The sequence below is a fragment of the Pelodiscus sinensis genome, chromosome 1 (assembly GCF_052426305.1).
Source record: "Pelodiscus sinensis isolate ZL-2025 chromosome 1, ASM5242630v1, whole genome shotgun sequence".
Taxonomy (NCBI): Eukaryota; Metazoa; Chordata; order Testudines; family Trionychidae; genus Pelodiscus; species Pelodiscus sinensis.
In genome coordinates this window covers 357640683-357712073 of record NC_143052.1, presented here as the reverse complement: position 1 = coordinate 357712073, position 71391 = coordinate 357640683, and the positions used below count along the sequence as shown (strand labels likewise).

The 71391-nt window shown below is 48.2% G+C and overlaps 4 protein-coding genes across 4 annotated transcripts; all 4 read left to right on the top strand.

Moving 5' to 3' along the window:
• Window positions 1–17457: 17457 nt before the first annotated feature.
• LOC149526117 (olfactory receptor 52M1-like) lies at window positions 17458–18405 on the top strand. Its single transcript, XM_089777375.1, has one exon. It carries the CDS (start codon window positions 17458–17460, stop codon window positions 18403–18405), a length of 948 nt encoding a protein of 315 aa, XP_089633501.1.
• An 11981-nt stretch (window positions 18406–30386) lies between these two features.
• Window positions 30387–31334, top strand: LOC102459908 (olfactory receptor 52M1-like). Its single transcript, XM_006112433.3, has one exon. It carries the CDS (start codon window positions 30387–30389, stop codon window positions 31332–31334), a length of 948 nt encoding a protein of 315 aa, XP_006112495.3.
• A 16015-nt stretch (window positions 31335–47349) lies between these two features.
• LOC142827726 (olfactory receptor 52M1-like) lies at window positions 47350–48297 on the top strand. Its single transcript, XM_075923265.2, has one exon. It carries the CDS (start codon window positions 47350–47352, stop codon window positions 48295–48297), a length of 948 nt encoding a protein of 315 aa, XP_075779380.1.
• An 11033-nt stretch (window positions 48298–59330) lies between these two features.
• On the top strand, window positions 59331–60288 carry LOC102452283 (olfactory receptor 52D1-like). Its single transcript, XM_075923254.2, has one exon. It carries the CDS (start codon window positions 59347–59349, stop codon window positions 60286–60288), a length of 942 nt encoding a protein of 313 aa, XP_075779369.2. The 5' UTR covers window positions 59331–59346.
• Window positions 60289–71391: the final 11103 nt, after the last annotated feature.

The window sequence follows — 71391 nt, the reverse complement described above, 5'->3', positions numbered from 1 at the left end:
AAATAAAGAATAGAACGCATCACATTCCCATGGGCAGACAGAGATGTGTTCCCAACATGCTAAGAGTTACTAACATCTAAAGAGACCTAAATATAGTCCTGTATTTTGTTTCAGCTACACCAGACTAACGCAGCTACATTTCTATCACTACAGAGACCTAGTGCTTCAAAGAGACAAATTCCCCAACCCTGAGGGAAATCATCAATGACTCATGGGTGGAAAAAAACACAAACAAAATGGGAATGACAATTGCATGTGGTTTGAGAAGGGATCACGAGAGAGCTAAAAAGCCAAGTTTCCATCGTCAAGTAAGTAGAGAACTTTGGGAAAAAAACTTGGGTCAGGGGCCCCATGAATGCAGAAGTTGGGCAGAGGACCAAAATATAACTGGGGCTATGTCTAGACTTCAATGATTTATCTGAAAAGGGTATGTAAATTGTGCTCCGCAATTTTCATACCTTTTTCCAACAGTTTTTTTGGAAGAGACTTTTCCGAAACTTGGCCAAATTTTGGGAAAAAACCCTCCTCTTTCAGAAGATCCCTTCTTCCTTGTGAAATGAGGAAGACAGGACTTCCAAAAGAGCGTGTCTGCTCTTCTGTGTTCCTTGGATACAGCCGAGTTTTTCTGGGATACCAATGGTATCCCGGAAAAACCCGATAGTATGCACATGCCCAAATAGGGAAAAGGAAAAATCGAAAGTGATACAAATTGGGAGTTATGAAAATTGAGAAGGGACACTAAACAGGGAAATACCCATGCATGGCAGTCCTAAGGATACTAAACAGATAGTTATGAAGTATATTAAGAAGCAAAGAAATAGTAGAAAGTGTTTAGGACAATTCCTGGAGGGAGACAAGAAACTAGTTTAGCAAAAGGGAGATTGTTTCCAGGAATAGTTTGGCTCTGCCCTTGGCAAGAAGCAGCATCAAGTTCTCCTATTCCCTGAGGTGATAACAAATGAACCAAAAATACACAATCAGGAAGCAGGAACGCCATCTTTTGTAAAAAAGGCAAATACAGGACAATTATGTGTTAAAAATAAACTATTAAAAATAAAGGGGAAGATTTGACAAGGTTAGGAAAAGAAGGACAAGGTGTTATGGGACTGGTGAAAAAGCAAGTTTAGGACTATCCAGTCAATCCTACGGTTTATGGGAAACAGGCTTTCTCAATCAAACGTTACACCCAGCAAGGTGGATGGAAGAATTCTTCCATTGATCATATGCTTTCCTCACAAGGTTTAGTTTGGCATACAAATGTTTCTCAGGGGTGTGGATGATTTTTGCTGCTTCAAAAAATAAACATTGATGTTTGGTGCACTCTAAAATCATTGACACTAGCAGGAACTGATGTGTTTTGAGTCCTCCCATTCCCCTTTCTTAAGTCAGCCAAAAAAACCATTGCGCAAATGGAAGTCAGCCGCTGGAAAAAAAAATTCCCCGCTTTAAGTTGTTTTACAGTAAGTACCAAGTATTTTGGAACATATCTTGGACTTATAGGCTACATCTACACAACAGGGTTTTGTCAACAGAGGCTTTGTCAACAGATACTATCAACAAAGTTTCTGTCGACAAAGAGCGTCTTGACTACACCCAGTTCTGTCGACAAAGCAAGCCGCTTTTTTGACAGAGAGTGTAGACGCTTTTTTGAAAAAGCACAGTGTGGATGCAATAGCACCTTTTGTCAGCAGAACTCTGTTCACAAAAGGCGTTACTCCTTGTAGAGTGAGGTTTACCACCGTCGACATAACTGTCAACAGATTGTGGCGGTAGTGTATATGCAGGTATAGTTTTGTCAACAAAAGTCCACTTTTGTCAACAAAACCTTGTAGTCTAGACACACCCATGGTGAGGATGGCCTAGTCGGGGTAGGTTGGGCCTTCGTTGGGGTAGAGTGCATATTTTGGTTCAGCGCTCTACAGGAAGCATGTAGCGAACTGGAGGGGACCCAGAAGTAAGCATCAAGGTTGATCAAAAGGAGGAAAAACAAGCTGAACGAACAAGCTCAGGGAACCAGGTACATTTACTTTCTGAAAGAGTAGATTGGGAGAGGACCCCGAGTCAACCACATGAAAGTAAGTCAAAGCTATGTGAGCCAGGGAAGGCCATTTGAGTGCTGAAGGGTTTGCCAAACGGAGACAGATGGCCAGCAGTCTGCGATGACAGATACAAGAACTCCTGCATTTTGCATGATGTGCACATTAGATGACCCTTCCAGTCCCTTTCTGTGATTCTACAATGATAAATCCTAGTGCAGGTCAGAGAGTAACCAGACATAAGTTACGAAGTTTAATGCAGGGGAAAGGAAGTGCAATGAAATATCCTGTGTTGTACAGGAATACAGACTGTGCAATCTAGTGATCCACTTTGACCATAACTGCAATGAATCGATTGACAAAGAAAGTAGACTGGGCTCTCTATTTACTGCTTTTTCATAACACACAAACAAAAGACCTTGCACTAACACTGATTATCTGAACATGCAATAGTGAGAAAAGATTTTTTTTTGTATATAATCCATATTTAACCTGTGGAACTCCTTGCCACTGGTATTATTGGAGCAAAGAGCTGGGCTGACTGGGATTCACAACTGGATTGGCCTCTGTGGGTGGTGCTATTGGTACCACATTTCATTAAGGCTGTTTGACACCTTTGATTAGAAGATCTCGTATACAGTTGTATATAAGTTTGTCAAACATTAACAGGGTGAACCAAAATTTCCTGCAGTGGGTGTCTGCTTCAAGCTGAATTGTTTTGTTGTCTTTTTTTTTTAAAAATCAAGCATAAGGCTACAGCCTACTTCTTCATTGAATTTAGGAAATAAGACATTTTGCCTATATTGAAAAGTTCTGACACAGGTTCAAGAGAGGAGCACTCACACCTCCATACTTTCCAGCAGATAAAAGTCAGAGGCTGTGGGATTTGGTCATATTTAGTCTGCAGAAGAGAGGAGTGAGGGGGGATTTGAGAGCAGCCTTCAACTCCCTGAAGGGGGGTTCCAAAGAGGCTGGAGAGAGGCTGTTCTCAGTAGTGGAAGATGGCAGAACAAGAAGCAATGGGCTCAAGTTACGGTGGGGGAGGTCTAGGTTGGATATTAGGAAAAACTATTTCCCTAGCAGGGAGGTGAAGCACTGGGATGGGTTCCCTAGGGAGGCTGACTCCTGAGGTCCCTGCCAGCCCTGAGAGTCTAGCATTCTAACTGACTCACCCAGTTCCTGCCCACAGAGAGCTTTTGCATCAGTGGTACCTGAGCAAACCACAGCCCCCACCTCAGACTTGGGTTTGTAGCATAAATCTACTAATTCCTGCCATTCCTGAGCCATGGAAATGTGCCTTCTTGGGGCTGGAGGCCATCGGCTGAGGGCACACAGCCAAGCGGGACAGTTTGACCGGTGACACTGGCACACACAGGCCCTGTGGCAAAGGCCCTGGGTAACTGGTGGCTGTGCAGAGTGGAAAGCACTTTCCTTCCTAGCGCGCCCACATCGCACTGGGTCTGTGGAGCAGGGGAGCCCCCAAGCAAGGGATGGTACCTGTGAGTGCTGAGGGAGTCTCATCTTCCCTGGGAATCCCCCTCAGGCAGCCGCGTCCCGCACCTCTCTCAGCCCAGCATCCACAGCAGCATCCGCGCTGAAAGCCAACACCAGGGAGAGCACTTTTATAACCCAGCCCTGGGGCGTCCCAGTGGGGTTCACTCGGCCTCCAGCGGAGAAGAGATCTGGATGTTCATAGGCGGGAGACCTGCCTGCCGGCACCTCCCTGCTGTTTGTCCAGCTTCAGGGGTAAACAACAATTAAGGGACCATCCCACTGGGAGAGGAGAACTCCTGGGCTCTACGCTGAGTCAAAGAGGAATTGGCTGCTCTGGGCCTTTACGTGTGCTGAAAAACTGGTGTTGATTAGTAAGAGAACTCGGGTTAACATTAGCTGCCCCAGGGTCTGATACTGTGTAAGTGGAGGATGGCTCGTTAGACTGTAGACAGCAGATCTGGAGAAAGATGACCAAGGGCAGACAGGAGAACCCCATACAGTATGGAAGGATCTCCAGAAACCCTAAGAAAGTAAAAGCAGCCAGAAGTCCTGTGGCACCTTATAGACTAACTGAAGTGCTGGAGCATAAGCTTCCGTGGGCAAAGACCCACTTCGTCAAAAGCATCTCACAAAGTGGGTCTTTGCCCACGAAAGCTTATGCTCCAACACTTCAGTTAGTCTATAAGGTGCCACAGGACTTCTCGCCGCTTTTGCAGATTCAGACTAACACGGCTACCCCTCCGATACTTAAGAAAGGAACGTGACTAGGAGCATGTCCCCATTATACAGAGAGGTAAACTGAGGCATAGAGTGACCTGACATGGCCATGATCACACAGTGATTGGCTCACAGAACCCCGTAGTCCTGCGTTCCCTGCCGTAACCACTCTCTCTCCTTCAGTCACTGCATGCGACAAGAGAGGAAAGGACTCAAAGTCTAGCAGGGCCTCTCCACTGGGCAGAGATGACGGACTTCCCCGGGGACAAGATGGAGGTGCTGAGACCTCACCCACCGTCACACTGTGAGGCTGTCACATCATGATCCTCCCTAGGCCGTGCCCACACAGCCACACACAGGCAGGGACACACACTGCTGCATTTACACAAACGCTTCCACTAGCCACTCATGGGCCCAGCAGTGGATGGTCTCCAGGCAGTTCCTCACTCCCCTCTTTCTCCCCCCAGTTCTCCAGCCGAGGTACCCGAGTGGTGCCATTTTGCCCTGGTGAGAACCTGACCGCGGTGAGTTTATGACCCAGTCTGCCGCTCCCTCAGTGTGAGGAGAACAATACGAAGAGAAGAAAAGAGAAACGGCCCGACCGGGTCAGACCAAATGTCCAGCCAGCCCAGTGTCCCGTCTTCGTCCTTTGGCCCACGGCAGGTGCCCCAGAGGGAGAGAACAGAACAGGGAATCAACAAGTGAATCCTAGAATCTTAGGGCTGGAAGAGAACTCAGGAGTCATCAAGTCCAACCCCCTCCCCAAAGCAGGACCAACCCCAACTAAATCAACCCAGCCAGGGCTTTGTCAAGCTGGGACTTAAACACCTCTAGGGATGGAGATTCCACCCCCTTCCTAGGGAACCCAGCCCAGTGCTTCTGGTGAAATAGTTTTTCCTAATATTCAACCTAGACATCCCCCATTGCAAATTAGGACATTTGCTCCTTGTTCTGTCACCACTGAGAACGGCTTCTCTCCAGCCTCTTTGGAACAATCCCACCCTTCCCCCTTCCCCTCCGCAGGAAGTTGAAGGCTGCTAGCAAATTCCCCCTCACTCTTCTCTTCTGCAGACTAATCAAGCCCAAATCCCTCAGCCTCTCCTCGTAGGTCACGTGTTCCAGCCCCCTCATCATTTTTGTTGCCCTCCGCTGAACCGTCTCCAATTCATCCACATCATATGCAAACTTCTTTTACGCTTCTGTACCAGTGACAATGGACTCAGTCAATAATAGAATTTCCACTCCATGCATCTGACGAAGTGGGTCTTTGCCCACGAAAGCTTATGCTCCAATAAATCTGTAAGGGTATGTCTACACTAGCCCCCTAGTTCGAAGTAGGGAGGCTAATGTAGGCATTCGAAGTTGCAAATCAAGCCTGGGATTTAAATATCCCGCGCTTGATGTGAATCTTCCCAACTGGTCGTTATTTTTTGAAATTTACAAGTCCGGACAAACTGCCCGCGTCTACACGCGGCAGGGACCCGGTAGTTCGAATTAAAGCCCTAAATCGAACTACCTGTTATTCCTCCTGAAACTGTTTTATCATGTGCTGGCTTGGGGTGTCCTTGTCCCATCCTGGTGGAAGGTATTTACATGTTCCGTGGGAGTTAGCCATGCTAGCCATACTGCATCGAGTTCATGTCCCAGACACTCACTTGCCGAGAAAAAACATCTGCTTTTGAGAAGGTCTCTCTGTTACTCATAGCAACACTCTTGCTCACTTTGGTTCAGGTCTCAGACCTTTCACTAGGCCCTGCCTCTGCTCTACCCCTTCTCTGAGGCCGCCCCCTTCTCACTGCATCACCCTGCCTCCCCCATCCTCACTCACCTTCACCAGGCTGGAGTAGGGAGTTGGGGTGCAAGCTCCGGTCTTGGCCAAAGTGTTCAGAGTATGGGAGGGCTCAGGGTGGGTGATGTTGGTCCAGGAGGGGTCCTACTTTGAAGTAGGAATAAGATCCTCCGGAAAAGGGCGCTTTTTCTGGAGGATCGGGGCCAGTGTAGACGCTCTTTTCCGGCTTTTCTAAAACCGGAAAAAAGCGGCAGACATTTTTATTTAAATGCCGCGGGGGATATTTAAATCCCCCGCGTATTTCCCTATTGCGATTTCAAAAATTACCATGCCCCTTCCGGAAAAGGGGCCAATGTAGACGAGCCCCTAAAGTATATATTGGGTTGGGAGATGAGTGAAGGACAGTGTGGCTGTGTCTAGATTACATGCCTCTGTCGGCAGAGGCATGTAGATTAGACACATAGGCAAAGTCAAATGAAGCCACGATTTAAATGATCGCAGCTTCATTTAAATTTACATGGCTGCCGCGCTGAGCCGACAAACAGCTGATCAGCTGTTTGTCGGCTCAGCGCGATAGTCTGGATGCTCCCCTGCCGACATCAAAGCCCTTTGTCGCCAGCTCCGTTATTCCTCGTGGAATGAGGTTTACCGGAGCGGCCGACAAAGGGCTTTGATGTCGGCAGGGGAGCGTTCAGACTAGTGCGCTGAGCGGACAAACAGCTGATCAGCTGTTTGTCGGCTCAGCGCAGCAGCCATGTAAATTTAAATGAAGCCGCGATCATTAAATCGTGGCTTCATTTGACTTTACCAAACAAACAAATCTACATGGCTCCGTCGACGGAGCCATGTAGTGTAGACGTACCCTGTGTGTTTGTGAGAATGACAGACACACATTCAGTGTGTAAGAGTGACTGAGATTTGTATTGTTGAGCTCCCTCCATACCCTTCTCTCTGTGTGGAGATGGGGTACAGAAGAGGGGGGAGGAGGGACACCCCGACATCAGTGCCCCTTCCTTCTCTCTCTCACTCCCTGCACACAAGCAGGAGGTAAGTGCATTATAAGTTCTACCTCATACCCAAATACCCTCGCCTCATGTCCTTCCCGCTCCTTCTCTGAGGCCCCGCCCATGCTCCCCCCTTCTCTGAGGCCTTACACTGCTCGCTCTGTCCCCCTTCACCTCCCTTCCTCACTCACTTTCACCAGGCTGGAGTTGGGGTGCAGGCTCTGGTCTTAGGCTAAAGGGTTCAGAGAGTGGGAGGGGCTCCGGGCTTAGCCCAGGGTAGGAGCTTGGGATCCAGGATGAGTTTCAGGGGGCAAGTGCTGGGAAGGAGTTTGGGAGCAGAGAGACTCATATCTGGGGCAGGAGAGGGTTCAGGGCTGGTAAAGGGGTTCAGGAAGCAGTCTCTGGCTGGGCACCTTTGAACTGAGACTCCTTCCAGGTGATGGAGCAGTGGGGTTAAGGCAGGCTTACCGCTGCCCTGGCCCTGCACCACTCCTGAAAGGAGCTGGCATGTACAGCAACGGCTCCATGGCCCCATGTGCTGCCCTTCAGGTACAGGCACGGAGCCCACAGCTTCTCCTGGCCACGGTTCCCCGTTACTCATCAATGGCAGCTGCAGGAGCGGTGTCTGCAGGCCAGGACAGCATGTGGAGACCCCAGCTCTGCCTCTCTTAGGGCTGCAGGGACAGGCCAGCCAGGACCAGGAGCAGCAGTTACCATGGGGATAATGACTGCAGCCATGGCAGGTTCGGCATTTCACAACTCACTCCTCATGTAAGCATCAGAGACCAGTCAAAACCCAAAACTAACCCACTTTGCGATCAGTACAAGAAGTAACAACCACCCCCCACAAGTGGTTGAGAGCAGCCTTCAACTTCCTGAATAGGGTTCCAAAGAGGATGGAGAGAGGCTGTTCTCATGGGTGGCAGAAGCAGAACAAGGAGCAATGGTCTCAAGTTGAGGTGGGAGAGGTCTAGTTTGAATATTAGAAGAAAAGATTTCCCTAGGGGCGGGATGAAGCATGGGGATGGTTTCCCTAGGGAGGAGGTGGAATCTCCATCTCCAGAAGTTTCAAAGTCCTGGTTTGACCAAGCCCTGCCTGGGATGACTGAGTTGGGTTGATCCTGCTTTGGGCAGGGGCTGGACTCGATTACTCCTGAGGTCTATGCCCATTCTGGGATTCTAGGATTCTGTGATTCACGTGATGGTTCCCTGTTCTGTTCATTCCCTATGGAGCACCTGCCATTGGCCAATGAAGGAAGACGGGACACAGGGCTAGATGGACCTGTGGCCTCACCCCGTAGGGACGTTCTTCTGTTCGTATCGTTCTCCTCACACTGAGGGAGCGGCAGACTGGGTCATAAACTCACCCCATCAGGGTTCTGACCAGGGCAAAATGGCACCGCTCGGGTACCTCGGCTGGAGAACTGGGGGAGAAAGAGAGGAGGGAGGAACTGCCTGGAGACCATCCACTGCTGGGCCCAAGAGTGGCTACTGGAAGCGTTTGTGTAAATGCATCAGGGTGTGTCCCTGCCTGTGTGTGGCTACGTGGGCACGGCCTAGAGAGGATCATGACGTGGCAGCTCCACAGTGTGATGGTGGGTGAGGTCTCAGCACCTCCATCTTGTCCCCCGGGGAAGTCCGTCATCTCTACCCAGTGGAGAGGCCCTGCTAGACTTTGAGTCCTTTCCTCTCTGGTTGCATGCAGTGACTGATGGAGAGAGAGTGGTCACAGCAGGGAATCCAGGACTACGGGGTTCTGTGAGCCAATCACTATGATCATGGCCGTGTCAGGTCACCCTATGCCTCTGTTTACCTCCCTGTATAATGGGGACATACTCCTAGTCACTTTCCTCCTTAGGGGTTTTGGGGATCCTTCCGTGCTGCAGAAGGTTCTCCTGTCTGCCCTTGGTCATCTTTCTCCAGATCTCTCTGTCTACAGTCTACCGAGCCGTCCTGGCATTTACATGGTATCAGACCCTGAGGGCAGCTAACCTCAACCCAAATTCTCTTACTAATCAACAGCATTTTTTCCATACACACAAAGGCACAGAGCAGCCAATTCTGCTCTGACTTGGCAGAGAGCCCAGGAGTTCTCCTCCCCCCTTGAGACGATGCCTTAATTACTGTTAACGCCAGAGCTGGATGAACACCAGGGAGGTGCCGGCAGCCTGGTCTCCCACCTATTAACATGCAGATCTCTTCTCCGCTGGAGGCCGAGTGAACCCCCCTGGGACTGCCGAGAGCTGGGTTATAACCAGTGCCCACCTCGGTGTCGGTTCTCGGCGTGCGACACTGCTGCAGATGCGGGGCTGAGAGACATGCGGGACGCGGCTGCCTGAGGCAGAGTCTGAGGGAAGACACGTCCCTCTCAGCACTCACAGGTACTAGCTCCAGCTGAGGGGCTCCCCTCCTCCGCAGACCCAGTGCAATGTTCGTTCACTAAAAGGGAAAGTGCCACCAATTGCCCAGGGCCTTTGCCACAGGGCGTGTGTGCACCAGTGTCACTGGCCAAACAGCCCCGCTTGGCTGTGCGCCCTCAGCCGATGGCCTCCAGCCCCGAGGAGGCGCATTTCCACGGCCCAGGGATGGCAGGAATTAGCATGTTTATACTGCAAAGCAAAGTCTGATGCCTTGGCCTGTGGTTTGCTCAGACTCCACTGAGGCAAAAGCTCTCTTTGTGCAGGAACTGGGTGAAGTCCTCAGGAGCCAGCTGTGTGTCAATGCCCAGAGACTGTCGCCTCCTCCCCTTGCTTTGCAGGGCTCTGCTGGTTAATGGGGAAGAGAATCAGTTAGAATCATAAAATCGCACAGCTAGAACAGGCCTCAGGAGTCATCGAGTCCAGCCCCCTGCCCAAAGCAGGACCAACCCAACTCAATCATCCCAGCCAGGGTTTTGTCAAGCTGGGACTTAAAAACCTCTAGGGATGAAGATTCCCTCCCCCCCCCTTCCTCGAGAACCCATCCCAGCATTTCCCCTCCCTCCCATTCACCTTGGTCTCTCAGGACAGGACAAGAAGCAAAGGGCTGAAATTGCAGCAAGGGAGGTTTACATTGGACATTTGGAAAAACTTCCTACCTGTCAGGGTGGTGAAACACTGGAATAAGTTGCCGGGGGGGGGGGGGGGGGTGGAATCTGCATCACTGGAGACATTTAGGATCTCGTTGGATTGACATCTCTCAGGGATGATCTAGACGGTGTTTGGTTCTGCATGAGGGCGGGGGCTGGACTTGATGACCTCTCAAGGTCCCTTCTAGATCTAGTGTTCTATGATTTTAGCTCCCACCTCAGCGGGATGTGGGTGATCTATGCCGATAGGAGACCCTCTGTCCTTGTTGAACGTACTGTCTACTCTGAAGCACCAGGGCAGCCCTGCTGTAGCGTTTCAATGTAGACAAGCCCCCAAGTCGATCTTACAGAAAAGCATCGAATCCACATCTGCAAGTGTGTGCGGCTGGAGAATCCACCCCTTCCCCTGCAGTTTGTCCCAGTGGCTAATCCCCCAGTTTAGGCAGCTAATGGCGATTTGGCCGCATCATCGCACTGGGAGCTCCCAATGAACTGCAGGGCCAGAGAATGATGAACTGTGGCTTAAGGATGCTCATAGGGAAGAGAGTCCTTGCAGTGCTTTCAGCAAGCAGTTTGCTACGACAGAGAGGGGACAGGTCCCGGCTTGGAGAAGGCATTCAAGGGAAAGCTCTGTCTGTAAAAAGCAGCAGCTTGATGTGTGGACCACGTGTTTCAGTGCCTGATGGACAGACATTGTCTGTTAGCACTGACTGCAATGACTGGATTTAGAAAGATCCAATGTGGATGGGTGAGGAGAGGTCTCAGAGGGATGAGGATTATTTCAGATGAGGCAGAAAAAGCCAGAGAATTGGAGCAGTCAGAGAATCAAGTGACTGTATGCAACCTGCCTGCTGGGAAGTCAATATGTTTGGGGCAGGAGTGTTCCCAGGTTGATGATGGATTTAAAAGTAGCTAAGTAGTTTCAGGAACCAACTAGAGAGAGAGAGAGAATAGCAAATAAAAGGAAATAACTTTTCCTTATTCATTTTTCCCATACCAGTCATGATTTAATAGTCCTCTATCATACACCCGCTTAGTCTTCTCTTTTCTAAACTGAAATTTCCAAATCTTTTTAATCGCTCCTCATATGGGACCTTTTCCAAACTTTTAATAATTTTTGTTGCCCTTTTCTGAACCTTTTCCAGTTCCAAGATATCTTTTTTTGAGATGACGCGACCGCATCTGTACACAGTATTCAAGATGCGGGAGTACCGTGGTTTTATAGAGAGGAAATACAATATATTTTGTCATACTCTCCATGGGTATGTCTACACTACCCTCCTAGTTCGAACTAGGAGGGTAATGTAAGCATACCGCACTTGCAAATGAAGCCCGGGATTTGAATTTCCCGGGCTTCATTTGCATAAGCGGGGAGCCGCCATTTTTAAATCCCCGCTGCTTCGAACCCCGTGCAGCGCGGCTACACGGGGCTCAAACTAGGTAGTTCGGACTAGGTTCCTATTCTGAACTACCATTACTCCTCGTGAAATGCAAATGAAAAATGGCGGCTCCCCGCTTATGCAAATGAAGCCCGGGAAATTCAAATCCCGGGCTTCATTTGCAAGTGCGGTATGCCTACATTACCCCGCTAGTTCGAACTAGCGGTGTAGTGTAGACATACCCTATCTCATTTTAAATGATTCCTAACCCTCTAGTAGCTGTTTTGACTGCCGCTGCACAGTGAGTGGATGTTTTCAGAGAACTATCCACAATGACTCCAAGATCTCTCTCTAGAGTAGTTGCAGTTAAATTAGTCTTCATTATAGTATATATATCGTTGGGATTATTTTTTCCAATGTGCATTACTTTACATTTATCAACATTGAATTTAATTTGACATTTGGTTGTTTAATCAACAGATTTAGTCACTTAGTTTGGTGAGGGCTTTTTGAAGCTCTTCACAGTCTGCTTAGTCTTCGCTATGTTCAGCAGTTTGGTATCATCCGCAAATTTTGCCACTTCACTGTTTACCTCTTTCTCTAGATCATTAAGAAATAAATTGAATAGGATTGGTCTTAGAACAGACAGTTGGGGGACCCCACTAGTTACCTCTCTTCACCCAAACAACTTACAATTTATTCCTACCCTTTGGGTACGTCTAGACTACCGGGTTTTGTAAGCTGCTTTGTCGACAGAACCCTGTAGTCTAGACACAACCCTACAGGCAATAACACCTTCTGTCGACAGAACTCTGTCGACAGAAGGTGTTATGCCTCGTAAAATGAGGTATACCAGCGTCGACAGAACTGCTGAGTTCTGTCGACGTTATGTCGACAGAACTCAGCGGTAGTGTAGATGCTTGTATAGTTTTGTCGATAAAAGTCCACTTTTGTCGACAAAACTCAGTAGTCTAGACACACCCTTTGTTTCCTGTCTTTTAACCAGTTCTCAATGCATGAAAGCAACTTTCCTCTTCTCCCATGATAACTTACTTTACTTAACAGCCTTTACTTAACAGACCTTGTCAAAGCCTTTCTGGAAATATAAGTACTCTATATCTACTGGATTCCCCTTGTCCACATGTTTGCTGATCCCCTCAAACGCATGATTTCCCTTTACATGATTTTCCAAATTTCAAAATGAAGCACTATTCTGACAAGTCCCTCAACCCCTGTGGAACAATGGATTCACAGGTGCCGAAATAGTGTGCCCATTATTTCAAAATATATTTTGAAACAACGGGGGCATTTAAAGATGCAGAATTGCGATTTTAGGATACCTCTGCTATACCGATATAGCCCCACTGTCCAGATGTAGACTAATTATGGTTTTTTTTCTCCCCCCCTCCTTTCTTTTTCTGCTTTAAATTTGGGGTTTCTATCCCTGTTGCTTCACTCATCTGAAGTGGGTTGTGCCCACAAAATCATAGAATCATAGAACCATAGGACAGGAAGGGACCTCAAGAGGTCATCGAGTCCAGCCCCCCGCCCTCAAGACAGGACCAAGCTCCATCTACACCATCCCTGACAGATGTCTATCTAACCTGTTCTTAAATATCTCCAGAGAGGGAGATTCTACCACCTCCCTTGGCAATTTATTCCAATATTTGACCACCCAGACAGTTAGGAATTTTTTCCTAATGTCCAATCTAAACCTCCCCTGCTGCACTTTAAGCCCATTACTCCTTGTCCTGTCCTCAGAAACCAAGAGGAACAAATTTTTTCCTTCCTCCTTGTGACACCCTTTTAGATATTTGAAAACCGCTATCATGTCCCCCCTTAATCTTCTTTTTTCCAAACTAAACAAGCCCAGTTCATGAAGCCTGGCTTCATAGGTCATGTTCTCTAGACCTTTAATCATTCTTGTCGCTCTTCTCTGTACCCTTTCCAATTTCTCCACATATTTCTTGAAATGTGGCGCCCAGAACTGGACACAGTACTCCAGCTGAGGCCTAACTAGTGCAGAGTAGAGCGGCAGAATGACTTCACGAGTTTTGCTTACAACACACCTGTTGATACAACCTAGAATCATATTTGCTTTTTTTGCAACAGCATCACACTGTTGACTCATATTCAACTTGTGGTCCACTATGACCCCTAGGTCCCTTTCTGCCATGCTCCTTCCTAGACAGTCGCTTCCCATCTTGTATGTATGGAACTGATTGTTCCTTCCTAAGTGGAGCACTTTGCATTTCTCTTTATTAAACCTCATCCTGTTTACCTCTGACCATTTCTCTAACTTGCTAAGGTCATTTTGAATTATGTCCCTATCCTCCAAAGAAGTCGCAACCCCACCCAGTTTGGTATCATCTGCAAACTTAATAAGCGTACTCTCTATCCCAATAGCTACATCATTGATGAAGATATTGAACAGGACGGGTCCCAAAACAGACCCTTGAGGAACTCCACTTGTTATCCCTTTCCAGCAGGATTTAGAACCGTTAACAACAACTCTCTGACTATGGTTATCCAGCCAATTATGCACCCACCTTATCGTGGCCCTATCTAAGTTATCTTTGCCTTGTATATCAATAAGAATATCATGCGAGACCGTATCAAATGCCTTACTAAAATCTAGGTATATGACATCCACCGCTTCTCCCTTATCCACAAGGCTCATTATCTTATCAAAGAAAGCTATCAGATTAGTTTGGCATGACTTGTTCTTCACAAACCCATGCTGGCTATTCCCTATCACTTTATTACTTTCCAAGTGTTTGCATATGATTTCCTTAATTACCTGCTCCATTATCTTCCCTGGGACAGACGTTAAACTAACCGGTCTATAGTTTCCTGGGTTATTCCCTTTTTTATAGATGGGCACAATATTTGCCCTTTTCCAGTCTTCTGGAATCTCCCCTGTCTGCCATGATTTTTCAAAGATCATAGCTAAAGGCTCAGATACCTCCTCTATCAGCATCTATTGAGCATCTCCGCCATTTCCAAGTTTCCTGTTACTGCTTCTCCCTCCTCACTAAGCAGTGGGCCTACCCTGTCCTTGGTCTTCCTCTTGCTTTTAATGTATTTATAAAAGGTCTTCTTGTTTCCCTTTATGCCTGTAGCTAGTTTGATCTCATTTTGTGCCTTTGCCTTTCTAATCTTGCCCCTGCATTCCCGTGTTGCTTGCCTATATTCCTCCTTTGTTAGTTGTCCTAGTTTCCATTTTTTATATGACTCCTTTTTTATTTTGAGATCATGCAAGATCTCCTTGTTAAGCCAAGCTGGTCTTTTGCCATATTTTCTATCTTTCCTACACAGCGGAATTGTTTGCTTTTGGGCCCTTAACAACGTCCCTTTGAAATACTTCCAACTCTCCTCAGTTGTTTTTCCCTTCAGTCTTGCTTCCCATGGGACCTTACCTACAAGTTCTCTGAGCTTATCAAAATCTGCCTTCCTGAAATCCATTACCTCAATTGTGCTGGTCTCCCTTCTACCTTTCCTTAAGATCATGAACTCTATTATTTCATGATCACTGTCCCCTATACTGTCTTCCACTTTCAAGTTCTCAACTAGTTCCTCCCTATTTGTTAAAACCAAATCCAGAACAGCTTCTCCTCTGGTAGCTTTTTCAACCTTCTGAAACAGAAAGTTGTCTCCAATGCAGTCCAGAAACTTTTTGGATAGCCTGTGCCTCGCTGTGTTAGTTTCCCAACATATGTCTGGATAGTTGAAGTCCCCCATCACCACCAAATCTTGGGCTTTAGATAGTTTTGTTAATTGTTTAAAAAAGGCCTCATCCACCTCTTCCACCTGGCTAGGTGGCCTGTAGTAGACTCCTAGCATGATATCACCCTCGTTTTTTACCCCTTTTAGCTTAACCCAGAGACTCTCTACACAGCTATCTCCTATGTTCATCTCCACTTCAGTCCAAGTATGTACATTTTTAATATACAAGGCAACCCCTCCTCCCTTTTTTCCCTGTCTGTCCTTCCTGAGCAAGCCGTACCCTTCCATACCAACATTCCAATCATGCATCCCATCCCACCAGGTTTCTGTAATACCAATGATATCATAGTTGTATTTATTGGTTAGCAATTCCAGTTCTTCCTGCTTATTACCCATACTTCTCGCATTTGTATATAGGCATCTAACATACTGATTTTATCTTGCCTCCCTGTTGTGCCCTGACCCTCCTTGATATCATAAGATTTTGATGTTATGGGTTTGGACCATCTGCACATGCGCAGAACGATCTGCGCATGTGCAGATCGCCAGACAGAATGGCGAGCCCCGTGGATCGGTGAGCCCTGTATATATCTATCCCCCTAAACTCCCTCTATCTATCTATCTATCTATCTATCTATCTATCTATCTATCTATCTATCTATCTATCTATCTATCTATCTATCTATCTATCTATCTATCTATCTATCTATCTATCTATCTATCTCTAAGGGCACATTTAAACAGTAACATTATTCCAAAATAACAAAGACCATGCCTACACATCAAGCCATTATTTCAAAATAATGTTGAGCTGGAGGATTTTTATTCCAAATTCTGTAACCCTCATTTCACGAGGAATAATTGAAGTCAAAGGAAGAGTGCACTTCCTTTGACTTCTGGCTCTGTAGACACCGCCAAAAGCTGAATTAAACTATTTGTACTTCAGCTACACAATTGTTGTAGTTGAATTTGCGTAGTTTAGTTTGACTTTTGTCCTCCTGTGTAGATATATCCTAAAGTGCTACAAGACAATTCTTTTTTTTTTCTTTTTTTTTTCTTTTTTAGTTTCATTCCACACTTTTCAGGCTTTACACATATAACAACCTCCCCCATTCTCAGAACTTGTCCTGGAACTCCCTTTTCTATCTGCTGTGTTCTTGGGTAAACAAGACTAAGCACGTATTCAAAGTCGATTATTCCCCCACCATATTCCTTACGCATTCAAACATTATGTTCCTTTGGGGCACTGCTGTGAAGAACCAGGTGTTTCCATAGAGACTAAAAGAATGAGGTCCAGATCTTTTCTATGGTGTGTGTTTTAGTTGGGCTGTTTTCCTCTGATACCCATCTTGGCAAGAATTTCATCTCAAAGGGGTAGACCTTACTGTTTAAGGCCTGGTCTACACTAGGACCTTAGCCCATAAGTTCTAATTTATAAGTGATACATCCAAACTACCAAGTCCAAAATAATGTTAATGTGGATTCTCTGGTTCCACGTATTCAAACTTATTGGCCTTTGGGAGGCCTCCCGCAGCTTCCTAGCGTGCTCCCTGCGGTTCTGTGTCCGAGGTAGCACATTCATATTAATGGAGCCTGCCTTGCACTCTGTTCAATTCTTCCTCGTTGGAAGTCATAGAACTTCGAATTTGTAAAATCGGGTACCCAGAATTCGAAGTTAGTAAATTCGGACTCATCTCCTAGTATAGCTTTTTACCCAAGAACACTTATGCCCTAAGAATTCTGTCAGTCTCTAAGGTGCCAGAGACCTCTCCGTTCTTTTGGTAAAGATTTGATTTTTTTCCAATCTCATATTTTTATCAAGCAGGTGCATAGGGAATTCCCAAGAGCATGGACCCCCTATGCCCCGCTCCCAATGCAGCAATCCAGACCCATATTTCCAGCTGGTGCCTTTTAAGGTATCCCCCACAAGACCTGCAGGAATGACTGACACATAGAACAATATGAGAAACAGAACTGGCATTAGTAGAGTTAGTTGTTCATAATCCATTACTCTGAATAATGAAAATGTAATTTCCCAGTGTACAAAGGGAAGCCGAATTGCTTCACCCATGAGAGTAGCCTCCAGTGGTTTATGTCATTTATCTTGTTAATATTATGTATCCATCTAGGCTTTTGTACTGCGTCCAACACCTTAGACTCCAGGCACACGGGAAGACAAGAGAACCTACAGAACAGACAGGAGACGACGTTCTGCCTCGTAGTTCGAGACGTTCACCGTGATTCCATGTCACATTCCAATGCAACTGGCTCCCCCAATCCCTCCACCTTCATCTTGTTGGGCATCCCTGGCCTAGAGGCAGCCCATGTCTGGATCTCCATCCCCTTCAGTGTGATGTACGCCATCGCTTTCTTCGGTAACCTCACCATCATGTTCATTGTGAAGATGGAGCCGAGTCTCCATGGGCCCATGTACTATTTCCTCTGCATGCTGGCTGCCACTGATGTGGTTCAGTCCACATCAACTGTACCCAAAATGCTGAGCATCTTCTGGTTCAATGACCGAGAGATAAATTTCAGTGCATGTCTCACCCAGATGTTCTTCATTCACTGCTTCCTTGCAGTGGAGTCTGGGATCTTCGTGGCCATGGCCTTGGATCGCTACGTGGCCATCTGCAATCCCCTGAGACATTCTACCATTCTGACTACCCCCATTGTGAGCAAGATCGGCCTGGCCATGTTGCTGCGTTGTGGCTTGATCACATTGCCCTGTCCCTTGCTGGCGAGGCAGTGGCCATATTGCAGAACCAACGTCATCCTTCATACTTGCTGCGAGCACACAGCCGTGGTGAGTCTGGCCTGCACCGACATCCGCATCAGTAGCTACTATGGCCTCTTTGCGGCCATCTTGCTGATGGGTCTTGACGTGCTTTCTATAGTTGTGTCATATACCCTAATACTCAGGGCCATCTTCAGCCTCCCAACCAAGGACGCCAGACTTAAGACTTTTGGCACTTGTGGCTCCCACCTCTGTGCCATCTTAGCTTTTTACATCCCATGTTTCTTCTCTGTCCTCACATACCGGTTTGGTCACAATGTGGCTTTGTATTTCCATGTTCTCTTTGCTAATGTGTGCCTCCTGCTTCCCCCCATGCTGAACCCCATCATCTATGGGGTGAGGACCAAACAGATCCATGACAGGCTGCTGCATTTCCTTATCCATAAAGGAACCTAAAGTTTTCTCTTCCTACATTATCTCTCAGATGGAGGACTATGCAAAGCTGGCTGGAGACATGATGCCAGTCTCTCTTCCCTGAACCATTTGCCTGGACATTCACGGAGACATTAATCCCTTTCCTGATCTTATTTTGTAGTATCAATGTGACACCGTGGGGAATCCTTCTGTGTGCATGTCCTGGAATAGATACCTTTCTCACTTTTGTTACTTTGTGCTCTAAGGCCACATCTCATGGCCCACATCTTCCACCAAGGACCTGCACCTCCCCTGACTCTTCCTAACAAGGCTGCATCCCTGCCACTTGGCTGTCCTCTCCTCCCACTGTTACTCACTTGATTATGTACATGTCACTCCTCCCTCAGTGAAACTTCAAGAGAGCCATTCCAGATGTTGATAGGCGTGACATTGTTATCCGTGATTCAAGGAGCTACTTTGGCACTCAAAAACTCTTTTTTTTTTACATATAACTTAGCAATTAAGTAAAATGAGTGCTGTATCTCATTCCTATTTTAAAGGAAAGAAAAACAACTAGTTAGTGAGGGAATTTGAGGGAACACTTGGAGGGACACTTCAAGGACTACTTGAGGTCTCTTCACATCAGGACGCATCTTCGTCTCCGTCGGCAGACAGAAGACTAACCATTGGAAGCCTGCCTAGTGTCACTCAAGAGCCACACTCAACTTCAGTAATTATCAAGGGTGGAGGTGTTTTACTAACCTGTTGCAGACATGTGTCAGTGCTTGAGACTAAGTAGTTTAGCTTTAAGTGAAAGCACTCTTGTGTTATCCTGTTTGTACCACCCATCTATCGGTCGGACAACAGTGTCTCCCCTTAATGATTTCCTGACACCACCTTGCAGACAGTAAAAGTTACCGAGAGGTTTGGGTTGAAAGAACCCGGGTAACAGATTTTAGAGGCCCAAGTGAAGATGGTTGAGAGGAAGGAGACGGTTGGTACAAACAGTTGGCAATTTTTCCACTGCAATAGGAGGTAAAAGAAGACGGGAAGGGGCTCCCTACAAGTGCCCATGTCACAGTTTGTGAGCTCATCATAGAATACTTGGTGTGAAAGAGACCTCGAGAGGTCGAGTCCAGTCCCCTGCTCTCACGGCAAACAGATGCTGTCAATCCAGGTTTTCAGTCCTTCCTTTCAAACAAGCTTTAACCCAAGGCACTTTCCCCTTGATTCTTATGGCCTTTATGCGTACGGATCTGGCAGCCACTCGAATAAGAGATATTGTAGAGATAGCAAAGCAGGCTGATGAGGTTCAAAAAGACCTTCACACTCCTAAAAAGAAACCGGAGAAGATGGCTGCCATAACTACCCCAAATAGCACTCAGGGAAAGGAGAGGGGAGACAGACCTCTTAACGGGTGAGGCAGAACCCCTGACCCATGGTGAGGGGAAATTTGGAAGCGGCTCTTGAAATACGAGTCAAAGGAAGCAATAGACAGTCTGCCTAACCCTGAGCTCCTAGCAAAGCTGGCAGAACACAATTAAATACGGATGAATGGGGGAGATTCACTGTTTATGTGAAGTTTGCACGAGGGGCCCTCGGACAGAATTTACTGGTAGACTCAGGTGCCACATATTCCTTGATTATACACAAAAAAATACCCTGTCTGGACCTCCAGCTGGAGTCTTCGAGTCCAACCCCTGCCCAAAGCAGGACCAACCCCAACTCAATCTTCCTAGCCTGGGCTTGGTCAAACCAGGACTTCGAAACTTCTAGAGATGAAGATTACCCATCTCCCTAGGGAAACCCACTTCATCCCGCCCCTAGGGAAATCTTTTCTTCTAATATTCAAACTAGACCTCTCCCACCTCAACGTAAGTCCATTGCTCCTTGTTCTGTTTCTGCCACCCCTGAGAACAGCCTCTCTCCATCCTCTTTGGAACCCCATTCAGGAAGTTGAAGGATGCTCTCAAATCCCCCCTCACTCTTCTCTTCCCTCAGCCTCTCCTCGTAGGTCATGTGCTCATCATTTTCCTTGCCCTCCACATGACTCTCTACAATGCGTCCCCATCCTTTCTGTAGTGGGGCCCCCAAATTAGACACAATACTCCAGATGTGGCCTCACCAGAGCCAAATAAAGGGGAATAATCAATTCTCTAGATCTGCTGGCAACGCTCCTCCTAAAGCACCCTAAGGGATCCCTCTTCCGTCATCCATTCCCAGCTTCTGACAAACAGAAGCTACGGACAACATCTCTACTTATCCTCATTAATAGCCATTGATGGACCGAACCTCCACGAATTCATCGTGATGTAGTGGGTCTAGTACAAGGCAGAGTTGATCTGCACAGTGCAGACACGGCTGATAGTGGTCAAAAACCAGCTGATTGGGATCTACCAGTAGATCTTGGAGCCTCTGACAGGGGATCCCGACTGGTTTGGCCGGGAAGCTATCCAATGCTGGCACTTCAGTTGCCCCTCCCTCTACTGTTATGCCCGTCCTGCCCGCTGCCTTGAAGCTGCCCCCTGGGAGCCTCCTGCTTGCTGTGAGGCATGTGGGAGGGAGAAGGGGATGTCAGGGTGTCCTTCCTCCCCCCCCCACTGCTGAACCCCACCTCCACATGGAGAGAAGGGGGTGGAGGGAGCTTGGCAATGCAAATCCCTGTCACTCTCACACCGTGTGTGTCTCTGCCATTCTCACAAACACGCAGGGTCCTTCTCTCATCTCCCGACCTAACACACCTGTGGGGGGTGGTTGTTACTTTTCTACTGCTCGCAAAGTGGGTTAGTTTTGGGTTTTGACTGGTCTCTGACGCTTAAATGTAATTGTTTGAGGAGTGAGTTGTGAAATGCCGAACCTGCCATGGCTGCAGTCATTATCCCCATGGTAACTGCTGCTCCTGGTTGTGGCTGGCATGTCCCTGCAGCCCTAAGACAGGCAGAGCTGGGGGTCTCCACAAGCTGTCCTGGCCTGCAGACACTGCTCCTACAGCTGCCATTGATGAGTAACGGGGAACCGTGGCCAGGAGAAGCTGTGGGCTCCGTGCCTGTACCTGAAGGGCAGCACATGGGGCCATAGAGCCATTGCTGTACATGCCAGCTCCTTTCAGGAGTGGTGCAGGGCCAGGGCAGGAGTAAGCCTGAATTAACTCCACTGTTCCACCACCCAGACACCATCTCAGTTAAATGGTGCCCAGACAAAGCTTGCTTCCTGAACCTCTGTCATAGCTCTGAACCCCCTCCTGCACTCAATCTTGTGCCCCAGACATGAGTCCCCCTGCTCCCAAACTCCTCCCCAGAGCTCGCACCCTGAAACTCCTCCTGGACCAATAGCACCCACCCTCGGTAAAACCCAGAGCCCCTCCCATACTCCAAACCTATGAAGATGGCATCAAGATGTAAGCCAACTGCAGCTACCTATTTTACATAGCTGGAGTTGTGTACTTTAAACCGACCCTCCAGGTCTTGTGTGGACCTGGCCTAATGCAGAGGCAGAGTGTCCAGGGCCCTCTTTAGGCTTTGAACATACAGACCCAGGTGTTTCAATATTGTCGTATTACGCACAGGTGTTCAGTGTATGTTTAACACTTTGGCTGTGTCTGTCGGCAGAGGCATGTAGATTAGACACATTGGCAAAGGTAAATGTTTTTACCTCGTGGAATGAGGTTTACTGGGGCTGCCGACAAAGGGCATTGATGTCGACAGGGGGAATGTCCAGACTAGCGCGCGAGACAACAAACAGCTGATCAGCTGTTTGTCGGCTCAGCGCAGCAGCCATGTAAATGTAAATGAAGCCGCGATCATTTAAATCGTGGCTTCATTTACCTTTTCCAAACGAACAAATCTACATGCCTCTGCTGACAGAGGCATGTAGTTTAGACGTACCCTTTGTGCATGATGTTCCTGATCTGCAAAGCCAGCGAGTGGGCCTTGTCTAGGTTGCTAGAGTCATCTCTGTGTGTCTGTGCAGTATTATTTATGATAGTGCTTTTTCAACTGGTAATAACATCAAAGCCCAGGCTGGCCAACAGAGGAGAAAGAAAGAGTTCAGGCCCGAGACCTGAACCAAAGTGAGCAAGAGTGTTGCTATGTGTAACAGAGAGTCCTTCTCAAAAGCAGATGTTTATCGGCAAGTGAGTGTCTGGGACATGAACTCGATGCAGTATGGCTAGCATGCCTTACTGCCACGGAACATGTAAATACCTTCCACCAGGATGGGACAAGGACACCCCAAGCCAGCACATGATAAAACATTTGCAGGAGGAATAACAGGTAGTTCGATTTAGGGCTTTAATTCGAACTACCGGGTCCCTGCCGCGTGTAGACGTGGGCAGTTAGTCTGGACTTGTAAATTTCAAAAAATGGCGACCGGCTGGGAAGATGCAAATCAAGCACAGGATATTTAAACCCCAGGCTTGATTTGCAACTTCGAATGCCTACATTAGCCTCCCTAGTTTGAACTAGGGGCTAGTGTAGACATACCCTTACAGATTTATTGGAGCATAAGCTTTTGTGGGCAAAGACCCACTTTGTCAGATGCATGGAGTGGAAATTCTATTATTGACTGAGTCCATTGTCACTGGTACAGAAGCGTAAAAGAAGTTTGCATATGATGTGGATGAATTGGAGAGCGTCCAGCGGGGGGCAACCAAAATGATGAGGGGGCTGGAACACGTGACCTACGAGGAGAGGCTGAGGTATTTGTGCTGGTTTAGTCAGCAGAAGAGAAGAGCGAGGGGATATTTGCTAGCAGCCTTCAACTTCCTGCGGGGGATGGGGGGAGGGAGAGGAAAAAGGGGGATTGTTCCAAAGAGGCTGGAGAGAAGCCGTTCTCAGTGGTGACAGAACAAGGAACAATGGTCCTAATTTGCAATGGGGGTGGTCTAGGTTGAATATTAGGAAAAACTATTTCACTAGAAGCGGCGAGGAGTCCTGTGGCACCTTATAGACTAACTGAAGTGTAGGAGCATAAGCTTTCGTGGGCAAAGACCCACTTCGTCAGATGCATGTGATGAAGTGGGTCTTTGCCCACGAAAGCTTATGCTCCTACACTTCAGTTAGTTTATAAGGTGCCACAGGACTCCTCACCGCTTTTGCAGATACAGACTAACATGGCTACCCCTCTGATATTTCACTAGAAGCGCTGGGCTGGGTTCCCTAGAGTGGGGGTGGAGTCTCCATCCCTAGAGGTGTTTAACTCTCAGCTTGACAAAGCCCTGGCTGGGATGGTTGAGTTGGGTTGATCCAGCGTTAGGCAGGAGGCTGGACTTGATGACTCCTGAGTTCTCTTCCAGCCCTAAGATTCTAGGATTCACTTGTTGATTCCCTGTTCTGTTCTCTCCCTCTTGGGCACCTGCCGTGGGCCAAAGGACGAAGACAGGACACTGGGCTGGCTGGACATTTGGTCTGAGCCAGTCGGGCCGTTTCTCTTTTCTTCTCTTCGTATTGTTCTCCTCACACGGAGGGAGCGGCAGACTGGGTCATAAACTCACCGCGGTCAGGTTCTCACCAGGGCAAAATGGCACCGCTCGGGTACCTCGGCTGGAGAACTGGGGGGAGAAAGAGGGGAGGGAGGAACTGCCTGGAGACCATCCACTGCTGTGTCCATGAGTGGCTAGTGGAAGCGTTTGTGTAACTGCAGCAGGGTGTGTCCCTGCTTGTGTGTGGCTGTGTGAGCACGGCCAACAGAGGATCATGAGGTGACAACTCCACAGTGTAACGATGGGTGAGGTCTCAGCACCTCCATCTGGTCCCCGGGGAAGTCCATCATCTCTACCCAGTGGAGAGGCCCTGCTAGACTTTGAGTCCTTTCCTCACTGGTCAAGCACGCAGTGACTGATGGAGAGAGAGTGGTCACAGCAGGGAATCCAGGACTACGGGGTTCTGTGAGCCAATCACTATGATCATGGCCGTGTCAGGTCACCCTATGCCTCTGTTTACCTCCCTGTATAATGGGGACATGCTCCTAGTCACTTTCCTCCTTAGGGGTTTTGGAGATCCTTCCGTGCTGCAGAAGGTTCTCTTGTCTGCCCTTGGTCATCTTTCTCCAGATCTCTCTGTCTACAGTCTACCGAGCCATCCTGGCATTTACATGGTATCAGACCCTGAGGGCAGCTAACCTCAACCCAAATTCTCTTACTAATCAACAGCATTTTTTCCATACACACAAAGGCACAGAGCAGCCAATTCTGCTCTGACTTGGCAGAGAGCCCAGGAGTTCTCCTCCCCCCTTGAGACGATGCCTTAATTACTGTTAACGCCAGAGCTGGATGAACACCAGGGAGGTGCCGGCAGCCTGGTCTCCCACCTATTCACATGCAGATCTCTTCTCCGCTGGAGGCCAAGTGAACCCCCCTGGGAGTGCCCAGAGCAGGGTTATAACCAGTGCCCACCTCGGTGTCGGTTCTCGGCGTGCGACACTGCTGCAGATGCGGGGCTGAGAGACATGCGGGACGCGGCTGCCTGAGGCAGAGTCTGAGGGAAGACACGTCCCTCTCAGCACTCACAGGTACTAGCTCCAGCTGAGGGGCTCCCCTCCTCCGCAGACCCAGTGCAATGTTCGTTCACTAAAAGGGAAAGTGCCACCCATTGCCCAGGGCCTTTGCTACAGGGCGTGTGTGCACCAGTGTCACTGGCCAAACTGTCCCGCTTGGCTGTGCGCCCTCAGCCGATGGCCTCCAGTCCAAGGAGGCACATTTCCAAGGCCCAGGGATGGCAGGAATTAGCACGTTTATACTGCAAAGCAAAGTCTGATGCCTTGGCCTGTGGTTTGCTCAGACTCCACTGAGGCAAAAGCTCTCTTTGTGCAGGAACTGGGTGAAGACCTCAGGAGCTAACAATGTGTCAATGCCCAGAGACTGTCGCCTCCTGCCCTTGCTTTGCAGGGCTCTGGTGGTTAATGGGCAAGAGAGTCAGTTAGAATCATAAAATCCCACAGCTGGAACAGCCCTCAGTAGACATCGAGTCCAGCCCCCTGCCCAAAGCAGGACCTTAAGTTCTAGACTTTAAGTTCAGAAGGGACCATTATGATTATTTAGTCTGACCCCCTGCACAGTGCAGGCCACAGAATCTCATCCACCCCTTTTAGAATAATCCTCTCACCTAGATCTCAGATACTGAAGCCTTCAAATACTTTGAAGTCCCCAAGATGCAGAGACTCCTCCAGCTGTGATCTGTACCCCATGCTACAGAGGAAGGCGAAAAACCTCCATGGCCTCTGCCAATCTACCCTGGAGGAAAATTCCTTCCTGACCCCAAATATGGAGATCAGCTGAACCCTGAGAATGTGGGCAAGACTCACCAGCCAGACACCCAGAAAGTTCTCTATAGTAACCCCTATCATCCCTCCATTGACCTATTTCCCACTGATAGTGAATGGTCAATTAGTTACCAAGATCATGTTATCTCAAACCATCCCCTTATCATAGAATCGTAGAACTGGAAGAGACTGAGGATTATTTCAGATGAGGCAGAAAAAGCCAGAGAATTGGAGCAGTCTGAGAATCAAGATAGTGATAGAAATGTAGCCGTGTTAGTCCGGTATGTGGCTGATGGATATTATCACCTCTGATATCATTAGCTCACAGACATTTACCTTCCCCCCGCCACCATCCCCTTCTGTTCTGAAATTTGATTTGTCCTTTTCATATGTAAAAGCGACGAGGAGTCCTGTGGCACCTTATAGACTAACTGAAGTGTAGGAGCATAAGCTTTCGTGGGCAAAGACCAGCCTGCTGGGAAGTCAGTGTGTTTGGGACAGGAGTGTTCCCAGGTTGATGATGAGGGTGGACGGTGTGTGTCCCAGAATCATAGGAAGATAGACTGCGTAGCTAAATGTGCAGAGCAGAACAGCTGTGTTGTCACTCTCTCTAGGATGCAGGAGATGGCAGTTAAGCTCCCATCTCTGGACACTGTGGACACTGGTAATCGATCAGGGAATTTGATAGCTGGTTCTATGTGGAAATAGAGGTTGGAGGTGGAAGGACGAGAGACTTGTGAGTCTACAGCTTATTGTTGTTACCTCACTGACTGGGGGGAGGAGAGACTGACATGGCCATTGTGAGCAAGGGAGACACACCCAGCCAGCCCTTTGTCTTTGTGGAGTCAAGTTTTGAGCACACAGGCTGAGGGGGAGGGCCCAAACTTCCTTTGGCAAAGAATTCTTGCAGCTCAGACCTGAAGAGCCAAGACTTCAATGGTGAGGAGTGAAAGATGTGGTATGAGAAAAAGTGCTGTCAATGGACACTGGATATGGATTTGTTCCTATTGCTGATGTTAACTCTTGTAACCAATGTGCTGTTGTTACACAGAACTGTAAAAACGTACAATGTGCATAATGTTTTGAAAAAACCATTGACCCCGTCAAGAAATGTACCAGATGACAGACTGTATCTTAAAGGATCTTGGGATATTGATAGATCATGGTTCATGCCTGTAACTGATCGTGGAACGTCTTACAGGACAAAGAAGGTTCCAGCCATAAGGTGCTGTGTGGAAAGGGAAACTGAGGCACAGCACCATTATGTTACATGGCGAAGGGCCAAGATGCCTATTCAAAGGGGGATGAGAATACCTACATTAACCCAGTGGTGTTTGGATTTCAGAGAATTGCCAGAGTCGGTCTGGATCAATTTACGATTTTCTTTAGCTCTGGGCAAGATCACCTGACACACATGGGGCTCATGCTACAAGAGTATGATTGACTATGCTTTTACCATTGACTTTGGTTTTTACCAAGTTTTACCTTGGGTTTATAAAACCGGGCAAGGATGCTGTTGTCATTATGACAGACCTTTCCGTGATGAAGCCTGTTTTAAGTAAATTTGGTTTCCATACACTTGTCCAGCTCTGCTCTGTTCTTTCTAACATTGGATTAGAAACTGCAATGACACAAGCCAAAACATGGGGAGGCCTATGATGCCCTCAGTGATGTTACTTGCATCCCTTCCTGCATCAATTTTGTGTTGGGGGTGTCAAAAGGACGAATGCCAATGGACAAGGTTTTAATACGGCCAACTTCACTCTGAAAAGCTTTTCCGTGTGTCATGTGACTGGATTTTCAGGGGAGCAGCTAGATCACTGCTGCACCTATGGGGGGGGGGGATTTGCCCCAAAAGTTGGTACAAAGAGGGCCATGTGAGGTGTCCCATGAAAGCTTCTGTTCTACTGATTCTGTATATGCCAATTGCTCAGCCACAGACAGAGAATTTTACAGCATCCATACAGAGTACATGTTTCAAATCCACATACAGATATTATACAATTGCATGAATAGCACGTACAGAATCAGGAGAACAGAAGCTTTCAAGTGACGCCTCACATGACCCCCTTGGTATACACTTTGGAGCAAACACCCCCCATGGGTGCAGCAGTGATCTGGCTGTTCCCCTGAAAATCCAGTAACGTGACACACGGAAATGCTTATCAGAGTGAAATTGGCTGTGTTAAAACATTGTCCAGTGGTATTTGTCCTTTTGAAGCACTAGGTGTCTTTAGATGTTAGTAACTCTTGGGATGTTGCGAATACGTCTATGACTGTCTTCTAGACCATTTAGAAATAAATTGAATAGGATGGGTCCTAGAACAGACAGCTGGGGGACCCCACTAGTTACCGCTGTCCACTTGAAAAACTTACAATTTATTCCTACCCTTAGGTTCCAGTCTTGTAACCAGCTATCAGTCCATTAAAGGACCTACCCCCCTACCCCATGATAAAGTACTTTACTTAAGAGCCTTTGGGGAGGGATTTTCTCAAAGCCACTGGATCCCCCTTGTCTACATGTTTGTTGACCCCCTCAAAGGCATGATTTCCCTTTACATGATTTTCCAAATGTCAGTGTAAAGCACTATTCCGACAAGTCCCTCAGCGCTTGTGGAACAATGGTTTCAGGGGTGCCGGAATAGCGGGCCTATTGTAACAAAATATATTTTGATATAAAGGGTGCATTGAAAGATGTGGAATTGCTATTTTAGGATACTTCTGGTAATATACAGGGCTCAACAAACTGCAGAGAGAGCTACTCACCAGCCCTGCACTGAGCATGCACATGAATGGGGTGCACGGAGCAACCGGCTGAAATCTACTCGCCACGGGTGAGTAGAATCAACGGTTTGCTGAGCCCTGCCGATAGAGCCCCACTGTCTAGATGTAGCCTAATTGACAGGGTTTTCTTCTCGTTCTCTCCTTTCTTTTTCTGCTTTAAATGTGGGGGTTCTATCTCTGTTGCTTCACTCATCTGAAGTGGATTGTGCCCACAAAAGCTTATGACAGCTATCTATCTATCTATCTATCTATCTATCTATCTATCTATCTATCTATCTATCTATCTATCTATCTATCTCCACCCACCCCCTCTATCTATCTATCTATCTCCACCCACCCCTCTATCTATCTATCTATCTATCTATCTATCTATCTATCTATCTATCTATCTATCTATCTATCTATCTATCTATCTATCTATCTATCTATCTATCTATCTATCTCTAAAGGTACATTTAAACAGTAACATTATTTCAAAATAACAAAGAGCATGTCTACACATCAAGCCATTATTTCAAAATAATGTTGAGCTGGAGGATTTTTACTCCAACTTCTGTAACCCTCATTTCACGAGGAATAATGGAAGTCAAAGGAAGAGTGCACTTCCTTCGACTTCCTGTTGTGTAGCCAGCGCCAAAAGCTGAATTAAGCTATTTGTAATTCACAACTGATGTAGCTGAAGTCGTGAAGCTTAGTTTGACTTTTGTCCTCCTGTGTTGATGTATCCTAAGGTGATAGAAGAAAATTGTAGGGTTTTTTTTTTTAGTTTCATTCCACACTTTTCAGGCTTTGCACATATAACAGCCTCCCCCATTCTCAGAACTTGTCCTGGAACTCCCTTTTCTATCTGCTGTGTTCTTGGATAAACAAGACTGAGCGCGTATTCAAAGTAGATTATTCTCCCACCATATTCCTTAGGCATTCAAACATTATGTTCCTTTGGGGAACTGCTGTGAAGAGCCTGGTGTTTCCATAGAGACTAAAAGAACGAGGTCCAGATTTTTTCTATGGTGTGTGTTTTAGTTGGGATGTTTTCCTCTGATACCCGTCTTGGCAAGAATTTCATCTCAAAGTAGTAGACCTTACTGTTTAAGGCCTGGTCTACACTAGGACCTTAGCCCACAAGGTCGAATTTATAAGTGATACATCCAAACTACCAAGTCCAAAATAATGTTAACGTGGATTCTCTGGTTCCACGTATTCACACTTATTGGCCTTTGGGAGGCCTCCCGCAGCTTCCTAGAGTGCTCCCTGCGGTTCTGAGTCGGAGTTAGCACATTAACATTAATTGAGCCTGCCTCGGACTCCATTCCATTCTTCCCCATTGGAAGTCATACAACTTCGAATTTGTAAAATCAGGTACCTAGAATTCGAACTTAATAAATTCGGACTCATCTCCTAGTATAGCTATGTCCCAACAGATTTATCAGGGTATAAGCTTTGGTGAGTAAAACCCACATCATCAGTTTTACCCACAAAAGCTTATGCTCTACGAATTCTGTTCATCACTAAGGTGCCAGAGGACTCTCCATTGTTTTGGTAAAGCGTTGTTTTTTTTTCCCAAACTCAGATTTTTATCAAGGAGATGCATAGGGAATTCCCAAGAGGATGGATCCTCTAGCCCGGCTCTCATTGCAGCAATGATGGAGAACCAGAATCCAGACCCATAAGGTGTTTTTTAAGGTCCCCCCCCAAGACATGCAGTAATAACTGACACATAGATCAAGATAAGAAACGGAATTGGCATTAGTAGAGTTAGTTGTTCATAATTCATTACTCTGAATAACGAAAATGTAATTTTCCAATGTACGAAGGACAGCAAATTGTGTATGTTGTGTATCTTATTAATATTGTGTATCCATCCAGGCTTTTGTACTGCGTCCATCACCTTAAACGCCAGGCACACGGGAAAACAAGAGAACCTACAGAAGAGACAGGAGACAACGTTCTGCCTCAGAGTTGGAGACTTTCACTGTGATTCCATGTCACAATCCAATGCAACTGGCTCCCCCAACCCCTCCACCTTCATCTTGTTGGGCATCCCTGGCCTAGAAGCGGTGCATGTCTGGATCTCCATCCCCTTCACAGTGATGTACGCCATTGCCTTCTTGGGTAACTTCATCATCATGTTCATAGTGAAGATGGAGCAGAGTCTCCATGGGCCCATGTACTATTTCCTCTGCATGCTGGCTGCCACTGACCTGGTCCTGTGCACGTCCATAGTACCCAAAATGCTGAGCATCTTCTGGTTCAATGACCGAGAGATAAATTTCAGTGCCTGTCTCACCCAGATGTTCTTCATTCACTGCTTCACTGCAGTGGAGTCTGGGATTTTCGTGGCCATGGCCTTGGATCGCTACGTGGCCATCTGCAATCCCCTGAGACATTCTACCATTCTGACCACCCCCATTGTGATTAAGATCGGCCTGGCCATGTTGCTGCGTGGTGGCTTGATCACATTGCCCTGTCCCTTGCTGGCGAGGCAGTGGCCATATTGCAGAACCAACGTCATCCTTCACACTTGCTGCGAGCATACAGCTGTGGTAAAACTGGCCTGCGCTGACATCCGCATCAGTAGCTACTACGGCCTCTTTGCGGCCGTCTTGCAGATGGGTCTTGACATATTTTCTATAGCTGTGTCATATACCCTGATAATCAGGGCCATCATTAGCCTCCCCACCAAGGACGCCAGACTTAAGACTTTTGGGACCTGTGGCTCCCACCTCTGTGCCATCTTATCCTTTTACATCCCATGTTTCTTCTCTGTCCTCACATACCGGTTTGGCCAGAATATGGCTTTGTATTTCCATATTCTTTTTCCTAACGTGTGCATCCTACTTCCCCCCATGCTGAACCCCATCATCTACGGGGTGAGGACCAAACAGATCCGCGACAGGCTGCTGCATTTCTTTACGCATAAAGGAACCTAAAGTTTTCTCTTCCTACATCAGCTCTCAGATGGAGGACTATGCAAAGCTGGCTGGAGACATGGTGTCGGGCCCTCTTTCCTGAACCTTTTGCCTGGACAGTCAACGAGACATTAATCCCTTTTCTGACCTTACTTCATAGTGTCAATGCGACAACCAGGGGAATCTTATCCTTCCGTATCCTTGTACCAGGAGATTTCAGCAAATCCAGTAATGTGCCTGAATCACTATTGTTTCCTGATTGAACTTTAACAAGCAAGCTAAAAGGTGCAAAATAGGCCTAGGCAGCATGAACAAGTCAGGTACTCAGAACTCAGGCTGATTGCCTGCTCGAGTGAAGAATTATTTCCAGAGACAGGGAAACATCTAGGAAGAAAGTACAGTTGCATGCCATGTTGGGAAACAGCTTGGCAGATTTTGTTCAGGAGTAAGGGGGTCATGGATCCTGGAAGGCTGGTGCCTTTACTAGCCCGGGAGCCTCCCTGCAGCTCCACAAGCAATGGAATACCTGAGTTGGTGCAGGAAGTGGGGAAATCCGAATGTTAGGCAAAGAAGAGAGCTGCTTGGCAAGGGTTGTGGATGGTTGCTACAGCACTGGGTCAGGAGTGGGTCAGCTAAAAGAGACAGTGCAGGAATTGGAGAGAATCAGAGCAGAAAAGGAAGCTGAAGTGAGTAATCTGAAGGAAGAATCTGACGGTCTCAGAGCCACAAGTCTGACTCAAGCTGCTCAGATTGTCGGAATGCAGCGGGAGGTGTGTGACTGGAAGAGGGTCCAAAGCAAGTTGCAGAAGGGTCCGTGTTAAAACAGCAGGCGACCGAGAGTGCAGCAAGAGCAGTAAGAGCCTTTTAAAATACTCCCAAGGCAGAGCTCAGGCAGAGCATGGAGAATGCTGGAGACAAATTTGTGCCCTTATGGCTCAGATAGCACAACAAAGGGGGATCCTGGCAGAGATCAGAGGAAATTGCAGCTGGGAGGAAAGATGCAGAGGCAAAGGAGGATCCCGATCCATCCCCCCTTATTGCAATGATGAGGGGAAGGACTCTGATGATTCTCTCTGGATCTTGTCGGGCAGTCTCCATATAGTCCCCTATGGAAGTCGCTGGAAGAGTTGCAAAGACCACCTCCAGTAGCCCCTATAATCAATAGCTCTGTCACAAGGACGGGACCCAGGGGAGGTGATGGAGGAACAGAGTAATGGGTAGAAACGAGACCCTTCACCCCAGACCAGATTAGGGCTGTAGGCCCACTGAATAGAAACACAGCCCTGGGGTGGTTGGTAAAAGTATCGGACAGGGCTGGATTCACTCCGGCTGGTGTGGCAGCTATGTGCAGGCTGTGTATGACCTCTGAGGATTTTTGCAGGGCTCTCTTATGATATCCAAATGGGAGCCCTCCATGGAGCAGATGATACAGAGAAGCACACAAATGTACAGAGGGAAGTAATACAAACCCTCTTCCCAGGAGAGAGCCCCACCCTTATATTCCATCAGGAGAAAGAAGAAGCCGGGGAGAGAGCAGAAAGTGACATAGCCAGAAAGGAAACATGCTGGGCAAACAGATGCTGTCAATCCAGGTTTTTCAGTCCTTACTTTCAAACAAGCTTTAACCCAGGGAACTTTCCCCTTGATTCTTATGGCCTTTATGCGTACGGATCTGGCAGCCACTCGAATAAGAGGTATTGTAGAGATAGCAAAGCAGGCTGCTGAGGTTCAAAAAGACCTTCACACTCCTAAAAAGAAACCGGAGAAGATGGCTGCCATAACCGCCCCAATTAGCACTCAGGGAAAGGAGAGGGGAGTCAGACCTCTTAAGGGGTGAGGCAGAACCTCTGACCCATGGTGAGGGGAAATTTGGAAGCAGCTTTTGAAATATGAGTCAAAGGAAGCAATAGACAGTCTGCCTAACCCTGAGCTCCCAGCAAAGCTGGCAGAACACAATTAAATACGGATGAATGGGGGAGATTCACTGTTTATGTGAAGTTTGCAGGAGGGGCCCTCGGACAGAATTTACTGGTAGACTCAGGTGCCACATATTCCTTGATTATACACAAAAAAATACCCTGTCTGGACCTCCAGCTGGAGTCTTCGAGTCCAACCCCTGCCCAAAGCAGGACCAACCCCAACTCAATCTTCCTAGCCTGGGCTTGGTCAAACCAGGACTTCGAAACTTCTAGAGATGAAGATTACCCATCTCCCTAGGGAAACCCACTTCATCCCGCCCCTAGGGAAATCTTTTCTTCTAATATTCAAACTAGACCTCTCCCACCTCAACTTAAGTCCATTGCTCCTTGTTCTGTTTCTGCCACCCCTGAGAACAGCCTCTCTCCATCCTCATTGGAACCCCATTCAGGAAGTTGAAGGCTGCTCTCAAATCCCCCCTCACTCTTCTCTTCCCTCAGCCTCTCCTCGTAGGTCATGTGCTCCAGCCCCCTCATCATTTTTCTTGCCCTCCACATGACTCTCTACAATGCGTCCCCATCCTTTCTGTAGTGGGGCCCCCAAATTAGACACAATACTCCAGATGTGGCCTCACCAGAGCCAAATAAAAGGGAATAATCCCTTCTCTAGATCTGCTGGCAACGCTCCTCCTAATGCACCCTAAGGGATCCCTCTTCTGTCATCCATTCCCAGCTTCTGACAAACAGAGGCTACGGACACCGTCCCTACCCATCCTCAGTACTAGCCATTGATGGACCGAACCTCCACGAATTCATCGTGGTGTAGTGGGTCCAGTACAAGGCAGTGTTGATCTGCACAGTGCAGACATGGCTGATAGTGGTCAAAAACCAGCTGATTGGGATCTACCAGTAGATCTTGGAGCCTCTGCCAGGGGATCCCGACTGGTTTGGCCGGGAAGCTATCCAATGCTGGCACTTCAGTTGCCCCTCCCTCTACTGTTATGCCCGTCCTGCCCGCTGCCTTGAAGCTGCCCCCTGGGAGCCTCCTGCTTGCTGTGCAGGATGTGGGAGGGAGAAGGGGGTGTGCTGATGTCAGGGTGTCCCTCCCCCCCCACTTCTGTATCCACCTCCACATGGAGAGAAGGGGGTGGAGGGAGCTTGACAATGCAAATCCCTGTCACTCTCACACCGTGTGTGTCTCTGCCATTCTCACAAACACGCAGGGTCCTTCTCTCATCTCCCGACCTAACACACCTGTGGGGGGTGGTTGTTACTTTTCTACTGCTCGCAAAGTGGGTTAGTTTTGGGTTTTGACTGGTCTCTGATGCTTAAATGTAATTGTTTGAGGAGTGAGTTGTGAAATGCCGAACCTGCCATGGCTGCAGTCATTATCCCCATGGTAACTGCTGCTCCTGGTCGTGGCTGGTCTGTCCCTGCAGCCCTAAGAGAGGCAGAGCTGGGGGTCTCCACATGCTGTCCTGGCCTGCAGACACCGCTCCTGCAGCTGCCATTGGTGAGTAACGGGGAACCGTGGCCAGGAGAAGCTGTGGGCTCCGTGCCTGTACCTGAAGGGCAGCACATGGGGCCATGGAGCCGTTGCTGTACATGCCAGCTCCTTTCAGGAGTGGTGCAGGGCCAGGGCAGGAGTAAGCCTGAATTAACTCCGCTGTTCCTCCACCCAGACACCATCTCAGTTAAATGGTGCCCAGACAGAGCTTGCTTCCTGAACCTCTTTCATAGCTCTGAACCCCCTCCTGCACCCAATCTTGTGCCCCAGACATGAGTCCCCCTGCTCCCAAACTCCCCCCAGAGATCGCACCCTGAAACTCCTCCTGGACCAATAGCACCCACCCTGGGTTAAACCCAGAGCCCCTCCCATACTCCAAAGCTATGAAGATGGCATCAAAATGTAAGCCAACTGCAGCTATCTATTTTACGTAGCTGGAGTTGTGTACCTTAAACCGACCCACCATGTCTAGTGTGGACCTGGCCTAATGCAGAGGCAGTGTGTCCAGGGCCCTCTTTAGGCTTTGGACATACAGACCCAGGCGTCCCATTTTTGTCGTATTACGCACAGGTGTTCAGTGTATGTTTAACTCTTTGTGCATGTTGTTCCTGATCTCCAAAGCCAGCGAATGGGCCTTGTCTAGGTTGCTAGAGTCATCTCTAGGGGTGTGTCTAGACTACAGGGTTGTGTCGACAAAAGTGGACTTTTGTCGACAAAACGATACCTGCGTCCACACTGCCTTTGAGTTATGTCGATATAATGTCGACAAAACTTAGCAGTTTTGTCGACGTATGTAATCTTCATTCTACGAGGAATAGCGCCCTTTATCGACAGAGTTCTGTCAATAGAAGGCATTATTGCATCTACACTGTCCTTTGCGTCCACACTGTTATGTCAACATAAGAACATAAGAACGGCCGTACTGGGTCAGACCAAAGGTCCATCTAGCCCAGTATCCTGTCTACCGACAGTGGCCAGCACCAGATGCCCCAGAGAGGGTGGACCGAAGACAATGATCAAGCGATTTGTCTCCTGCCATCCCTCTCCAGCCTCTGACAAACAGAGGCCAAGGACACCATTTTATCCCCTGGCTAATAGCCTTTTATGGACCTAACCTCCATGAATTTATCCAGCTTCTCTTTAAACTCTATTATAATCCTAGCCTTCACAGCCTCCTTTGGCAAGGAGTTCCACAGATTGACTACACGCTGTGTGAAGAAGAACTTTCTTTTATTAGTTTTAAACCTGCTACCCATTAATTTCATTTGGTGTCCTCTAGTTTTTCTATTATGGGAACTAATAAATAACTTTTCTTTATCAGCCCTCTCCACACCACTCATGATTTTATAGACCTCTATCATATCCCCCCTCAGTCTCCTCTTTTCTAAAATGAAAAGTCTCAGTCGCTTTAACCTCTCCTCAAAGCGGCTTGCTTTGTTGACAGAACTGGACGTAGTCTAGATGCTCTTTGTCGACAGAAGCTTTGTCGACAGTATCTGTCAACAAAACTTCTGTCGACAAATCCCTGTAGTCTAGACATACCCTATGTGTCTGTGCAGTATTGTTTATGATAATGCTGTTTCAAATGGTAATAACATCAAAGCCCAGGCTGGCCAACGGAGGAGAAAGAAAGAGCATGAAGCATGGGCCTGATGAAAGGCCCGAGACCTGAACCAAAGTGAGCAAGAGTGTTGCTATGTGTAACAGAGAGTCCTTCTCAAAAGCAGATGTTTATCGGCAAGTGAGTGTCTGGGACATGAACTCGATGCAGTATAGCTAGCATGGCTAACTCCCACGGAACATGTAAATACCTTCCACCAGGATGGGACAAGGACACCCCAAGCCAGCACATGATAAAACATTTGCAGGAGGAATAACAGGTAGTTCGATTTAGGGCTTTAATTCGAACTACCGGGTCCCTGCCGCGAGTAGACGGGGGCAGTTAGTCTGGACTTGTAAATTTCAAAAAATAGCGACTGGCTGGGAAGATGCAAATAAAGCGCAGGATATTTAAATCCCAGGCTTGAGCTGCAACTTCGAATGCCTACATTAGCCTCCCTACTTCGAACTAGGGGCTAGTGTAGACATACCCTTACAGATTTATTGGAGCATAAGCTTTCGTGGGCACAGACCCACTTTGTCAGATGCATGGAGTGGAAATTCTATTGTTGACTGAGTCCATTGTCACTGGTACAGAAGCGTAAAAGAAGTTTGCATATGATGTGGATGAATTGGAGACGGTTCAGCGGAGGGCAACCAAAATGATGAGGGGGCTGGAACACGTGACCTACGAGGAGAGACTGAGGGATTTGGGCTTGTTTAGTCTGCAGAAGAGAAGAGTGAGGGGGGATTTGCTAGCAGCCTTCAACTTCCTGCGGGGAACGGGGGGGAGGGAGAGGGAAAAGGAGGGTTGTTCCAAAGAGGCTGGAGAGAAGCCGTTCTCAGTGGTGACAAAACAAGGAACAATGGTCCTAATTTGCAATGGGGGATGTCTAGGTTGAATATTAGCAAAAACTATTTCACTAGAAGCGGCGAGGAGTCCTGTGGCACCTTATAGACTAACTGAAGTGTAGGAGCATAAGCTTTCGTGGGCAAAGACCCACTTCGTCAGATGCATGTGATGAAGTGGGTCTTTGCGCATGGAAGCTTATGCTCCTACACTTCAGTTAGTCTATAACGTGTCACAGGACTCCTCGCCACTTTGCAGATTCAGACTAACACGGCTACTCCTCTGATATTTCACTAGAAGCGCTGGGCTGGGTTCCCTAGAGTGGGGGTGGAGTCTCCATCCCTAGAGGTGTTTAACTCTCAGCTTGACAAAGCCCTGGCTGGGATGGTTGAGCTGGGTTGGTCCAGCGTTAGGCAGGGGCTGGACTTGATGACTCCTGAGTTCTCTTCCAGCCCTAAGATTCTAGGATTCACTTGTTGATTCCCTGTTCTGTTCTCTCCCTCTGGGGCACCTGCCATGGGCCAAAGGACGAAGACGGGACACTGGGCTGGCTGGGCATTTGGTCTGACCCAGTAGGGCTGTTTCTCTTTTCTTCTCTTCGTATTGTTCTCCTCACACTGAGGGAGCGGCAGACTGGGTCATAAACTCACCGCGGTCAGGTTCTCACCAGGGCAAAATGGCACCGCTCGGGTACCTCGGCTGGAGAACTGGGGGCAGAAAGAGAGGAGGGAGGAACTTCCTGGAGACCATCCACTGCTGTGCCCACGAGTGGCTAGTGGAAGCGTTTGTGTAACTGCAGCAGGGTGTGTCCCTGCCTGTGTGTGGCTGTGTGGGCACGGCCTAGAGATTATCATGACGTGACAGCCTCACAGTGTGATGGTGGGTGAGGTCTCAGCACCTCCATCTTGTCCCCGGGGAAGTCCGTCATCTCTACCCAGTGGAGAGGCCCTGCTAGACTTTGAGTCCTTTCCTCACTGGTCAAGCACGCAGTGACTGATGGAGAGGGAGTGGTCACAGCAGGGAACGCAGGACTACGGGGTTCTGTGAGCAAATCACTGTGTGATCATGGCCATGTCAGGTCACCCCATGCCTGTCAGCCGACAGTCAGGGCAGTGTGTGTGTGTATGTTTCCAAGAAAAGGCTTAACGTCCATGTCTTTACTGCTAGGACCGGGGTATCGTCGCAGAGGGTGGCCAGGAGGCCAACAGACGCCCCGTTATATAGGAAGAGCTTATTACACCTTAGATTTTTAGCTGCTAGAACACAGGGTTCCTTCTCAGCTTGCAGCCTAGGAAAGGCTGAAAAGGTGCCCCAACGGATCTTGTCACCTGGGAGTGACACAGATCCAAACGCCCAAGCTCTCCCTATGTCTGTCCCTTTATGACCGGCTGAAGTTCTTTTAAATTGTGCTTGGTTCTGTTACAGCAACTGAAGGAGTCAGGTTAAAGCTTAAACAGTTACAGGTTTATTAAAAGACTTATAAAAGCATATGGTTACAATGGCTATTGCTCTCTTTCTTAACTGTTAACAAATACAGATTTTTAAAATGGTTACAAAGAAAATAAAGATAGAAAATAGAAATAATGGTACCAAGTGACAGCTTAATCTTTAAAGAGCTCTAAGTCTATGTGTACCCTTAAGACAAAGGACCACATCCAGGTACAATTTTTACCCCTTTCTGTGCCTCTCGACTCCAGCGTGTCAGGCCAGAGCCGGCCCCTCAATTCCTAGGAAAGACGAATACGAGGTTGGCGTCCCCGTGGAACCTCAGGAGATCAAACACCTAACCCGACCAGCTGATAGATGGTAGATTGACACTCAGAGGAAATGTGCTGCTGAACCCATCTATATACCCCTGGGGGCCCGTATCCTCTTTCTTATCTAAGAGGCCAAATTCTACTGGTCCATTTTGTGGCGCCAGTTCTTACAAGCAAGTTTCAAGTTAATTTACACTTGCAAGAGAGATAACTAAATTGTGAGTACTGGACATTTTTTTACTGGGCGAGAGATTCCTCCCCTCGCAGACGGCTGTGTGTTCGTATCAATATGGGTTAAGTCAAGGACACTCCTTGGCAGCCTCTTGGTCAGCAATTGGCGTATCTCTGTTTACAGCCATTCATGGTCACACAGCCTGGGCCTTCTGCTCTGTGTGCCCTGTATGCTCCAGGCAAGCAAAAATGGATGTTACAAAGGGGGGTTCCTGTCTGGCTACAATGCCTTAGTTTACCTCTCTGTATAATGGGGACATGCTCCTTGTCACTTTCCTTTCTTAGGGTTTCTGGAGATCCTTCCGTACTGTATAGTGTTCTCCTGTCTGCCCTTGGTCATCTTTCTCTAGGTCTGTCTGTCTGTCTGTGGAGCACAATTTGCGTACCTTTTTCAGATAAATCTTTGTAGTCTAGACATAGCCCCAGTTACATTTTGCTCCTATGCCCAGCTGCTGCATTCTTTGTGCCACTGAATCAAGTTCTTTCCCAAAGTTCTCTACTTACTTGACTATGGAAACTTGGCTTTTTAGCTCTCTAATGGTCTCTTCTCAAACCCCTTGCAATTTTCATTCCCATTTTTCTGTATGTTTTTTTCCACCCCATCAGTCTTGTTGATGATTTCCCTCAGGGTTGGGGAATTTGTCCCTTTGAAGCACTAGGTGTCTTTAGATGTTACTAACTCTTGGGATGTTGGGAACACGGTTCTGACTGTCCATAGGAATGTGCTCCATTCCATTCTTCATTTTGTTCGCCTCCTTCAAATGCAGCCTCCCTTGTCCCTTCAAAACTTACCTATTCCAGACTCGGCATGTTTTAAAGTCGCACTCCATCCCTAGAGGTGTTTAAGTCTTGGCTTGACCAAGCCCAGGCTGGGATGATTGACTTCAGTTGGTCCTGCTTTGGGCAGGGGGGTTGGACTCGATGCCTCCTGAGGTCTCTGCCAAACCTGACATTCACGTGACGGTTCCCTGTTCTGTTCATTCCCTCTGAAGCACCTGCCATTGGCCAATGGAGGAAGACGGGACACAGGGCTCGATGGACCTGTGGCCTCACCCCGTAGTGCCGTTCTTCTCTTTGTATTGTTCTCCTCATACTGAGGGAGCGGCAGACTGGGTCATAAACTCACCCCATCAGGGTACTGACCATGGCAAAATGGCACCGCTCGGGTAGCTCAGCTGGAGAACTGGCAGCGAGGGGGTCGGGAAATGGCTGAAGACCATCTACTGCTGGTCCATGAGTGGCTAGTGAAAGCATTTGTGTAACTGCATCAGGGTGTGTCCCTGCCTGTGTGTGGCTGTGTGGGCGCAGCCTAGAGAGGATCATGACGTGACAGCCTCACAGTGTGACGGTGGGTGAGGTCTCAGCACCTCCATCTTGTCCCCCGGGAAGTCCGTCATCTCTACCCAGTGGAGAGGCCCTGCTAGACTTTGAGTCCTTTCCCCACTGGTCAAGCACACAGTGACTGATGGAGAGAGAGTGGTCACAGCAGGGAATCCAGGACTACGGGGTTCTGTGAGCTAATCACTATGATCATGGCCGAGTCAGGTCACCCTATGCCTCTGTTTACCTCCCTGTATAATGGGGACATGCTCCTAGTCACTTTCCTTTCTTAGGGGTTTTGGAGATCCTTCCATGCTGCAGAAGGTTCTCCTGTCTGCCCTTGGTCATCTTTCTCCAGATCTCTCTGTCTACAGTCTACCGAGCCATCTTGGCATTAACACGGTATCAGACCCTGAGGGCAGCTAACCTCAACCCAAATTCTCTTACTAATCAACAGCATTTTTTCCATACACACAAAGGCACAGAGCAGCCAATTCCGCTCTGACTTGGCAGAGAGCCCAGGAGTTCTCCTCCCCCCTTGAGACGATGCCTTAATTACTGTTAACTCCAGAGCTGGATGAACACCAGGGAGGTGCCGGCAGGCTGGTCTCCCACCTATTAACATGCAGATCTCTTCTCCGCTGGAGGCCGAGTGAACCCCCCTGGGACTGCCCAGAGCTGGGTTATAACCAGTGCCCACCTTGGTGTCGGTTCTCGGCGTGCGACACTGCTGCAGATGCGGGGCTGAGAGACATGCGGGACGCGGCTGCCTGAGGCAGAGTCTGAGGGAAGACACGTCCCTCTCAGCACTCACAGGTACTAGCTCCAGCTGAGGGGCTCCCCTCCTCCGCAGACCCAGTGCAATGTTCGTTCACTAAAAGGGAAAGTGCCACCCATTGCCCAGGGCCTTTGCCACAGGGCGTGTGTGCACCAGTGTCACTGGCCAAACTGTCCCGCTTGGCTGCGTGCCCTCAGCCGATGGCCTCCAGCCCAAGGAGGCGCATTTCCACGGCCCAGGGATGGCAGGAATTAGCACATTTATACTGCAAAGCAAAGTCTGATGCCTTGGCCTGTGGTTTGCTCAGACTCCACTGAGGCAAAAGCTCTCTTTGTGCAGGAACTGGGTGAAGACCTCAGGAGCTAACAATGTGTCAATGCCCAGAGACTGTCGCCTCCTCCCCTTGCTTTGCAGGGCTCTGCTGGTTAATGGGCAAAAGAGTCAGTTAGAATCATAAAATCCCACAGCTGGAACAGCCCTCAGTAGACATCGAGTCCAGCCCTTTGCCCAAAGCAGGACCAACCCAACTCATAGACTCATAGGGTACGTCTAAACTACATGCCTCAGTCGACGGAGGCATGTAGATTAGCCAGATCGGCAGAGGGAAATGAAGCCGCGGTTAAAATAATCGCGGCTTCATTTAAATTTTAATGGCTGCCCCGCTCAGCCGATCAGCTGTTTGTCGGCAGATCGGGGCAGTCTGGACGCGACGCGCCGACAAAGAAGCCTTTCTTGATCGGCACAGGTAAGCCTCGTGAAACCAGGTTTACCTGTGCCGATCAAGAAAGGCTTATTTGTCGGCGCGTCGCGTCCAGACTGCCCCAATCTGCCGACAAACAGCTGATCGGCAGAGCGGGGCAGCCATTTAAATTTAAATGAAGCCGCGATTATTTTAATCGCGGCTTCATTTCCCTCTGCCGATCTGGCTAATCTACATGCCTCCATCGACGGAGGCATGTAGTTTAGACGTACACCTAGACTTGAAGGTCAGAAGGAACCATTATGATCATCTAGTCTGACCCCCTGCACAGTGCAGGCCACAGAATCTCACTCACCCCCTCCTAGAATAATCCTCTCACCTAGATCTCAGATATTGAAGCCTTCAAATACTTTGGAGACCCCAAGATGCAGAGAATCCTCCAGCTGTGATCTGTGCCCCTTGCTACAGAGGAAGGCGAAAAACCTCCATGGCCTCTGCCAATCTACCCTGGAGGAAAATTCCTTCCTGACCCCAAATATGGAGATCAGCTAAACCCTGAGCATGTGGGCAAAACTCACCAGCCAGACACCCAGAAAGTTCTCTATAGTAACTCCTATCATCCCTCCATTAACCTATTTCCCACTGATAGTGAATGGTCAATTAGTTACCAAGATCATGTTATCTCAAACCATCCCCTTATCATAGAATCGTAGAACTGGAAGAGACTGAGGATTATTTCAGATGAGGCAGAAAAAGCCAGAGAATTGGAGCAGTCTGAGAATCAAGATAGTGATAGAAATGTAGCCGTGTTAGTCCGGTATGTGGCTGATGGATATTATCACCTCTGATATCATTAGCTCACAGACATTTACCTTCCCCCCGCTACCATCCCCTTCTGTTCTGAAATTTGATTTGTCCTTTTCATATGTGTTCACTTTTTTTTAATTGTATCCTTTGGTATATATGGTTGTGACAATTTTCTTCCACTATTTGATCTGAGGAAGTGGGTCTGGCCCACGCAAGCTCATCACCTAATAAACCATCTTGTTAGTCTTTAAAGTGCTACATAGTCCTGTATTTGGTTTCTGAGAATCAAGTGTCTGTATGCGACCAGCCTGCTGGAAAGTCAGTGTGTTCGGGACAGGAGTGTTCCCCGGTTGATGATGAGGGTGGACGGTGTGTGTCCCAGATTCATAGGAAGCTAGACTGTGTAGCTAAGTGTGCAGAGCAGAACAGCTGTGTTGTCACTCTCTCTAGGATGCAGGAGATGGCAGTTAAGCTCCCATCTCTGGACACTGTGGACACTAGTAATCGATCAGGGAATTTGATAGCTAGTTCCATGTGGAAATAGAGGTTGGAGGTGGAAGAATGAGACTTGTGAGTCTACAGCTTATTGTTGTTACCCCACTGATTGGGGGGAAGGGGAGACTGTCATGGCCATTGTGAGCAAGGGAGACACACCCAGCCAGCCCTTTGTCTTTGTGGAGTCAAGTTTTGAGCACACAGGCTGAATGGGAGGGGCCAAACTTCCTTTGGCAAAGAATTCTTGCAGCTCAGACCTGAAGAGCCAAGACTTCAATGGTGAGGAGTGAAAGATGTGGTATGAGAGAAAGTGCTGTCAATGGACACTGGATATGGATTTGTTCCTATTGCTGATGTTAACTCTTGTAACCAATGCGCTGTTGTTACACAGAACTGTAAAAACGTACAATGTGCATAATGTTTTGAAAAAACCATTGACCCTGTCAAGAAATGTACCAGATGACAGACTGTACCTTAAAGGATCTTGGGATATTGATAGATCATGGTTCATGCCTGTAACTGATCGTGGAACGTCTTACAGGACAAAGAAGGTTCCAGCCATAAGGTGCTGTGTGGAAAGGGAAACTGAGGCACAGCACCATTATGTTACATGGCGAAGGGCCAAGATGCCTATTCAAAGGGGGATGAGAATACCTACATTAACCCAGTGGTGTTTGGATTTCAGAGAATTGCCAGAGTCGGTCTGGATCAATTTACGATTTTCTTTAGCTCTGGGCGAGATCACCTGACACACATGGGGCTCATGCTACAAGAGTATGATTGACTATGCTTTTACCATTGACTTTGGTTTTTACCAAGTTTTACCTTGGGTTTATAAAACCGGGCAAGGATGCTGTTGTCATTATGACAGACCTTTCCGTGATGAAGCCTGTTTTAAGTAAATTTGGTTTCCATACACTTGTCCAGCTCTGCTCTGTTCTTTCTAACATTGGATTAGAAACTGCAATGACACAAGCCAAAACATGGGGAGGCCTATGATGCCCTCAGTGATGTTACTTGCATCCCTTCCTGCATCAATTTTGTGTTGGGGGTGTCAAAAGGACGAATGCCAATGGACAAGGTTTTAATACGGCCAACTTCACTCTGAAAAGCTTTTCCGTGTGTCATGTGACTGGATTTTCAGGGGAGCAGCTAGATCACTGCTGCACCTATGGGGGGGGGGGATTTGCCCCAAAAGTTGGTACAAAGAGGGCCATGTGAGGTGTCCCATGAAAGCTTCTGTTCTACTGATTCTGTATATGCCCATTGCTCAGCCACAGACAGAGAATTTTCCAGCATCCATACAGAGTACATGTTTCAAATCCACATACAGATATTATACAATTACATGAATAGCACGTACAGAATCAGGAGAACAGAAGCTTTCAAGTGACGCCTCACATGACCCCCTTGGTATACACTTTGGAGCAAACACCCCCCATGGGTGCAGCAGTGATCTGGCTGTTCCCCTGAAAATCCAGTAACGTGACACACGGAAATGCTTATCAGAGTGAAATTGGCTGTGTTAAAACATTGTCCAGTGGTATTTGTCCTTTTGAAGCACTAGGTGTCTTTAGATGTTAGTAACTCTTGGGATGTTGCGAATACGTCTATGACTGTCTTCTAGACCATTTAGAAATAAATTGAATAGGATGGGTCCTAGAACAGACAGCTGGGGGACCCCACTAGTTACCGCTGTCCACTTGAAAAACCTACAATTTATTCCTACCCTTAGGTTCCAGTCTTGTAACCAGCTATCAGTCCATTAAAGGACCTACCCCCCTACCCCATGATAAAGTACTTTACTTAAGAGCCTTTGGGGAGGGATTTTCTCAAAGCCACTGGATCCCCCTTGTCTACATGTTTGTTGACCCCCTCAAAGGCATGATTTCCCTTTACATGATTTTCCAAATGTCAGTGTAAAGCACTATTCCGACAAGTCCCTTAGCGCTCGTGGAACAATGGTTTCAGGGGTGCCGGAATAGTGGGCCTATTGTAACAAAATATATTTTGATATAAAGGGCGCATTGAAAGATGTGGAATTGCTATTTTAGGATACTTCTGGTAATATACAGGGCTCAACAAACTGCAGAGAGAGCTACTCACCAGCCCCGCACTGAGCATGCACATGAATGGGGTGCACGGAGCAACCGGCTGAAATCTACTCGCCACGGGTGAGTAGAATCAACGGTTTGCTGAGCCCTGCCGATAGAGCCCCACTGTCTAGATGTAGCCTAATTGACAGGGTTTTTTTCTCGTTCTCTCCTTTCTTTTTCTGCTTTAAATGTGGGGGTTCTATCTCTGTTGCTTCACTCATCTGAAGTGGATTGTGCCCACAAAAGCTTATGACAGCTATCTATCTATCTATCTATCTATCTATCTATCTATCTATCTATCTATCTATCTATCTATCTATCTATCTATCTATCTACCTATCTATCTATCTATCTATCTATCTATCTCCACCCACCCCCTCTATCTATCTATCTATCTATCTATCTATCTATCTATCTATCTATCTATCTATCTATCTCTAAGGGTACATTTAAACAGTAACATTATTTCAAAATAACAAAGACCATGTCTACACATCAAGCCATTATTTCAAAATAATGTTGAGCTGGACGATTTTTACTCCAACTTCTGTAACCCTCATTTCACGAGGAATAATGGAAGTCAAAGGAAGAGTGCACTTCCTTCGACTTCCTGTTGTGTAGCCAGCGCCAAAAGCTGAATTAAGCTATTTGTAATTCACAACTGATGTAGCTGAAGTCGCGAAGCTTAGTTTGACTTTTGTCCTCCTGTGTTGATGTATCCTAAGGTGATAGAAGAAAATTGTAGGGTTTTTTTTTTTTTAGTTTCATTCCACACTTTTCAGGCTTTGCACATATAACAGCCTCCCCCATTCTCAGAACTTGTCCTGGAACTCCCTTTTCTATCTGCTGTGTTCTTGGATAAACAAGACTGAGCGCGTATTCAATGTAGGTTATTCCCCCACCATATTCCTTAGGCATTCAAACATTATGTTCCTTTGGGGAACTGCTGTGAAGAGCCTGGTGTTTCCATAGAGACTAAAAGAATGAGGTCCAGATTTTTTCTATGGTGTGTGTTTTAGTTGGGATGTTTTCCTCTGATACCCGTCTTGGCAAGAATTTCATCTCAAAGGGGTAGACCTTACTGTTTAAGGCCTGGTCTACACTAGGACCTTAGCCCACAAGGTCGAATTTATAAGTGATACATCCAAACTACCAAGTCCAAAATAATGTTAATGTGGATTCTCTGGTTCCACGTATTCACACTTATTGGCCTTTGGGAGGCCTCCCGCAGCTTCCTAGAGTGCTCCCTGCGGTACTGAGTCGGAGTTAGCACATTAACATTAATTGAGCCTGCCTCGGACTCCATTCCATTCTTCCCCATTGGAAGTCATACAACTTCGAATTTGTAAAATCAGGTACCCAGAATTCGAACTTAATAAATTCGGACTCATCTCCTAGTATAGCTATGTCCCAACAGATTTATCAGGATATAAGCTTTGGTGAGTAAAACCCACATCATCAGTTTTACCCACAAAAGCTTATGCTCTACGAATTCTGTTCATCACTAAGGTGCCAGAGGACTCTCCATTGTTTTGGTAAAGCGTTGTTTTTTTTTTTCCCAAACTCAGATTTTTATCAAGGAGATGCATAGGGAATTCCCAAGAGGATGGATCCTCTAGCCCGGCTCTCATTGCAGCAATGATGGAGAACCAGAATCCAGACCCATAAGGTGTCTTTTAAGGTCCCCCCCCAAGACATGCAGTAATAACTGACACATAGATCAAGATAAGAAACGGAATTGGCATTAGTAGAGTTAGTTGTTCATAATTCATTACTCTGAATAACGAAAATGTAATTTTCCAATGTACGAAGGAGAGCAAATTGTGTATGTTGTGTATCTTATTAATATTGTGTATCCATCCAGGCTTTTGTACTGCGTCCATCACCTTAAACGCCAGGCACACGGGAAAACAAGAGAACCTACAGAAGAGACAGGAGACAACGTTCTGCCTCAGAGTTGGAGACTTTCACTGTGATTCCATGTCACAATCCAATGCAACTGGCTCCCCCAACCCCTCCACCTTCATCTTGTTGGGCATCCCTGGCCTAGAAGCGGTGCATGTCTGGATCTCCATCCCCTTCACAGTGATGTATGCCATTGCCTTCTTGGGTAACTTCATCATCATGTTCATAGTGAAGATGGAGCAGAGTCTCCATGGGCCCATGTACTATTTCCTCTGCATGCTGGCTGCCACTGACCTGGTCCTGTGCACGTCCATAGTACCCAAAATGCTGAGCATCTTCTGGTTCAATGACCGAGAGATAAATTTCAATGCCTGTCTCACCCAGATGTTCTTCATTCACTGCTTCACTGCAGTGGAGTCTGGGATTTTCGTGACCATGGCCTTGGATCGCTACGTGGCCATCTGCAATCCCCTGAGACATTCTACCATTCTGACCACCCCCATTGTGATTAAGATCGGCCTGGCCATGTTGCTGCGTGGTGGCTTGATCACATTACCCTGTCCCTTGCTGGCGAGGCAGTGGCCATATTGCAGAACCAACGTCATCCTTCACACTGGCTGCGAGCACACAGCTGTGGTAAAGCTGGCCTGCGCTGACATCCGCATCAGTAGCTACTACGGCCTCTTTGCGGCCGTCTTGCAGATGGGTCTTGACATATTTTCTATAGCTGTGTCATATACCCTGATAATCAGGGCCATCATTAGCCTCCCCACCAAGGACGCCAGACTTAAGACTTTTGGGACCTGTGGCTCCCACCTCTGTGCCATCTTAGCCTTTTACATCCCATGTTTCTTCTCTGTCCTCACATACCGGTTTGGCCAGAATATGGCTTTGTATTTCCATATTCTTTTTCCTAATGTGTGCATCCTACTTCCCCCCATGCTGAACCCCATCATCTACGGGGTGAGGACCAAACAGATCCGCGACAGGCTGCTGCATTTCTTTACACATAAAGGAACCTAAAGTTTTCTCTTCCTACATCAGCTCTCAGATGGAGGACTATGCAAAGCTGGCTGGAGACATGGTGTCGGGCCCTCTTTCCTGAACCTTTTGCCTGGACAGTCAACGAGACATTAATCCCTTTCCTGACCTTACTTCATAGTTTCAATGCGACAACCAGGGGAATCTTATCCTTCCGTATCCTTGTACCAGGAGATTTCAGCAAATCCAGTAATGTGCCTGAATCACTATTGTTTACTGCTTGAACTTCAGCAAGCAAGCTAAAAGGCCCAAAATAGGCCTAGGCAGCATGAGCAAGTCATGGACTCAGAACTCAGGCTGATTGCCTGCTCGAGTGAAGAATTATTTCCAGAGACAAGGAAACATCTAGGAAGAAAGTACAGTTGCATGCCATGTTGGGAAACAGCTTGGCAGATTTTGTTCAGGAGTAAGGGGGTCATGGATCCTGGAAGGCTGGTGCCTTTACTAGCCCGGGAGCCTTCCTGCAGCTCCACAAGCGATGGAATACCTGAGTTGGTGCAGGAAGTGGGGAAATCTGAATGTTAGGCAAAGAAGAGAGTTGCTTGGCAAGGGTTGTGGATGGTTGCTACAGCACTGGGTCAGGACTGGGTCAGCTAAAAGTGAGAGTGCAGGAATTGGAGAGAATCAGAGCAGAAAAGGAAGCTGAAGTGAGTAATCTGAAGGAAGAATCTGACGGTCTCAGAGCCACAAGTCTGACTCAAGCTGCTCAGATTGTCGGAATGCAGGGGGAGGTGTGTGACTGAGAGAGGTTCCGAAGCAAGTTGCAGAAGGGTCCGTGTTAAAACAGCAGGCGACCGAGAGTGCAGTAAGAGCAGTAAGAGCCTTTTAAAATACTCCCAAGGCAGAGCTCAGGCAGAGCATGGAGAATGCTGGAGACAAATTTGTGCCCTTATGGCTCAGTTAGCACAACAAAGGGGGATCTTGGCTGAGATGAGAGGGAATTGCAGCTGGGAGGAAAGATGCAGAGGCAAAGGAGGATCCCGATCCATCCCCCCTTATTGCAATGATGAGGGGAAGGACTCTGATGATTCTCCCTGGATCTTGTCGGGCGGTCTCCATATAGTCCCCTATGGAAGTCGCTGGAAGAGTTGCAAAGACCACCTCCAGTAGCCCCTATAATCAATAGCTCTGTCACAAGGACGGGACCCAGGGGAGGTGATGGAGGAACAGAGTAATGGGTAGAAACAAGACCCCTCACCCAAACCAGATTAGGGCTGTAGGGAAATCCGTCGGCCCTCTGAATAGAAACACAGCCCTGGGGTGGTTGGTAAAAGTATCGGACAGGGCTGGATTCACTCCGGCTGATGTGGCAGCTAAGTGCAGGGAGAGTATGACCTCCGAGGATTTTGCAGGGCTCCCTTATTGTCTTTATTAAACTTCATCCTGTTTACCTCAGACCATTTCTCCAATTTGTCCAGATCATTTTGAATTATGAGCCTATCCTCCAGAGCAGTCACAACCCCTCCCAGCTTGGTGTCATCTACAAACTGAATAAGCGTACTTTCTATGCCAATATCTAAATCGTTGATGAAGATATTGAACAGAGCCTGTTAAGTTCAGAGGAGTTAAGTTCAGAACTGGAGGTAATAGGGGAAGATCAAGTAGTCCCAGATGAAACTTTGAGTGTAATCCACATGGTCATTGACACTGGAATAACAGAGAATGAAATAAAGGCAATAAACTACCCTAACAGTCATGAGCAAGAGCTCAGGGCTCAGAGTAAAACCATTCCCAGCTTGAGAAAAATATGATTCGGACGTCAGTGAGTCTGAATAAAAACTGCTAGCTTTAAATGTGTTATCACTCCCTTCCCCCACCCCCGCAAAGAAGGTGGGTTGGGGAGGGGGAGAGGGGATAGTCTATGTTTATTTTGTTTTACAGGAGCTCCTGTAAGCAGAAGCTTTGTTGGTGATGTGGTCCCTTGGGTGGTCCTGGCTGTGTATGTGGCTGTCTGGAGTCTGTCATTTGCAGGTTTACGCCTCTGGTGCTGTCACGTCTCAAGCTATCGTAATCGAAACATGGGAGAGCCATGCATGGAAGATGCTGGAGTGTGAAGTAAACAATACTCTCGATATTTTGGATTCTATTTATGTTTCAGGAGAAAAGCTCAGTCGCCTATCTGTGGGAGAAAAATCAAAGAACTCCAAGGCTGTGTCTAGACTGGCAAGTTTTTCCGCAAAATCATCTGCTTTTGCAGAAAAACTTGCCAGCTGTCTACATTGGCCGCTTAAATTTCTGCAAAAGCACTGATGATCTCATGTAAGATTGTCAGTGCTTTTGCGGAAATACTATGCTGCTCCCATTCGGGCGAAAGTCTTTTTCCGAAAAACTTTTGCACAAAAGGGCCAGTGTAGACAGCTGAGATTTGTTTTCCACAAAGAATCCCCGATCGTGAAAATGGCAATCGGGGCTTTTTTGCGGAAAAGCGCGTCTAGATTGGCCACGGACGCTTTTCCGCAAAAAGTGCTTTTGTGGAAAAGCATCCTGCCAATCTAGACGCGCTTTTCCGAAAATGCTTTTAATGGAAAACTTTTCCGTTAAAAGCATTTGCGGAAAATCATGCCAGTGTAGACGTAGCCCAATTGTGTCTAAGGGTGGGGACACTGGAGGAAATCAAAACTCTCTAAAAGAAAACTGCTGTAAGGGTTAAAAGTTTTCCAGGCCTCTCTCCCTGTAACAGAGAGAAATCAAATTAACTCTAATCAAGACCCTTACGATGCCTCCTATCTCAACTTCATGGAGACTCCTAGTCTGTCACAAATTGTCATGTAAACTCTTATCTTTGTCACAGTTTGCCTTGTAGACTCCTCACTCAGGTTCTCATGTGCCTTTGTACTGTAAAACTTACTTCTAGCACTCCTGGGGTGTGTCTAGACTACATGCCTCCGTCGACGGAGGCATGTAGATTAGGAGGCATGTAGATTAGCCAGATCGGCAGAGGGAAATGAAGCCGCGATTAAAATAATTGCGGCTTCATTTAAATTTAAATGGCTGCCCCGCTCTGCCGATCAGCTGTTTGTCGGCAGATCGGGGCAGTCTGGACACGCCGCATCGACAAAGAAGCCTTTCTTGATCGGCACAGGTAAACCTGGTTTCACGAGGCATACCTGCGCCTATCAAGAAAGGCTTCTTTGTTGACGCGGCGCGTCCAGACTTCCCCGATCTGCTGACAAACAGCTGATCGGCAGAGCGGGGCAGCCATTTAAATTTAAATGAAGCCATGATTATTTTAATCGCGGCTTCATTTCCCTCTGCCGATCTGTCTAATCTACATGCCTCCGTCGACGGAGGCATGTAGTTTAGACGTACTCCTGGTGTGAACAGAAACGTCTCAGAGTACTTCTGCTGAGACTTTGATATGTGTAACGCGGGAGCCCATCCTGCTCCCCGTCGCCTTGCTCACCCCCCCTTCGCGTAGTCCCCTTCACCACTTGTGCTACCCCACTTCCCTCCTTCTCGTGCTGTGCGCCTCTCCTTCAGTGTTTTGTGCCTCCTTCCTCCTCTGCTCTCCCCTCCTCCTCTGTTCTTTCCTCCTCCTCTGCTCTTTCCTCCTTCTCCGCTCCTTCCTCCTCTGTTCGCTCTCCGTCTCCCTCCTTCCTCCTCCTTGCCCCTCCGTCCTCCTCTCCCGTCTTCCCCCGTTCCCCCTTTTTAAATCCCCTGCCGGCGTCCGGTCCTGGTGACGTAGGACGCCACATCACCAGGCTCCTCCCCCACCGTGCGTCCGTGTCCGGTGACGTCAGACACCACTTTGCTGGGCTCCGCCCCCGCCGCACGTGGTCGTCCGGACGTCGCCCTGCCCCCGCCGCGCCGCCCGTTATCCGGGCCGCGGCAGAGGAGCAGGCTCCGCAGTGCCGCCGCGCTCCCTGGGTGGCGCCCAGGAGAGACAGCGCGATCACGGGCTGAGTGCGGGGTGGGCCGCTGGGTGGGGTGTGGGGGCGGCGCGACCCGTCACAATATGTTAAAGAAAAAAATCAACAACTAATCTGTCTGAACATACTGTATAAAGGATCCCTGAACTGTCTTTCAGGGCTGCTGCTGCTCTCACTCTGGTAGCGGTCAGCCTGTATGCATGCATAATAAAGTTTTCCTTCTAGATTTCTCTCCTACCTCACTGCTTTGACTTCCAGCCTCGGACCCTTTCTGGGGACTCTGTACCCCAGGGGAGCGAGATTTCCCCAACATAGCTCCCTTTGATGGATATCACCCCACTTCTTTAAGATTAAAAGGCCTAAGTAGGAGAAACATCACTGTAGGAATGAGGGGAGAATTGACCTGGATAATGGTTTGGACTGTAAATGGTAGTCTGATTTGGTAGCTAGGGAACCCCCGATTGATTGGCGGGAATTTCACTATTCTTATGCATAACATGCTATTTCCTCCGTGGGGAGAAGCAGACTTAGTGGGAGTTACTGGAGACTACTACCCAAACAGAAAATTAGGTTGCCACCGGGTAGGACTACACAGGCTGTTGCCCACATGTAGCCAGGCTGTGTGTGTTCAACTGTGGACTGATCTGCCTGGAAAAACAGCCACTGGAGACCAGTCAGATTCAACCTCAAATATGCCACCAACTTAACTGGAAAACAGGCAAATTCTTGAAAAACAGAACTGCGAATATCCACACCAGGAGGGGAATGGCAAATTCTCCTGCCCTGTTCTATCAAGGACAAGTGGTCTCCCAGGGAAGAACTCTTGTCTCCACGATGTGGAGAGTAACATAGGTTCATCCGGTGTGCTAGTAAGGAAGTCATCAACATGCAGGTCAATATGACAGGAAAATGGCTTCTGCAGGGGCCTCATGGAGTGTAAAGTTATGATGTTTGGGTTCTGGACCCTCCAGTCAACAACTTAATCAGACCTTATGTCCTCCGAACCAATGTCAAAAAACAATTGGTGATCAACCCCGCCCATTCCGTCAAGAAGGTTATTCTAGACCTAAGCTTGACAGATGTCTCAGTGATGGAATCCCGCTGTAAACAATTTGTTCCACACTTACTTGAAGGTTGGAAGAACTGGGTGAAGTCACAAGGTTCTCCCAAACTAAGAAGTCCTAGAATCGGACATAGAAGGGTAAAATGGGTAAAAATGGGCAGACATTGGTGCAGAAGGAAAAGTCTTTAATGACATTAATGAGGAGGTGCTGGCAAATAAAATGAATGCTGTGGGAGCTCACATTAAGAACCTGGCCACACCCATTAAGGTATCATTCGATCAGTTAAGCTCTCTGCAATACCAGGTAGCCCTATCTTAGAGGCATGGGGAAAGACCCGAGAGGGAGATCACCGTTGCCTCTTATACTTCCTTAGCTATGCCATATATGCAAATGCAAGTATGGATAATTGATGTAATCAAAGCTAGAATTAGGGAGGGTATGAATGGGGTGCTCCCGGTAGAACTTAGAACTATCATTTGGAAAAATGCCACCCAACCAGAAAGAGAGCTACAGGCCTGGTGGAGAATTGTCAATTTCACCAATGATTGGGAGTCAGAAGAAATCACAGTCTTTGTTTTGCTAATGTCCCAAGCAGAAATGAGATGGGTCTCCCCCAACGTGGCATTAGGCCTGAATGTTAATCAGACTATAGTGGGACCAGTTGATCACAGGATATGGGTGGTAAAAGATGGCCAAAAATGGAAAACAGTGGAATTTGGAACTTGTTTAGAGGAAACTGGAATTGGATATGAACGTAACAAAGATGCCCAGCAACTCCAGGATCTGTGTTTAGAAACAACTGAAGGAAAATGCCATTATGCTATTAACCCTTTTGCAAGGAACCATTCTGTGCTTGTTTATGTAGGAGATCATTGGGTATGTCTTCCAAGTTTGGTGTCCTACATTTCTTGTTAATTTTATGCATGAAATAGATCATAAACCTTATGAAAACAGACGCTTTTGTAATATTGTAGTCATTAGGGGATGTGATTTTGCGTTTAAGGTACCTGAATTTAAATATAGCCAGTTAAAAGTGTCCTATGCTTTGTATGCCACTGTAAAACCTGTGCCACCAGGAATGAATCTAACTGCTTTACAGAGATTGCTTGTACATCCTGATTTATAGAACCAGTTGCACACTGCCAAACAGGAAGGGCACAGAGTCGTGATTACCGTACATCATAATTCAGATGAAATTAAACAGGCGTTCGCAAGAATTGGACAGGATCTTGCACACCACTGGTTAGAAGTATTGTTGGGACAGTCCCCCACCAGTACAGGGATCCTAAATTTGGCCTTACATCCAATTGTAGTCACCTTAGAGTTCCAGATAGCAGTGGTTCTTGTTACCAGCCTAATGACATGCCGGACATGGCGCAAAATCCAGCAGTTGCAAGTCCCCCGACAGGTGAACCAGTGGTTACTGCCACCATCGCTCTTACCCCCGAAAAATGAAGATATTGAGCTTGTTGTCTCCCCCTTAAATGGGAGAGTAGGGTAAAGGAATCGCTCGTCAGTGGCTATCCTGGTGTGCAAAGTATGGGATGCCAACAAGAAGACCATTTGCTTGGTCTCGGCTAAGAGCCTGGAGCTTTGGTTGGATCTCTGCTTGGGTGCATCCAGGAAAGGTATGACGGCGATTTAGTAAAGGCCCCCTTGTGTGCAAGGTGACCTTTAAGAAGGGGAACTGTACGGGGAGATTTCGGCAAATCCAGTAATGTGCCTGAACCACTATTGCTTATTGCTTGAACTTTAGCAACCAAGGTAACAGGCCCAAATTAGACCTAGACAGCATGACCAAGTCATGGAGGGGAAGAAGGGAGAGATTGGATGCCACAGAGAAGGCAGCTTGACCCCACGTCCTTCCTGAGGCCCAAATGTCTATGAAATCACTGAGCTATACATTTAGAAAAACTGGAAGTTTGTCTAAATGCCCTAAGACATGTATCTGTCAGCACTCCCCCCCCCCCCCCACGCCCCTCCCGAGCATGAAGTCTCTGAAAAAGAAAAAAAACACCGGTGAAAGTGATGATCAGAAAAAAACCTCTTACCTAACCTTTAAAAAGTGCTTGCCTAACAAGTGTTTGAGTGACATGTTATTGTAATACTAATGGATAAAGGGAAGGGAAGTTTGAATTAGGGGGGGACAATTTTGGGAACACCTGGAGGGACGCCTCGAGGACTTCTTGAGGACTCTTTACATCTGGATGCATCTTCGTTCCCACCGGCAGACGGAAGACTAACCATCGGAAGCCTGCTTGGTGTCACTCGAGAGCCATACTCAACTTCGGTACGTATCGAGGGTGGGGTGTTTTATTAACCTGTTGCGGACGTGTGTAAGTGCTTGAGACTAAGTAACGTTTAGCTTTAAAGTGAAAGAGCTCTTGTGTTGTCCTGTTTGTACCATCCGTCTATCGGTCGGACGACCGTGTCTCCCCTGAATTATTTCCTGACACCACCTCGCAGAGAGGAAGTTACCGAGAGGTTTGGGTTGAAAGAACCCGGGTAACACTTCACCTTCCAACAGAGGTGACATACCCCCCAATTCCTCCAGCACTAGGGCAGGGTGGCAGGACTGGCTCTTGGAGCCAGCCCCAGGTCAGAGACACCTGGAAGCGCCGTAACATACTTCCTGGTCCCAGTACCAGCCCTGCCTCCCCCTCACTCACTGGAGTCCCCAGCCTTCGGCATGGCCAGGCAGCCACCCCTTGAGAAGTCTCCAAGGTCATGCAGTGGCCATGCTCCTGGGTGGGCCTGGCCCAAACAGTGAGTGGCCTTGTGACATGACCTGTGGGGTCACAGTGATGCTCAGATTCACAGCACCTATCAAAAGGTGCCATTATGGTAGACTCCAAGAAAAGGCAGCACTAGACTTAGCTCCTACATTTCACGATGCTCGGCAAACCCTGCCTCGCTTCTAATTGGTTTAATCATGAGGTATCCGCACTGTCTCCAGTGCATTGCCCTCCGCACATCCCTCGGGGTGCCATAAGCCCAGGCACTGGGCAAATCAGAGGCTTGTTTATCTGTCTCATGCTCTCTGCTCAGGTGAGGTAGAAACCTTGCTGGGATTGCACAGTGATGGATATAAACCTCCCCTCCCAGCTCTCTGGCCCAGTGCAGAGTCGCTCCGGACACCGCCCACTGCCCACATCTGCCCCTCTCTGTGGCTCAGGAGTTGGGTGAGTGCAGGGCTCGGGAGCCCAGAAATGGCCTCATTAGCGTCACCTGCTCTGCGGGATAACACAGAGGAAACACAGAGCTGAGAGAGGTGAGGGGGGATCCCACAGGTTGTCTGAGACCCAGGAAGCTGAGAGGGGGCAGGCGCTGAGTCTGGGAAGACAGCCACATCTCTGGAAGGCTGGTCGCCAGAAAAGGTGCTTAAATGGGGAAAAATTTAACAGCACAGATGGGACAGGGATGTTAATGGGGCTTGCTGGAGAAAAATAATTCAGTGCGAATTTCTCTCCCCTACATGCTGCTGTTTTACTGATTTAAGGGGAGTATGTACCCCACAATGTGATCAAGGTACAATGCACCCATGCAACGTGAATTCAGCTGGGATGAGTTAGTAGACCAGAATGACACAGAGAGACGGGTTAATCTGGAGACCGGCTTTGAGAATCGAGGTCGTAGGGACTGACAGTCTGCACAATTAGTGTGAGAAAAGCAAAGAACTAAAATAAGTGAATAAACAGACTTCAGTCTAGGACTGGGCTTCTCATGCGTCACTGCACCGTGACCCCCTTCTGATACAAAAATTGTTTGGTGACCCCCAGAAAAGGGGCACCCAAACCCGCTCCTGCCCGAACCCCACTGCACTGCTTAGGGGAAGAACCCTGAGCCCTAAATCTCTCAGAAGGAGGCTGAAGTTGCATCTCCAGGATGTCAGGCCCAGGCAGGTGGCTTTAAACCAGAGACCTGCCATCCAGGGCTCACTCGGCCGTAGCCCTGTACAAACTTGCACCATTTAAACTGAACTGGTTTAACTACACATCCGCACACCCTGGTGTGGACACTTTTACTATAGCTCAGATCTCTCCCTAATCTTCTTCAACTAACCCGCAACTAGTCCTCCGGAGTCTGAAATCAAAACACCCACAGTCTTTTGTCCCAGGGGAACTGAAGGGCTGTGTCTAGACTGGCATGATTTTGCGGAAATACTTTTAACGGAAAGTTTTTCCATTAAAAGTATTTCCGCAAAAGAGCGTCTAAATTGGCCCGGACGCTTTTCCACAAAAGCACTTTTTGCGGAAAAGCGTCCGTGCCAATCTAGACGCGCTTTTGTGCAAAAAAAAGCCCTGATCACCATTTTCACAATCGGGGCTTTTTGGGGCAAAACAAATCTGAGCTGTCTACACTGGCCCTTTTGCGCAAAAGCTTTGCGCAAAAGGGACTTTTGCCCGAATGGGAGCAGCATAGCATTTCCGCAAGAAGCACTGATTTCAGACAGTAGGAAGTCAGTGCTCTTGCGGAAATTCAAGCGGCCAGTGTAGACAGCCGGCAAGTTTTTCCTCAAAAGCAGCTATTTTTGCGGAAAAACTTGCCAGTCTAGACACAGCCAAGGAGTTTAGATTGAACCTGATGTTAAATCAGTGCAATCCTGTCTGAACACGGGTCCCAAGCTCTACTTTGCATCCCGTGATCCCCCGAGAATCAGGACAGGATTTGGTGGGAGTTCTTGCCTGCACACAGCCATTAGCTGCACACAGCCATTCTGGATAGAATTCTGCCCAGGGCTCATTCATCACAGGCTGAGCTGTGAATGCCAGTGGGATTAGCACTGATGGGGGGAGTAACGTTACCAGAAGGCCCCGCAGAACCAGGCAGGCAATATCTGGAGGTGAATTCCCAGCTCGGGCCGATATTCCCCCATTAGCTGTGACCCAGCTCGGTAACCAGAAGTAAAAGTGGTTCTGGCTCCTCATTACAGAAAGGATGTGGATGCAATGCAGAGGATCCAGCGGAGGGCACCCAAAATGCTGAGGGGCCTGGAGCACATGACCTATGAGGAGAGGCTGAGGGATTTGGGCTTGTTTAGTCTGCAGAAGAGAAAAGTGAGGGGGGATATGAGAGCAGCCTTCAACTACTTTGAGGGAGGTTCCAAAGAGGCTGGAGAGAGGCTGTTCTCAGTGGGGGCAGATGGCAGAACAAGGAGCAATGGGCTCAAGTTGCAGTGGGGGAGATCGAGGTTGGATATTAGGAAAAACTATTTCCCTAGGCGGGTGGGGAAGCGCTGGGCTGGGTTCCCTAGGGAGGGGCTGGAATCTCCATCCCTAGAAGTATTTAAGTCCCAGCTTGTCCAAGCCCTGGCTGGGATGATTGAGTTGGGTTGGTCCTGCTTTGGGCAGGGGGCTGGACTCGATGACTCCTGAGGTCTCTGCCAGCCCTGGGATTCTGGGATTCTAGGATTCTATATCCACACCAGACCAACACGCAGCATCTCTGAATAACAGGGGCTGCCTCTAAGGCCTGGGACAGCAGCTGAGCCTCGTGGGTTTGCTCCACGGTGCCTGTCTGCAGAGATCCCCTCCAAGGGACCAGTTAGCCAGCACGGTGCCACGGCCATCAGGGCTGAGCCATCCAATCTCACTAATGAAAATCCCCCTTTGCTTTCCCACCCCTCCCCTGCTGCAGCCAGTCAGCAGGCAATGCGCAGTCAGCAGAAATGGTTCAGATCTGATCTCTCTGATGGCTGTTGTGGGCTGGATCTCCAGCTGGTGTCAATAGGGGCAACTTTAGTGGCACCCGGCCATTTCGTCCAGCTCAGGACGAGGCCGGATGGATCTCTCTTGAGCAGGTTTGGCATGGAGAGGCTGTGGTGCACATAGTTAGTGGAGGGTAGGGAAAAAGAACCACCGCTGTGACATGCTGCCTTGCCCGTGCTTACAGCTCAGACCTCTCTCACAAGGGTGAAATGGCTGCATTGCAGGTCCCCAAAATAGGTGATTTGCATCACATTTTCCCCACGGCATTAGCATGGGATGGATGTACAAACTGCTCCATTCCCATCACACAGTGAATGATTGTTTAATGATCCATTACAGGAGCAGGAAGCAGCCATGCCGTAGAACTGAACACACCCCACCGGTCTCACCATGGCCACTTCCAACTGGACCACACCTCACTCCACCACCTTCATCCTCCTCGGCATCCCAGGGCTAGAGGAAGCCCACGTCTGGATCTCCATCCCCTTCTGCTCCGTCTACATCCTGTCTGTCATGGGGAACAGCCTCCTCCTGGCTGTGATCAAATCTGAGCCGAGCCTCCATGAGCCCATGTACCTTTTCCTCGCCATGCTGGCATTCGCCGACCTGGTCATCTGCACCACCACCGTGCCCAAAACCCTCTGCATTTTCTGGTTCGGGGACCAGGACATTCATATTGACGGTTGCCTGGCGCAGATTTTTTTGATTCATGCTGTTAGTAGCATGGAGTCCGGGTTCATGCTGGCCATGGCCTTCGATCGCTACGTCGCCATCTGTAACCCGCTGCGACACTCGGCCGTCCTGACCCATCAGGCCATAGCCAAGATAGGGCTGGGCATTGTGCTGAGGGGGGCCGTGTTACTCGGCCCACACCCATTCCTGCTGAAGCAGCTCCCATATTGTGGGACCCATGTCATTTCTCACACCTATTGTGAGTTCATGGCCTTGGTGAAACTGGCCTGTGTGGACACAGCGGCCATGAGAGCTTCTAGCTTGCTCGTGGCATTTCTATCGGCAGGGGTAGATTTCATTCTCATTGTCCTGTCCTACATCCTGATCCTCCGGGCTGTCTTCAGCCTGCCTTCCAAGGAGGCCCGGCGCAAGTCCCTCAGCACCTGCAGCTCCCACATCTGCATCATGCTGGTGTTCTACACCCCTGCAACCTTTTCCTTCCTCTCCCACCGCTTTGGCCACGTGGAGCCTCATGTCCACATCCTCATCGCCAACATTTACCTGCTCTTCCCACCCATGATGAACCCCATCATCTATGGGGTGAGAACCCCGGGGATCCGCCAGAGATTGCTCTACAACCTGGGCCTCAAGCCAGCCTAGAGTCCCACATGATGGGTCAGTGGCTGAAGAGAAAGGTCCGTGGAGGCAACATCAGCACCAGTAAGTCCAGGGATCCATATGATTCACCCCTACCTATAAAAACCCACCTCAGCCCTTCCCACCAGCCTTGCGAGATCAGAGCCTCATCGTGTGAGGGGCCATGTGACATACTGCTAAGACCCTCCCTGTCCCCTCTGCTGCAGTCCGAACAGACGTGTGCCCTGTTATGCCCCCTCATGCCCAGATCACTGCCCCTTGTTACTCAGCATGTGCTCTCTCATGCCCATTTGGCTCATCAACTCCACACTATCTCCCCCTTCTCACGTCCTTCTGCCCCGTTCCCCCAAGCCAGAAAGGGTTCCCATTGGTCTGACCAGACCCAATCTCAAGGTTTGGTTGGGTGTCTGGTCACAGATACAGCGACCCAGTTTCTAGCCCATTTGCCACCCCTAGCTCTCTGTCATGCCCTCTCCTAGCCCTCATGCCAAATGGAGCAGAAACGTCCCTTCCCAGCACTTGGTCACTTCTGAAGTCCCAGTCCCCTTTCAGGGCTTTCTAGAGAACAGTTATATTGACCCTTAAATTCAGATTGTGATCCGAGGCCTTCATCCGGTACAAGCAAGACATTCTGGGTATCAGCAGGCCCCAAGGCACAATGGAGTCAGAGACTATAGCAAAGAATGCTGGGAAACTCTGGAAGGATCCAAATCAGCAGAGTGCCCAGGCAGGTAGGAAGAGCTGTGCTGAGGAGACCCTGGGAAGGAGCAGGCTGCTGTAGGAACTTGCAGGCTGCATCATGGATGGTTCAGAGTGTGGGACGTCACTGCAGGGGAATGAGGAGACCACGAATCAGTGAATGCCGGAGCTGAGGGGCCAGCGCACAGTGTCCCAGGAAAAGGGAAGCAGGAACTCCCAGCTACGGCACTGGGAGAGGACATCAGGAGAGCCTGGGTTACCTTTCGCAGGAGTCAGTGACTGAAGAAAGAGACACTGAGGGTATATCTAGATTACAGGGTTTTGTCGACAAAAGTGGACTTTTGTCGACAAAACAATACCTGCATCTACACGACCGCCGAATTTTGTCCACGGTAAGTTGACAGAATGCAGCAGTTTTGTCGATGGTGATAAACCTCATTCTACGTCTAAACGCTCTTTGTCCACAGAGGTGTTGTCAACAGTATCTGTTGACAAAAGCCTGTAGTCTAGACGTACCCTGAGGGAAGAACAACTTGTTGGAAATTATCCCAGGAAATTGGGGTTAGCTTGACTGAGGACAGCCAACAACCATGTAATTAGGACAAGGGGAGGATCCGGTCATCATGAACAGAAGCAGGCTCTGATATGTTCAGGGACTTTGGAGAGACAGTGGCCATCTTGACCGAGAGCCGCCTCTGGCCTCAGGCCCATTGGAAGTGACAGTGTCCAAATTTAACAAGCCCTGCCCTTCCCACGGTCACTGTAGGAAACACAAGGTTGTGGAATGCATTCAACATGATGAAACACCAGAGCCCTGAGGGGGGGAGGGAGAGAGGGATGGAGGGAGGCAGACCCTGGGGTAATACACCCGTGTCCCAGCTCCCAACCCCTGACAAGGGCTCCCGGCAGAGTAGCTCCTTTTCTCCAATTCCAGCCACAGAACGGACAGATTGAGGCAGGCCATTGATCCATCCAGCCCAATCTCCTGTCTTCCAGGGCCGAGGGTGCCCAGTGCCAGAAGCTTCACAGGCAATGAACAGAACAATTTTTCAGGCAGAGGTGTGGGATCACACAAAGCATGTGACAATGTCCATGCCAATAATGGAAAATAGCCATTGATGGACTTATGCTTCATGGACTTAACTAGTTCTTTTTCAAACCATGTTATAGACCTGGCTTCTGCAGCATCCTCTGGCAAAGAGTTCCACAGGTTGACGGAGCATTGTGTGAAGAAATACTTCTTTATGTTTGTCGAAAACCTTCCTGGGGTGTGCCTTGGCTCTTGTGTTATGGGAAGGGGTGAATAACTCAGCCTTATTCACTATCTCCACACCAGCATGACTGCACAGTCCTCCATCATATCCCCCCTCAGTCGTCTCTCTACCAAGCTAAACAGTCCCTGTACCTAGCAGTGGCTACATGATGGCCTCACACCATTCCTGATCACCTACATGCTGGACCAAACCTGTGCTCCCGTCCAGCTTCCCACCCCTCCTGGGGAGACAGGGCAGCTTCTTTACCCCTGTGCCATAGCTGGGCTGTTCTGGGTGTTGGGCACAAGAATGACACCTCCCTGTCCATCCACTGTTCACTAGAGTAGAGGAAATTCCTGGGTACCAGCCTCCCTCAGGTACAAGGATCAGACCTGTGATGAATGGGAGGGGTTACAGCCCTTTTCTAGATACCCCAGCCATTCAGTTAACTAAATTGCCTGCAATGGGTTAAACCCAGAAACAGTGGGGATCCAGGAAGTGCTGGCAGGGAGCCAGGAGAGCCTACCAGGAAGAGAAAAGAGAATGAGTTTTGAATTGATAATGGAGCTCTGTCTGCTTCAGTAGTTTTGTATCAGTTCAGAGCAAGGGCTTGGGGAGAGATGGACTGAGCCAGAGATGAGGCATTTTCCAGCCATGTCCATGCCTAATAAAATCTAAACACTGAAACAGAGAGACCCTTGGGAGAGGGAATGTTTAGTTAGACATGATCAGCTTATTTTCTTTATTTTCTGGTTGTAAACTCCTCCGTGCTAAACCCAGGGAAACCTCTCGGACACGGTCACTTTTAAACTGAATCCCCGGGAAGCAATTCTCTGTGTTTGGAATCTTCCTTTTTTCCATTCTCCAGATACTCAGTGATGCTCTGTCTCCCACCCTCTTCATTTTTCTTTCTCTCCCCCCTTCCCTTTTCCTATTTAGTTTGAGTTTTCATACCCCAAACTCATAACTCCAGTCATCTGAAGAAGTGGGCTGTCCCCACGAAAGCTCATGATCCCATCGACATGTTTTGTTAGTCTATAAAGTGCTACCAGACCATTTGTTCTTTTTTTCTGTAAGGCTGTGTCTAGACTACATGCCTCTGTCGGCAGAGGCATGTAGATTAGACAGATCGGCAGAGGGAAATGAAGCCACGATTTAAATAATCACGGCTTCATTTAAATTTAAATGGCTGCCCCGCTCTGCCGATCAGCTGTTTGTCGGCAGAGCGGGGCAGTCTAGATGTTCCCCTGTCAACAGAAAACCCTTTTGTCGACCTCCCTGGTAAACCTCATTCCACGAGGCATAACGGGGCGGTCGACAAAAGGGTTTTCTGTTGACAGGGGAACGTCTAGACTGCCCCGTTCTGCCGACAAACAGCTGATCGGCAGAGCGGGGCAGCCATTTAAATTTAAATGAAGCCGCGATTATTTAAATCGTGGCTTCATTTCCCTCTGCCGATCTGTCTAATCTACATGCCTCTGCCGACAGAGGCATGTAGTCTAGACACAGCCTAACAGACAAACTCGGATACCTCCTGAAGCTCCTTTTTTTTCAGTTGCTCTATAACACCTAGCAACCAAATAACACTTTACCAAATATGTCTTCTTTGTTTTGTTAGTGAAATCACCGTTTCACAACTATGATCGGATTCCTGCGCCCTACACGGCCCTCCTAGGGAACTGCCTCCTCATAGAATCATAAAATCATAGAATAATAGGACTGGAAGGGACCTCGAGAGGTCATCGAGTCCAGCCCCCCGCCCTCAAGGCAGGATCAAGCTCCGTCTACACCATCCCTGACAGATGTCTATCTAATCTGTTCTTAAATATCTCCAGAGATGGAGATTCCACCACCTCCCTTGGCAATTTATTCCAATATTTGACCACCCTGACAGTTAGGAATTTTTTCCTAATGTCCAATCTAAACCTCCCCTGCTGCACTTTAAGCCCATTACTCCTTGTCCTGTCCTCAGAAACCAAGAGGAACAAATTTTCTCCTTCCTCCTTGTGACACCCTTTTAGATATTTGAAAACCGCTATCATGTCCCCCCTTAATCTTCTTTTTTCCAAACTAAACAAGCCCAGTTCATGAAGCCTGGCTTCATAGGTCATGTTCTCTAGACCTTTAATCATTCTTGTCGCTCTTCTCTGTACCCTTTCCAATTTCTCCACATCTTTCTTGAAATGTGGCGCCCAGAACTGGACACAGTACTCCAGCTGAGGCCTAACTAGTACAGAATAGATGGGCAGAATGACTTCACGAGTTTTGCTTACAACACACCTGTTGATACAACCTAGAATCATATTTGCTTTTTTTGCAACAGCATCACACTGTTGACTCATATTCAACTTGTGGTCCACTATGACCCCTAGATCCCTTTCCGCCATGCTCCTTCCTAGACAGTCGCTTCCCATCTTGTATGTATGGAACTGATTGTTCCTTCCTAAGTGGAGCACGTTGCATTTCTCTTTATTAAACCTCATCCTGTTTACCTCTGACCATTTCTCTAACTTGCTAAGGTCATTTTGAATTATGTCCCTATCCTCCAAAGAAGTCGCAACCCCACCCAGTTTGGTATCATCTGCAAACTTAATAAGCGTACTCTCTATCCCAATATCTACATCATTGATGAAGATATTGAACAGTACGGGTCCCAAAACAGACCCTTGAGGAACTCCACTTGTTATCCCTTTCCAGCAGGATTTAGAACCGTTAACAACAACTCTCTGACTACGGTTATCCAGCCAATTATGCACCCACCTTATCGTGGCCCTATCTAAGTTATATTTGCCTAGTTTATCAATAAGAATATCATGCGAGACCGTATCAAATGCCTTACTAAAGTCTAGGTATATGACATCCACCGCTTCTCCCTTATCCACAAGGCTCGTTATCCTATCAAAGAAAGCTATCAGATTAGTTTGGCATGACTTGTTCTTCACAAACCCATTCTGGCTATTCCCTATCACTTTATTACTTTCCAAGTGTTTGCATACGATTTCCTTAATTACCTGCTCCATTATCTTCCCTGGGACAGACGTTAAACTGACCGGTCTATAATTTCCTGGGTTGTTCTTATTCCCCTTTTTATAGATGGGCACAATATTTGCCCTTTTCCAGTCTTCTGGAATCTCCCCTGTCTGCCATGATTTTTCAAAGATCATAGCTAAAGGCTCAGATACCTCCTCTATCAGCTCCTTGAGTATCCTGGGATGCATTTCATCAGGACCTGGTGACTTGCTGACATCTAACTTTCCTAAGTGATTTTTAACTTGTTCTTTGTGTATCCTATCTTCTAAACTTACCCTCTCTCTGCTTGTATTCACTACGTTAGGCACACCTCCAGACTTCTCGGTGAAGACCGAAACAAAGAAGTCATTGAGCATCTCCGCCATTTCCAAGTTCCCTGTTACTGCTTCTCCCTCCTCGCTAAGCAGTGGGCCTACCCTGTCCTTGGTCTTCCTCTTGCTTTTAATGTATTTATGAAAGGTCTTCTTGTTTCCCTTTATGCCTGTAGCTAGTTTGATCTCATTTTGTGCCTTTGCCTTTCTAATCTTGCCCCTGCATTCCCGTGTTGCTTGCCTATATTCATCCTTTGTTAGTTGTCCTAGTTTCCATTTTTTATAGGACTCCTTTTTTATTTTGAGATCATGCAAGATCTCCTTGTTAAGCCAAGCTGGTCTTTTGCCATATTTTCTATCTTTCCTACACAGCGGAATTGTTTGCTTTTGGGCCCTTAACAACGTCCCTTTGAAATACTTCCAACTCTCCTCAGTTGTTTTTCCCTTCAGTCTTGCTTCCCATGGGACCTTACCTACAAGTTCTCTGAGCTTATCAAAATCTGCCTTCCTGAAATCCATAACCTCAATTGTGCTGGTCTCCCTTCTACCTTTCCTTAAGATCATGAACTCTATTATTTCGTGATCACTGTCCCCTATACTGTCTTCCACTTTCAAGTTCTCAACTAGTTCCTCCCTATTTGTTAAAACCAAATCCAGAACAGCTTCTCCTCTGGTAGCTTTTTCAACCTTCTGAAACAGAAAGTTGTCTCCAATGCAGTCCAGAAACTTATTGGATAGCCTGTGCCTCGCTGTGTTAGTTTCCCAACATATGTCTGGATAGTTGAAGTCCCCCATCACCACCAAATCTTGGGCTTTGGATAGTTTTGTTAATTGTTTAAAAAAGGCCTCATCCACCTTTTCCACCTGGCTAGGTGGCCTGTAGTAGACTCCTAGCATGATATCACCCTCATTTTTTACCCCTTTTAGCTTAACCCAGAGACTCTCTACACAGCTATCTCCTACGTTCATCTCCACTTCAGTCCAAGTGTGTACATTTTTAATATACAAGGCAACCCCTCCTCCCTTTTTTCCCTGTCTGTCCTTCCTGAGCAAGCCGTACCCTTGCATACCAATATTCCAATCATGCGTCCCATCCCACCAGGTTTCTGTAATACCAATGATATCATAGTTGTATTTATTGGTTAGCAATTCCAGTTCTTCCTGCTTATTACCCATAGTTCTCGCATTTGTATATAGGCATCTAAGATACAAGATTTGATCTTGCCTCCCTGTTGTGCCCTGACCCTCCTTTCTCCTTGCCATTATAGGCCGTAGTCCCCCCCATTTCCAACCCATCTCCCAGTCCCGCACATTCAGCACTTACCTGTGGCTGTGATCAAGACCGGGCCGAGGCTCCATGAGCCCATGTACCTTTTCCTCGTCATGCTGGCCTTCGCTGATGTGATTGTCTCCACCACCACCCTGCTCAAAACCTTCTGCATTTTCTGGTTCAGGGACTAGGCCATTCACACCAAGGCTTGCCTGGCCTAATTATTTTTTAATTCACTTAATTACAACCATATAGTCTGGGTTCATGTTGGCCATGGTCTTTGACTGTTACATCGCCATCTGTAATGTGCTGTAATTCTCGGCCATCCTGACCCAGACCATGACCCAGCCCTTCCTTTCCTCAGGAACACCCCAATCCTGAGCTTTGCTTCATCGGGGTTTCTCATGGAGGTTGCTGTCTTTATAACCTTGATCTCTCTGCCCAGACACCAGTGTCCCCACCTGTTTCCCCAGCACCCCCTCCCTAGTTGCTGTGTTAAGCTCTGGGAAACAGAGTGTAATTTCCTAGTGGGGAGTTAATGGGTGATCTTTGCCCTGCAGGAGAGGAAGAAAGGCAGGCTCCCCAGGCAGGCCCAGTGCATGAAAGGGGGGAGATCACAGCCAATCTGTCACTCTGGGGTGGCCCCAAAGGCCCAGAGGCCAGGGCCCAGCTTGGAGGTTGCCTGGGAGACGGCTCTGGCCAGCCTTCACTGGGTGTGGGAGTCGGAGTTCCCTGTCCCTCTGTCCCACCGGAGGGCTGCACCGGGGTCTGTATGCCGGGCACACGCATCCAGCCCACAGCCAAGCCCTCGCTCTCTCTGTGGTGCACAAGAGTCTCAGCCTCCTGCAGGAAGATCTGGGGTGCCCAGCGAGTCCCCTCTGGTGAGAATCTCCCATACACCCCTCTCCTAGCCTAGCCTGCCTGTGCCAGCAGCATCCAGGACCTGAGTCCTCCAGGGTGTCCCCAGCGCAACCAGCCACTGGCAAAGTTTGAAGAGGAGCCAGGGTGGGTGGCAACGTTGTCCACCCCCATTCTCCCTCCTCTGATGAGGGCCAGATGTTGTAGCGTCTCCACACGCTGCTTCCTCTGGCTACCTAGTCCCTGAGGATGCCCTTCCCCCGCAACTGTGATTACCAGCCCCAGTGACTTGCCATCCCTCGTCCCTTCCCAGAGCACCCCCAATGGTAACTGCAGGAGAAAAGCAGGGGCCAATTGAACTGCTCTGTATTGAATGCTTTCATCTCGGCTTGCTCCTGTCTGCCATGCTAAGTGCCCAGGCTGAGGGACGCAGGCCTATATCTGAGTCCAGCTTCTCTGTACAGTGTGGGCCTGTTCCACAGGTACTCCACCAATCTGCCCTGATACTTCTGGCTGCTTACCTGGCCTCCTTCGTGGGCCACACGTTCTTAGAGGCCCTCGTGTGCATCCCGGTGAGTGTACCCCGGAGAACACAGAGGTGAGTATCTGGGTTGGAGGCAGGTCAACCCTATTCCTCATTTCCAAGATCTCTGTGCTCAGGGTGGGATTATATATCTCTGTCTAGCTCTATGTATTGATACTGGCAGACTTATCCAGAGTCACCTCGGTCCTTCAGGGCAGGGGCTGGCAGTGTGGGGAGCGCAGGAGTCAGGCCAGGGCCTTGAGGATGTGGGGGGACAAGGCAGGAGACTGGGGGCGTGGGGGTGCTGGATTCAGGATGGGGGTTGAGAAGGGGCTTGGCAAGGGGCTGAGGATGTTGAGGGGTGCGAGAACAAGGGTGGTGGGGTGAGGAGGGATTTAGGCTGGGGGGTCCCATTGGGTGGGGCTTTATCTCCCCCAGTTGGTGGGGTCTTTTGCCCCATCTAGCTTCCCCAGCCAGTGGGGGCCTGCGAACCCCTCTATCCTCCGAGAGCAGCAATGGCCTTCCCTCCCCCCAGTCTCCTTGGCTAGCAGAGGCCTTCTCTCTCTCCCCCAGCCCCTCCATCCAGAAGTGGCCTTTCATGTCTCCCCAACTCCTGCAGCTAGCAGGGGTCTTTTCTCCCCCTAACTCCCTCCCCAACTAGCAGGGGCGTTTCTCTGTCCTCAGCCCCCTTCAGCTGTCAGGGGACTTTTCTCTCCCGCAAACCCTCCCCCCAGCTGGCAGGAGCCATACCAACCCTTTGGCTACAATTTTTTAATCAGTTACCAATCCATGAGAAGACCTTCCCTTTTATCCCATTCCAGCTTAATTTGCATAAAAGCCTTTGCTGAGTGCTTTTGTCAAAGCCTTTCTCAACATCCATTGGATCCTTCTTGTTCCCATGGTTGTTGACTCCCTCAAAAATTCTGGTAGATTTGTGAAACGTGATTTTCCATTACAAAAAACAGGTTTTATCTTCAATATAATCTGCAATATAATAGAGTACCGTATTTTAGCGAATATAAGTCATGGGTTATATTCATTTTTACAAACTCTGCATCCTTCTGCGGGATATACTCGGGTGCGGGATAGACAAAAATTATTTTACTCACCTGGTGCTGAGCGGCATGCTCACACACCCCTTTTGAAATGCAAGAGAAGGAAGGGACAATGGCTGTGTGACTGTATTATTGTGTTGCTTTGTGTGCTGTGTGTGGTTCCTACTGTCCTGGGAGCTGCAACACTGTCTGGAGGAGGGGGATGACTCGCTGCCCAGGGTGGCTGTGTGGACCAGTATATCTGGAGAGGTATGACTATAGGGAGACAGGAGAACTTTCTGCAGGCACAAGGGGCTGTTGCTAAGTGATCAGAGATCAGTTATTTTCACCCATAGCCGTCATCACCCCGTGCAGCACCTTTCACTAAGACTCTCTGAAGTACTGAGCAACGGAAAGTCGCTATGAGCATGTCCCCATCATACAAATGAGGCACAGGGGATGTCACTTGGCCAAGGTCACATAGCAAATGGCAGATACCACGCAGGAGTCCTGAGATCACTGGTGTAACCACGGTCTCTCTGTCAGTAGCTGGGTGCATGGCAAGCGGGAAATGGACTCATGGTGTTTCAGAGCCTCTTGGTGGGGCGGGTGTGATGGAATTAATTGGGACAGAACATGGGGGGGCCCCCGCTGTGCCCTCAGACATTCTAACCTAGTCTCCTCATACTGTGAGGCTGTGACAAACTGCAGTCCTCTCCTGGTCATGCTCATGCAGGCAGGGACACACCCAGCTGTGGTCACGTGGATGCTTTCACTAGCCACTCATGAACGAACAATAAAGAGACTCCAGCCAGCTCCCACCAACTCCCCAGCCTAGGACCCCAGAGCTGTGGCACCTCGCCCTGGTCAGAAGCCTGGCCAAAGTAAGTGTATTCCCCAGTCTTTCCATCCTTCAATGTGGAGAGGACAAAGCACCAGCTCTTGTTCTTCAGCAGATTTCTCTTCTGCACTTCAAGCAACACATGGCTTTGAGGGGGAAATAAAACAGATTTATTAAGTACAGAATGATTGATGTTAAGTAACTAAAAAGTAACAGCAAAAGGATCAAAGTTCATTTCCTAAGGGGATGGGGATCACAAAATCCCAAATTAAGTTCCACCTACTCGATAGGTACAAGCACCACCCCAGTGTTTCATGCACAGGCTAGAAATCCCTTCATCCTTCGACCCCATCCCCAGTTCAATCCTTGTTCCTCAAGGGTTTCCATTCCAGATGTTGTCGTGTGGGGAGCATGAGCCAAGCCGGTGATGTTCGTTCCCCCTGTCACAGCTCTGATTTGGAGGGAACTTTATTTTTCCAAGAAAAAGTCCCCAGCAGGGGAAAAGCACAGGTACAAGGTGCAGTCCAGTATCACATGACCTGGTCACATACCCATGGATGCTTCAGCGATTCATAGTAAGGGTCATTGCCCCTATAACGACCAGAATGTTCACAGGAAGATCCACCAAACGGGGATACGACTGTTCTAATGATTCGAGTATTTCCTAATGAATGTTTCATCTACCATGTGGGTGTTTCTCAGAACCAAACACATCTGAAATACTGTGACATCGTCAATATTCCTAACTTTAGGTACACAGGTGATACATGCATGGACATAGATTAATCATGTTCAGCAATCACAACTCTTCCACCGATACCGTACACCCTACTTTTTTTATAAAACACAGCCTAATTATATCGCCATGGAAAATTTGGAGGTGCTGGGGTGATACTTTTGGGTACATAAAATCACATCTTCTCCCTTACTTTACTGCAGGAATATTTGTCATTGATTAAAGCAGAGGCAGTGTGCTCGGAGCCCTCTTAAGTTTGGCCCAACAACTCCCAAGCTTTGCAAACATTGCAGATTTATCTGCGGGTGTTCTTTTAATGTTCTGTGCTCCTCTGAACACTTTGACAATTGGCCTAGTGATAGGGAATGCCAGCAAGTGTGCCTTCTCTCAGTTGTTAGAAAACTCTCTCTGTGTCCATGCAACATAGTCAGCGAGGGTATTTTCCCATCTGGTGACAACTCTATAGAGATATTCATCAATGGCATGAGATGGTGTGCCTCAGTTTCCCCTTTCACAGGGCAGACCAGGTTAATTATGGCTTCCATCCTGTG

Bases quoted from the DNA above. Each gene is read 5' to 3' on its own strand.
- LOC149526117 (XM_089777375.1), top strand. From the start codon at position 17,458: ATGTCACATTCCAATGCAACTGGCTCCCCCAATCCCTCCACCTTCATC.
- LOC102459908 (XM_006112433.3), top strand. From the start codon at position 30,387: ATGTCACAATCCAATGCAACTGGCTCCCCCAACCCCTCCACCTTCATC.
- LOC142827726 (XM_075923265.2), top strand. From the start codon at position 47,350: ATGTCACAATCCAATGCAACTGGCTCCCCCAACCCCTCCACCTTCATC.
- LOC102452283 (XM_075923254.2), top strand. From the start codon at position 59,347: ATGGCCACTTCCAACTGGACCACACCTCACTCCACCACCTTCATCCTC.